The sequence below is a fragment of the Bufo gargarizans genome, chromosome 1 (assembly GCF_014858855.1).
Source record: "Bufo gargarizans isolate SCDJY-AF-19 chromosome 1, ASM1485885v1, whole genome shotgun sequence".
Taxonomy (NCBI): Eukaryota; Metazoa; Chordata; class Amphibia; order Anura; family Bufonidae; genus Bufo; species Bufo gargarizans.
The window spans coordinates 494,286,493-494,358,581 of record NC_058080.1 but is presented as its reverse complement, the minus strand read 5'-3'; the positions used below and the strand labels follow the sequence as shown (position 1 = coordinate 494,358,581).

Below are 72,089 nucleotides of genomic sequence, written 5' to 3'. Positions count from 1 at the left end.
TGTTATGTAATATCAGAGTACATTACAAGAGGAGGTATGAGGAGAGGACTACAACTCCCAGCATGTCCAGCTTGTTATGTAATATCAGAGTACATTACAAGAGGAGGTATAAGAGGAGAGGACTACAACTCTCAGTATGTTCAGGCCATTATTATATAATATCAGGGTACATTACAACACCCTGGATATGCTGGGAGTTGTATACCTCCTCTTATAATGTACTCTGATATTACATAATAACGGCTTGGACATACTGGGAGTTGTAGTCTTGTCTTCTACCTCTTCTTGTAATGTACTCTGATGTTACATAATAGCGGCTTGAACATGCTGGGAGTTGTAGTCCTCTCCTGTAATACCGCCTGCGGTAATGTGCTCTGAATTAGGGCCGGGATGATGGATAGGGGAGGGTAGTCATCCACCTAGGGTGCCACTTCGCTATCCATAAAGGGGGGCGCACTCATGGTGGTGCAACTTCACAAGCCTCAGATCGCTAGGGCTACTTTCACACTAGCGTTACCATTTTCTGGTATTGAGATCCGTCATAGGGGCTCAATACCGGAAAAAAACACTTCAGTTTTGTCCCCATTTATTGTCAATGGGGACAAAACATAACTGCACCAAAATGCATTCCGTTCCGTTCTCATACCGGAGAGCAGCATGCTGCGGTTTTCTTTCCGTCCTGGGATGCGGAGCAAGACGGATCCGTCATGATCCACAATGCAAGTCAATAGGGACGGATCCATTTTCTCTGCCACAATAGAAAACGGATCCGTCCCCCATTGACTTTCAATGGAGTTCATGACGGATCCGTCTTGGGTATGTTACAGATAATAAAACCGGATCCGTTCATACCGAATGCAGATGGTTTTATTATCAGTAACAGAAGCATTTTTTTTGCTGAACCCTTCAGGATCCAGCAAAAACACTAGTGTGAAAGTAGCCTAAGCCTCAAACCTGTGAGGCATTAGAACTGAGCAAGAAGCCGCAATGACATCACTGCAACCTTCTGCTCTGGGTCTCGCATAATGATGTCATCACGTGAGACCTGGAGCAGGATTGGTGATGTCATTGGGACCGCATGCATCAGGACGCAGCAACACAAGCCACAGGCGTTTTTTTTATTTTATTATACTAAATGTCCACAGGAAGGAGATCATTATATATACTTGGCACTACTGGGGAGGAATGGAGGAACATTATATACTGGCGCTACAGGGGAACATTAAATATATATATATATATATATACACATATACATACTGGTACTTTGGGGGGAGCATTATATATTGAAACTAGTGTGGGGCACTACAAGGGGACATTAGAGCCACTGGGAGCATTATGGTTATATTATTACTACTAGGGTACTGTAGGGGAGTTATTATTTGATGCAATATAGAGGGCATTGCTACTAATGGGGGCTATCTTGGGGAGTATTATCACTAATGAGGGGGCACTATTACTAATGAGGGCAGTCTGGGTGTATAGTATAGTAAAGTGTTTGTGGACATGGGGGGGGGGGGGGGAGCAGAACAGGCACAGTATTGGGGGTAGCTTCAAGAGGTTCTCTGGATTTTTTCATATTGATGACCTGTCCTTAGGATCAGTAATCAATATTAGATCGGCGGGGGTCTGACACCTGGCACTCCCGACGATCAGCTGTTTGAGCAGATGGCTTGTGCTGTGCGCGCGTGCCGTATCCCTTCTCACTTCCTGCTCTGCTGCTGTATGTCTACAGGACAGCAGCAGTGAAGAGCACGGTCCGTCTCCTCAAACAGCTGATCGGCGGGGGGGTCGGACGTCGGACTGTGTTTTTCGCACATTATTACAAGATGTGGGCCCCCCTTTTGATTTTGCCCAGGGCCACATTTTGTCTAAAACCGGCCCTGTACATATATATATATATATATATATATATATATATATACATATACACACACAGTATACACACACTGTATATTCACCAAGAGGAAAGCTATCCTTTGAATATTAACGTATTCTGTGTATGCATACTGCTTGAGACTTGCAGAGGAAACATTAGTTGTATAATTAGATTCATGCAGTTAAATGATCCTGCTCAGGCTTGTGTGGGTTGGCATCCTGTGGATGTGGTCAGTCTGGCGGTCGGTTGCCACGACAACCCTCCTCTGGCCTGCTCACCTCTGTTGGCCTAATTAGCATGATCTCATAAACGAGATGCAACAGATATGTGCCCTTTTTAGAAAGAGACCTATTTTTTAGATCATCTGTTGAAGCCAGAGATCCCACTCATCCTTGTTCAGTCACCTGATTAGGATCTTGTAATATGAGAGAAGACTATCTCCTCCTTCCTGGTCAGGACACAAACATGAGCTCATCTAATAAAGGGAAATACCGATTATAATCTAGGGAGGTGAGGCGGAGCGCTCATGTGACTGTGCATCCTGCCATGCATCTGCTTCTGTCTCGGGGTTAAAAGGAACATAATAGATTGACCTCTTTAACCAAATACCAGACGCTCTATGACGTTCACCCTGAAGACATGGCTCAGTTCTGCACTATACATTGCTGGTTTCAAAGCTTCAGTCTCTTAGCACAATGTAAATGTCAGATTTTATGCAGGATTTTGCTCCTCAGCGGCTTTGGTATCAACGTTTTCCAAGACTACGAGGTTTACTTTCGTCTTTATTGTTTACATGTCTTAAATCTCTTCTTGTCCATGAAAGGGATGTTCTATCTGTTATTACAATGCAAGTTGATGTCTGTCTATGTAATTTGTCTGATTTGTCTCATTCATTTTGGCGGAAAAAAAACTGCTCCATATGAAATGTGTATCCGCTTCCCACTGGCAGTTACCGCTTGCGTTTCTCAGTTGGTCACCAGTGTGACTTCATCCTAAGAAGAGGTTCTTGAGTTGGAAGAACTTTTGCACAATAGAAACTCCTGCATTTTCCTAATATAATTGTTAGAATCCCTGACCATCTTCATATATCTATTTGCTGTCAGTGGATGAAAACCTCCTTAAGAAGTCCATCTAGTCCTAACCTGGCTTTCAGCTCTGATGAAAGTTCTGCATGATTGTTGCCTTTGGCTATAAGCTGAATGGTGCTTCTGTCACACGAGCAAATAGTCCTACAACAATCACCCCTTGTGGTGGCAAAGCTGACCCGGGAACTAGGGGGAATAGTGTTTCCAAAGCCTGGAAGAAATATGATATTGCAAAGTTAAAAATGTAACTAAAACAAGAAAGAAAAACAACAGCTCAGTATTATACATGGGCAATGAGGTGGATTTTCATAAGAAATGCGCATCAACTAATGTGCAACAATGTCAACTAATGTGGGTACTCGGAAAATAAGCCATAAGGAGAACCATTGCCACTCATTAAATGGCAGAAAGATGACGGAGAGGCTGAGCTGATGTGTGGGTGTATGAGAGAAGGAGTACCTGGGGCATAGGTTTTAGCGGGGTTTTTGTTTTAATGACGATAAGGTATTATAAGGTGTTTTACCGTGTATTTTGATGGTCAAATAGTTAATTTTTTAAAGTCTACAGCGGTTTATCTTAGAGGAATATTGTGCTCTAGGCTTTTGAGAAAGGACAGCATGTGTGCTCCTCATAAATGTAGACAGAGCTTCCTTACTATACAATGAACTAGACTTTTCTAAGATATACACATTGATATTGCACATGGTGGTAAGTAATGGCCAGAAGGTGGTTTAGGGGTCAATCCACAGCTTGTTATAGGGATTTCGGTGGTAAACTTTGCTAGATACCCTCAGCTCCACTTATCTGAGGAGAAAACAAAAGAATCATGGAATCAGAATAAATCTGACCTGATTTACTAAGGGCTGTATTACCCCAACAGATTATCTGACCAATATCTGTCCAATCAAACCAATAGTTGGTGTGTATAACAATAGATCTGTGTGTAAATGGTCATCTGACCAATGATTGATCAGATCTGTTGGACAAATGCTCCACAGGGACTGAATATAGGGTAAGCAGGGGGTCTGATTATGGTAACTGCAGGCATTTGATTTATGCCATACATCCAGATTGTACCCATGCATCTATGTAAACAACAACGTTTATATGCGATTTCATATTTGGATGACCAAAGGCAACAAAAATCTTCACCCTTGACCTAAATTGGCCAATAATTGTCAATTTTCAAAGGTATATTCACATGTGATGTCTGCCACATAATTCTTTTCTATTGTGTCAACCATATTCTATCACTACGTACATTGTAAAGAAGGTCTATTGAGGTATCAGCTGAGAATCTGCCCTAGACAACAGATTTTTAGAGCAGTCTGTTTAGAGTCATTCCCTGGGCTTCCAATTACACCTACAGCATTATTCATGTCTTCATATTATGACAAAAGTGTATCTACTCATGTAAAGCTTTACAGAAGCTGGGAGGTCCATCAACCTTGCAAGTAACGGGACTTAACATGTGTCTCCAAGGTCCTCTTCATTGGGCTGGTTGCATATGGTTTTATTTATCTGAGGATAAAAGGAATGTACAAGTAGTAAGGGTGTGTTCATCACATTGTAAAGCTGTGATACTTGCACAACATGTGAGAAAGATGACTATCATATTGATTTTTTTTTGTAGACTGGGGGGGGGGGGGGGGCTTGGTTATTTTAACAAATCCTTCTCTATTAAAATATAGATATATTTTGCCTCCATATACAGTACATGCTGCATATTGCAGAAAATGCTGTAGGAAAGACTGAGGTTGGCTAATTTAACAATTTGAGAATAAATAGGCTAAGTGATAAATATATTTACTTTAAGTGTGATTAACCCCTTAAGGACCTCCACCGTACATGCACTTGTGGACGTGTTTTCTTTTCTATTTGCTTTTGTGCACAAAGGTATATAACTTTCCGCCCCTCATACTAAGGATGTCCAGTGTCAGCACACATGTCTCTCAGATAATCATTCACGAATGCAACCTTCTCTGCAGAATAGGGAGTTTGTATATGTTATCTAACTATTCCAAGTCAGTACATTACAAAGAATATTATTACAAAGAATAAAGAAGGTGATATAATAATAAAAAGCGACAGACCCAATCAGTACTTAAAGGGGTATTCCGGTTACCATAAATATAAATTATGTTTTAGACGAATTCATCATCAATAATTACCTAATATAATGTAAATTTCACATATTTACCTTTCAGTAGTTCTAAAAGTAGTCTTCTTCCTCTGCTACCCCCTGTATTTCCTCAAATTACCATGACATCGACCTGTAGTTCTGAGCCTTTGTTAGGTCGAGCATGCTCAGTGTGTTGCTATCAATTCTCTAGCTAAATGTCTCGTGAAACAAAGGGCGTGTTAGTGTGCTGGTGATCACTGAGTAGAGGGGGCGTGACCAGACTGAATATCAGGCAGCCAATCAATAAACATCAACTCACAGCAGTAAAGCTAGGGATTGTGGGGATTGTAGTCTTTGTAGTTTTGTGAGGGAAGATCGGGCACCATGATACTCTGTGTGTTGCAGGCTTACACAGGAAGCTAGACAAGTGGATTGCAAGGTAAATCGAAGCTTGGTTATATGTATAGGTATGGGTTCTGGTTGGGTCACAGCTGGCAGCCTTAATGCGTTTTTTCAAAAATTAAGTTACTTTACAGGAATACCCCTTTAATTAAGTATGTAGAATACCCTTACAACACACTGATAATCTGTAAATCAGTGTTCCCCAACTTCAGCCCACCTACAAGTTACTGTTTGAGAATATCTTACAGAACGAATACCTGTGGTAACTCTTGATGCATTGACACTAATTATATCATCCGCTCAATAATATTGACCGGTAGGTGAGCCTCAAGGACTGGAGCTATAGAACACTGTTGTAAATATACAGTGTAATTCATAAAATGCTTTCCCTCACGATAGGTCCTCTGTGCGATGATTTTGTCTGTTCATGGCTGTAAATGTTTGTCACGCTATAAGTACAGTAGAAAATACCATGGCACCCAATAAATCATGCATCAATAAGCTTGCTTTTATTGTACAAAATCCAGTGTGGTCCAGAATGCTTCATATATTCATAGTATACAGCCACTCATGAAAAAGGATGTTTTGGCATACCTCTCAACCGTCCCGGATTTAATTGGCTGTCCTGCGGTCCTGGAACGACTGAGGTATGTTGTGCTCTCAGCTGTCTCCATAGGACTCAGAGACAACTGATTGCAATGTTGAAGCAAAGCTACCAGGACTTGCTCTCTTTCAGCAGTCCTCTGTACCTTCAGTTGTGTCTAAACTCAATCACTGAAGGACCTGTGATGACATCAGCAGGCAGAGCTCAGCAGTGAAAGCAGTGTTGAAGGACCTGCAATGACATCATGGCCATGTGATCAGTTCATGGAGAGGCAGAACTTAGCAGTGAAGAGAAGTTGTTGGAAAGGACCTGCGATTGATTCAATGTAAGAGCCTGAGAGCCTAGGATATGCTGGGATTTGTAGTTCTCTTATACTCCCTCCCTGCTTGGAGTGAGGGAGTGCTGTTATTTACCTAGCACTGTAGGTTTGAAGGGAGGGGAGTGATGTCTTAACATTGGACTATATATTGGAGGGAGTGATTTTATTTACATAGAACTGTATGTTGGAGAGAGCTGGGGGAGGGAGTGATGTTATTTACATGGGAATTTAAAGGAGGGAGCTTCCTGTGAAGGGGTCACATATCTGGGCATAACTATTGTGAAGGGGCATATCTGGGCATAACTACTGTGAAGGGCACACATGTGGACATAACTACTGTGAAGGGTGCACATGGCATAACAATGATGAAGGGGCACATATCAGGGCATAACTAGTGTGAAGGGGGATATCTGGCCATAACTCCTGTGAGGGGGCACAATGTGGGCACAACTACTGTGAGGGGCCACAATGTGGGCACAACTACTGTGAGGGGCACAATGTGGGCACAACTACTGTAAAGGGGGCACAATGTAGGAACAACTCCTGTGAGGGACACAAGGGGGCACATGTGGGCCACCCAAAATATCCCTCTTTCTGCTTTTCAAAAGGAAGGTATGGTTTTGGTCATTTATTGAGCTTCCTCAGAAACATGATATTGCTGACCATTGCCTCCATGCCATCCAGCTTTCAGCCACAGTCTTATGTTACTGAGGAAGGTCAATAAACAACCTAAACGTCCTTTCTCATGAGTGGCTGTATAGTAAGATTATATGAAACATTCTGGATCAGACTGGATTTTGTACAATAAAAGCAAGGTTATTGATAAACAATTTATTGAGTGCTGTGGCATCTTCTTCTGGAACTGTTGGTTTACAAGCCCTCCACCTGGCACCACCACACTTTTAGATTGCTGGTGACATTGTTTATAACATGCTAGAAGTACAGTCAGACGATGACAACCCTTTTAAACATCCACTTCCAATACAGAGGCATCTCCATGAATTTTATCTCCTTGACCCTCTTTGCCTGCTCTATTATACAGAAGCTACTGTGATTCAGAAGGCCATCAATCACTGATGGGCCTCCTGCAGTATTTTATTTATGAAGTGCGTCATAGTACCACCAGCCTGAAAGCTATAGGAATGCAACCTCCCAAATAAGTAGTGAATCACTCAAATAACATTTCAGTACTCTCTTTTAAGAATATTCACTTTGGTGACTGGAGGAGACTCATCTCTGGCTTTCTCTCTTATCTTGACTGCAGGGTTATGGCCAGAGGTTTCTGGTGGGCAGATGATAGAAAAAATGATGGGAGAGCTTGTTGCTTTATCAGTGGTGCCGTGGCATATACAGTAGTAACAAAACGTGAAAATTACATAGAGGCAATTGCAATATGTATAAAAGATGTACAGTACTGCTGCATGAGAGGTGTAATGTAGTTAGCTTTCCAAAGCAAGTTCTTCCCCAGACACAAAGCATGCTAAAATGTCTGTAATCCAGAAGATCAGGTATATAGTGACGACTGAGTAGAGGTATTAGTTTAAAAAAAATGTGCACAGAATTATTATTAGTATTATATTTTTTTTTTTAAAAGGCAGCAGTCGAGGCTTACCTGGTCACGGTCTGAGATGGAGGCACGGATAATCGCCAGGAACTCAGCGATAATGGAAATATAAGAAAAAAGGAAATCCAGCTTCCAGACGACCAAATAAATGCTTTAAATAAAAAATGTGCTAAAATCCGGACATGTAGGATTTTAGCACGTTTTGTCATTAAAGCATTTTTTTGGTCGTCTGGAAGCTGGATTTCCTTTTTTCTTATATTTATTTTAAAGCACCATTAACTCCATGGCGCTGTACATCCAGACGGGGTTACACAAATATAAAAATAAACAAGAAACTATTAAGGGACTGGTACAGAGGGGTAGAGAACCCTGTGCCCAAGAGCTACAAGGGAAGGCGAGAACACAGTATCACCTACAGGGTATAGGCTGCATGCTCATTGCAGATGGTAGGCTTTCCTGAAAAAGTGGCTTTTCAGGTTACTCTTGAAGTTTGGATGTTGGGGGAAGAGTCAGATTTGTTGGGGTAGAGAGTTCCAGAGTAGGGGAGAGGCACATGAAATCTTATAGTCCATTGTGTGAAGAACAGATGAGAGGAGAACAGAGGAGGAGATCCTGTGAGGATCTGAGATTACGTGTGGGGATGTTTAAAGCTTTCATGGATTGTATCGATTTTTATCTCTATAATATGAGGCAAAGTCTTCAGCTGAGATGAGGGGTGTCGGAGGGGCATGGGGAGATGAGGTAGAGTTAAAGGTATTAAACAGTTGTTTGGGGTTACGTAAAACTGTATATAGTTGGCAATTTATATGTCTTGAAAATGAGAAGACTGGCCATAAACAAAAAAAACACCAACAAATTCCATATTTGCCTAAATTTATCATTCATACCCTTATTTCGATATATTATTCTTTCCTATTTTAATACATTATCAGCTGATTTTTTTACATTCTATCACTGAGGGTGGTTCTTTTTCAATATATAAATCACAGAAAAAAAATGCACCAAACGGATATGCCACTGACTATACTAGCTAGTCATACAAGCAGATATTAAAAGCTGAGACTTTTGCAAATACATATCTGTCAGGAACACATTGGAGCCCCTCATGCACCACGTCACGGTCTCTCAGCATGGCAAGGGTTCCTACCACTACGCTAACTATGGTGTGAACACGGTCTGAAGGTAATGAAATCCAGCTCACAGCCAAGCTTCCACACAACCACATAGCAGGACATACCCATATCAGACCATGTGATGGAGGCTACCAGGTGCAAAAGAATGTTAAATGCCAGGTGAAGGCACATTCAATACATATGGAACAAAATCACAGAAATATAGTGGCCAATATGGGGGAACTGTAGCGTGTTTCTCATTGGGGGAGCATTTCCTCAATATTACCAGTCTTGCTTGAAATAGTATCTTACAGAGTATTTGTCTTTAAGATTTCTGCAAACAGCAGTATATCCCCAATATACAAGCCATTGGATCACCATACAGTTGTACTCCTAACAATTTATTAATCCACATTATTATTTCGGACCAATACCTAAACAGTTTAGGACAACTCCTTTTTAACAATAAGGGTGAACGATATAACACAGGCATGCTCAACCTGCGGCCCTCCAGCTGTTGCAAAACTACAACTCCCAGCATTCCCAAACAGCCTACAGCTATAGGCCTACAGCAGGGCATGGTGGGAGTTGTAGTCTTACAACAGCTGGAGGGCCGCAGGTTGAGCATGCCTGATATAACATATGTATAAGGCTACTGTCACGGCGGGGAGTAGGGGGAAACTCCACACGGTACAATGTAGGCTGGCGGGATATGCCACTATTCCTGGAAACAGGAATAAAGAGAGCAGGTCTAACACAGAGGTGGGCAAACTTTTTTACTCGTGGGCCACAATGGGTTCATATATTGGACCCGGGAGCCGGACCAAGAGTAGATGGATGGGGCGTTTGTGTGAATTAATATAAATTAAATAAAAATTTCGTAACATTAAAGGCATAAAAAGAGTTATTGTACAAAACTTGTTTGCAATGTATTTCTTTCATAACATAGTATGTATAACTCACCTTCAATTTTAGTGGGAACAGTGTTGTTGGTCTCTCTTTTTTGCTAAGGCATCAAAGACTGGAGTTAGCTTTGTTGTTGCAATTCGCTGAATAGATACTGTGCTAGTATATAGGGCCCCCATAGTGCCCCCCATAATGTTCCAGTATTTAGGACCCCCATAGTACTTCCCCTCTTCTCCATAGTGCCCCCCATATTGTGCCAGTATATAGGGCCCCCATAGTGCTTCCCCTCTTCTCCATAGTGGCCCCCATAGTGCTTCTCCCTCTTCTCCATAGTGCCAATCCATATTGTGCCAGTATATAGGCCCCCCACCCCCCTTCTTCCCACAGTATACTATAAATAAAAAAAACAATAAACACATATACTTACCTTTTCTGCTGTCAGTGATGCGATGCAGGCCTCTTCTGGCCTGTTTCCTGCTCTGTATGCTCAGGTGGCGCGATGAGCCGATGATGTCATCACGTTGCCTGCACCGGCCTCTGATAGGCTACAGGTACTAGGCCTGTAGCCTATCAGAGGAACGGACAAGGGAGACGCCTCTCCCCTGCTCCTCCGCACCATTCATCTGTATCGCTGTCCTGAGGATCGTAGTTTTACTCGCAGCTTGTCCTTTGTTTGGACCCTGAAATTGGACAAATAAATGATTAGACTTTCTAAACTGCTCTGTAGAATGTAAATATTGTAACACACTTCGCCTGACATCAAGATAATGGAAATTAGACTGCCTAGAAGAACCTTCTGGGGGACAAAAGGAAGGTAAAAATACTTCTTGTTGACAATGAAATTTGGAAAAGACTTTTGGTAAAAAAAGCAGGAGAATGTTTTAGGATAATTCTATCATTCAGGATAGTCAGGTAGGGGGCTTTACAAGAAAAAGCCTGGATCTCACCCTCTGGCTGTGGTGATGGCCGCCCAAAAAAAACGTTTTAAAGGAGAGGAATCTGATTGGCTCGAAGGGGGAAATTTCGGAGGCCCGACAATATCAAATTTAAATCCCAAGGTGGAACAGAGGAACGGAAGGGAGGTCTAATCCTAAAGGCCCCTTTAATAATTCTTTTTATTAGATCTACTTCTGCTAATTTAACATCTAGAAATGCAGACAATGTGGAAATTTGTACCTTTAGGGTACTTACTCTGAGACCCATGTCCAGGCCCTTCTGTAAAAAGTCCAGAATGATTCTGATATCTGGAGCCATGGACGGGTCCCAGGAACCTACGGAGAAAACCAAAAAATCCTTCCAAATTCTACAGTAGATTTTGGAGGTGACTGGTTTCCTGCTTTTGAGCAAGGTATCGACCACCGAGTCTGAAAGTCCTTTTTGCTTCAGGATGTCGCGTTCAATCTCCATGCCAAGAGGTTGAGGTGTGGGGAGTTCGGATAAACTACCGGCCCCCTGAAGCAGCAGGTCTGGAACTTGAGGGAGATGCCAAAAAACTAATTTGGATAGTTGTAGAAGGAGAGAAAACCAGGAGCCAATAAAGGGCTATCAGGATAACCTGACAGTTCTCTTCGATGATCTTCGCCAGACACCTGGAAATGAGAGGAACAGGAGCAAAAGCATACAAGAGGCCCTGTGGCCACCGGGCAGAGAACGCGTCCACTAAAAAGGGTCTGTCCTGATAGGATAGGGAGCAGAAGGGAATTATTTTCTTGTTTTCTTTCATAGCAAAAAGATCCAGAATAGGGGGGGCAGAGCCTGACTAAGCAGCAAGAAGGACGCCTGAGCTTTAGCTCCCATCACACTGACCAGCATCCAGTATAATCCTGCTTCCTAAAACCCTCAAATATGGTGAAAATCAGTAGAGACCGTGCTAAAGACTGTCCTGATCACAGCGGTCCCAAGAAAAATCTATCCGAATACCTGAGCAAGAGGCCGCTGGCCTCCTCGGCCCCTATACCCAAGATGGCGCTGGGCTCACAGTCCACCTCCGCCGCAGATGCCGACTCTTAGGCTGAAAGCCTAAATGAGGAGGGAGGGAATACACTAGATACACTCTCTTTTTCTAAGAAATACTTCAAAAAAGCCCTTGATGGGGCTCTAGCTCCGGTTATGAAGGAACTAGCGGACATTAAAATGGAGATGAGACAAATAGGCCATAGAGTCAAACAACTAGAGACTAATCAAGCCTTCTAAGGGAACCACAGTGAAGTAGTCGCCATCAGCATTGCAGCCCAAAATGTTGCCATATCCACGGCGTTCATGCTGATCAAAGATCAAGAAAACAGAAGCCGCCGCAAGAATGTGTGCATCAAAGGCCTACCGAAAGCTGTCTCCCACAAGGAGCTGAGAAACGCCATGATACACTTGTTCAGTGAAATATTGGATGCAGAAAGAGCCAGCTCCATCATTATTGAAAGAGTGCACAGGTCGCTGAGACCCCCTCCTAAAGAGGAAGACCCGCCAAAAGATGACGTATGCGGGCTCCTTACCTATGTGGACACGGCAGCGATCCTAAAAGGCGTCAAAGAGAAGGGGGAACTGACCTTTGAAGAACATAAAGACGCGTTCTACCAAGACATCTCCCCCTCCACGCTTATAAAAAAAGGTGCACACTTAAACCTCTCTGCGACCATCTTCGGGCGCGAAAGGTCGCATACCGCTGGCAATTTCTATTTGGCCTGCAGTTCTCCGTGGCGGGAAAGAGATGCACCATCAAAACTCCGGCAGACCTCAACTACGCCTGGTCTCTTCTCAACATCGACCCCTGGACATTCCTCCATTACCGAGGATAGCACCGTGGTCAGATGTTCGCTGAACAAAACCCATGTGGTCCAAGAAATCCACAGGATGATTATCGGGACGTTGTATTTGAGTCTACATCTCACAGTATCTGGACTCAGGTTATTTAGTTCTAATAGGATGTTTTTTCTATACTTGCCATAATTGTCACCAACCTTTTCAACATTTTGCCTATATAGGCCCCAACGGTCTTCTCTCCTGTCGTTGGTGCTTCACAAGGCCTCAAAGTTAGGTTACAAAGCCCAGGTGACCCAAAGTTCATATATTGAGGGCTTTACTTATAGATTTGATCGTTGGGATTGTTCTCTTCCCAGGGTATTTTCCCTATATGTTAAATGACTTACTGGTTGTCTGGTCTGTGGTATCAGTTCAGGACTGACTATTTTAAGTCCCCCTGTCACCACATCTCAGCCCCTTTTCGGGGAAAGAAGAGGAAAGTATGAGACATTTCTGTCTATTAAGCACATGTTTGGTTTTACTGTATACTGTATAGTTATGTTCTGGCTAGTTGTTGTGTTTTGTACTCTCCCAGTTATTGGGATTCCAGACAAGAGATGGCAGATGATAGACATAAGATCCATGAGAAACATTAAACATGGTAGCTGATATTAATATTGTATCATTTAACGTCAAAGGTTTGAACACACCCCAAAAAAGATCACAGATCCTGACCTTATTAAAGAAAGACAAGGCAGACATATGTTTTATACAGGAGACACACCTGCGAATTGGTTATATCCCTAGATTCCCCCAAAATAGATATGGCCAATGGTTCCATAGCATCGTTACATCAGCATCTAGAGGAGTAAGCATATGAATTAGCAGACATATCCCATTCACCACGATATTGAGCCTACAGGATGTTAACGGGAGGTTCCTCTTTGTAAAGTAAACTTAAACAATTTGCTGAAGGTATGATCCTGATTAGAGGTGACTTTAACATCACCCTTAATCCCCTACTAGATACGTCCACTAGCACCTCGGTTCACTCCCAGAAGTCCCTGAGTCAAGTCCACAAGACGCTCAGAGACTTACACAATGACACATGGCGGTTGCATAACCCATCCTCTAGGGATTATTCCTTTCAGTCTTCAGCCCACTCCTCCTCCCAGAAATTGGACTACATCCTAACACTTTAGTCAGTGTAATCAAAAGAGTGGGGATTGGAGCTATAACGGTGTCAGATCATGCACCGTGTTGTTAGACAAAGAGGTAGATATTGCAAACATTTCACGAAAATTACAATACTACTTCACCGACAACCCCCCTGAAGACACGTCCACCCCGATAACTTGGGAAGCTCAAAAAGCCTTTATCAGGGGAGAGCTTATAGCCTTGGGCACTAAAATTAAAAGGGAACGCCAGAAACTGCTGGACTCCCTTCTATCTCAGATATCCACCATAGAGTCATTACACAAAAGATCCCAACTAGTTGGTGCTAAAGGCGAGCTGACACCCCTATGCCAACAACTTAAGGATCTCCTGAATCTGCAACATGCTAAATACTACCAATATACCAAATATAAATACTACGCCCATGGCAATAAAATGATGACATACTGTACCTCATTAAGAAACGAAGGGACTCGGGATATATCCATTCTATCCAAACGGGTGCGGGAGGCAAAGTTAAAGAGACTAAAGAGGACACTCAGGAATTGCACAGGAATTTGTTAACTTTTACCACCAATTATATAACCTCCCTAGGAACACATGATCCCCAAAGAGGACACCCAGAACAGAGACTATAGACAGATTCCTAATGAATCTTTCGGCAGAAGATAACCTTCAGCTAGTCCAACCGATCACAGCGGAAGAGATTTTAGAGACACTGAAGTTGATGTACCTATACTATAGATCCTTCACCTTCATTCTAGTCCCCAAACTGGCCGCCTGGTGCAACTTACTCTTATCAGTGGCCGAGCTCCCAAAACAGGCACTTAGTGCAACAATAACCATATTGCCAAAAGAGGGCAAAGACCCTGAGTCATGTGCCTCTTACCGCCCTATATCCCTAATAAATGTGGATATAAAAATTTGAGCAAAAGTCCTGGCCCTACGCCTAAGCGGACTGGTTCCCAAGCTGGTGCACCCAGAGCAAACGTGGTTCATCAAAAATAGAGAGGGGAATCATAACTCAGTCAGGCTCATCCATGCTATAAAATTTGCAACTTCTAGGAAGATACCGTTGCTAAGATTACTTAGCACAGACGCAGAAAAAGCTTTTGACAGAGTGGACTGGGCGTTTTTACACAGCGTTCTTTAGCGTTTTGGCGTTCCATCCGCATTCGCCCAAGCGATCTTGTCCTTATATAACTAACCTAGTGCCAGAGTGAGAGTCAATCGGACTTTGTCGGCTTCATTTGAAATTTCCAACGGGACCAGACAGGGGTTCCCCCTCTCTCCCATGCTCTTTATCCTGGTCATGGAAACCCTGCTTCAAGCAATAAGAGAGCACAAACACATTCAGGGACTGAGAGTGGGGGAGGTGATGCATCAAAATAAAGCCTTTGCAGATGATTTGCTAATCCTGATTACCAATCCTGCCACTGCCTTTCCACATATAATCAAATTGTTTGAAGAATTTGGAACACTTTCCAATTTGAAGGTCAATTACACAAAATCGAAAGCCATGAACATATCCACACCCCCGGGAAAATTGCCACTTTACGCAAAACGATGCCCTTCAAATGGCAACGGACCCAACTGAAATACTTAGGGATATATCTGACCAAGGACATAACAGGCCTCTATGGTGCAAACTACCCTTCTTTGGTAGGAGAGATTAAAAATATGTTGACCTCATTGTCCGTCCCCTTTCTCTCTTGGATGGGACAAAATAATTTACTGCGCACATATGTGTTACCCAAACTTACATACATGCTTCTGTAATGACCGGCAACACGCACAGGGAGGAAAAAGGGAAAGTCCTGCCCAAGGGAGAGGGAAAGGTGGTGACCCCTAACTCTCCTTGCGGCTGGCACCTGACTGCCCTGACGTCCCTAGACGGGTTCCTCACCCGTGCGGCGATCACGTGCCTAAACCCTGGCTTTCCCTGGAATGAACCCTAGATAATGAACGGGCCGGTGGGATCGCTAGTCCTCACCACTGACACTAAGAGGGAAACACCAGGGAGAGGACAGACAAACACAGACAAACACAAACACCCAGGTGGACGACAACAACTGTCCACAAAGGTCCAACAGGGATCCGGAGGGTAGCGTTCTGGATCAACTACCAGAGAACGCAGCAACACAGCTCCAGTGGGTCAGAATAGATGTCCAAGCAGGGCGCTATATATCTGGCAACCAGAGAAGTGTGAGAGGGGAATATAAGGAGGATTGGGAGTGCTGGACAAGGAACAGCTGAGAGAAGGAGCTACGGATCCCTGAGTGAGCCAAAAGGGTTCGCAAAGCAAACCCAGAAAGCTACAATAAGGAAACATCCCTATCTTACATAGAGCGTGCAGCCAACCGCTGCGACCTCCTGACCCCGGGTACAACGGAGTCAGGCGTGGCTCTTGACACCCTCGTGACAGCTTCAGATGGTCCCTTTTTTCCTTGGCAGGCCATTCTTCCACATGGTCAGGTCCATCTCCTCCTCTTTCCTATGGCAAAAGAAGAAACCCAGATTATCTTATGACAAGCTTATCCTTCCATGCTCTATTAAGGCTTTGGCCTAACAGACGTAAGGACATATTATAAAGCCATTCAGATGAGGCGGTGGATCTCCCTGTGTGTGGAGGGTAGGGCTGTCCTAAGGGTGGACATAGAGAGGGCTGAACTAACCGACCAACAAATGGCTAGTCTATGGGGCCTGACCAAGCCCAAAATGGCAATCACAGGCCTAAGAAAAAGTGTCTATTACACCTTCCAATCCCTTCAAGATAAGTCCCCTATATTGTCTAACATCCCAATATTTCTACCCAGCCAACTAATCCCATATTATGTCCTTCCCTCTCGCACTCAAGCCCCCAGCTTCTGGACAAGGTTTAAAGATAAACCTGTTATAGAGCTCCTAGCTGAGATAGGCACGGAAAATAACATCCCACAATACTGCTCAAACTGCCATAAATTTTCTGGAAACTTCTGGGCTATCAAGCTCCCTCCAGAGGATCTTTCCTGAGGGGGAAAAAAATGGAGACCCCACTTGGCTGGAATAAGCCAATGTGGACCCATTTAATACTAGATGGATCCCTCTACTATATAATACACTGCTTTCACTAAAGCAATCACACCGTCCAGCCTACATAGGAGAATGGGAAAAGGAGCTAAATAGGAAGTTCACGGATCTAGAAATAATAACAATCCGCCTCTGATCCCATGGCTTTTTCCAGGTGTGTGCGCACACAGGAACACTCCTTTAAAGTCCTAACCAGATGGTACAATTTCCGAAAGAAATTGTTCCAGATAGGCCTCTCACAAGATGACAAATACTGGAGATGCCACCAAAAGTCTGGCAATCTCCTTCACATTTTTTGGTCATGCGCTGCCTTACAAGGGTTCTGGCAAGAGGTAGAAACAAAAATCAACATGATATATAGTACACATATAAACTGAAGCAGTACTATTGTGGCTTCTGAATGCTATATGGGTGCCAACGGCATTAAACCTGCCAACCCTGCTAGTGCAAACAGCACGCCTTTTGGTTCCTCTTAATTGGCTAAGCACGAAATCACCAACACTCACTTGATAAACTCAACCAGATCTATAGATTAGAAGCGCTGGGCTAACAGGAAACATGAGAAATTCAGCAAGCTTTGGTATCCGTGGACACATTTTAAAGCAACTCTGGGGACACAACTCAGCCTGAGTAACTCCGGGGACTTAGGTTCCTAGTAACAACCCAACCCTTCCCCCGCCATCTACTTTACCCTGTCATACTAGATCATGTCCTCTCACTGCGGTACTTACCTATGTAGCGCTCGAGAATGTAGTAGAAGTTAAACACCTCATAATCCTACAGGTTTTTTTTAAAGTTTTTTTTAAGGTAATAATTATGTTCTATTGCTAATGGCACACTTTATTTTAATTATATTGAATTGTCTGGATGTCTCCTTGTTGCCCGTTGCATAGGGAGTTATGCAATTGACTCTGTTAGAAATGTTTGAGTTGTAAAATTCCTTTATTGCTCAATAAAAATATTTATTTGAAAAAAAGATCCAGAATCGGAGACCCCCATTTCTTGCAGATCTGATCAAATATCTTCTGGTTCAGCGACCATTCCTCCTCCCTGAGTGCTTTTCTGCTGAGGAAGTCTGCTAGTATATTCTGTTACCCTTTGAAGTGGACTGCTGAAATGGAAAGAAGGTGTTTCTCTGCTAGTATGAAAATACTGGCTGCTATGGTGGCTAGTGCTTTGTTTCTAGTTCCACCCTGCTTGTTGATGTACGCTACCGTCGTTGTATTGTCCGACAGGACTTTTACATTTCGGTCTTGAATTTTTGGGAGAAAACCTTTTAGTGTTTTGAGGACCGCAGACAGTTCTTTTACGTTTGAGGAGGCCTTTAACGGAGACAGGTCCCAAGAACCTTGTATCATCTGCTGGTCACAATGTGCTCCCCCATCCAGAGCTTCTTGCGTCTGTGGTGATGACTACCGCATTCTGCTGCCGCTACGGTAAAGGGAGGACTTTATTCTTTGAGGAATTAATATCTTCTTGTCCAGGGATGACTGGTTTCTGTCTCAGGAAGAGAGGAGAATAGATTGCAGTACTCTGGTGTGGGCCTGGGCCCATCTCACCGCTGGAATGGATGCGATTAAAAGACCTAGCACAGTCATAATCTCTCTTATCGAGACTTTCTTTGCTTGCAGGAACCAATTTATCTTGTTCACCAAGGCAGTCTTTTTTTCTGGAGGAAAGAAGGAGGACATTATGCTTTCTTTTTGCATGGGCGCAGGTCTAATTTTTCTATATTTATCAACCAGCCTAGGGCGAACAGAATCTCTTTTACTGCCGAGATCTGATCCAACAGAACCCGCTCTGATCTTGCTGCCAGAAGAAAGTCGTCGAGGTAAGGGATAAATAGGATTCCCTGCTGATGGAAGTGGCTTGAAATTTCTGCTACCAACTTGGTAAAAATCCTTGGTGCAGGGGAAAGGCCGAAAGGGAACGCCTGGAATTGGAAGTGTTGAAGTTGATTTTTTACATAGATGGCTAATCTTAGAAACCTCTGGTAATCTACATGGATTGGGACGTGATAGTATGCATCTGACAGGTCAGCTTGAAGCAATCACTTGTTAGGAGGTTTACCGTCGATTTTAATGTTTCCATTTTGAAATTTTTGTAGGTCACAAATTTGTTTAGGCTTTTTAAATTTATTATGGCTCTGTGCGTGCCATTTGGTTTTTTCACAAAAAATATTGGTGAGTAAAATCCCTCTTTTTTCTGAAACCTTGGTACTGAAATTAGTACTTTCTTTTGGATAAGTAGAATGATCTGCGACTCTAAGAGAAGCTGACTCTCTGGTTTTAAGGTTTCGTTTATCATGAATCTTCTTGGAGGGTAAGAGTCGAACTCTATTTTGAGGCCTGACCGGATTAGAGATAGAACCCAGGGGGAGGGAGATATTTTTTCCCAGGCCGAAGAAAAAAAATTTAGTCTTACTCCCACTGAACCTCTGGTGTCATTTATTAGTTTGTTTGGTAGACTTATCCTGGTTGAACAGGAACCCCCTTCCTCTGCCTCTGGATAATTGCCAGCGTGAAGAAGTTTCTCTTTTCACCTGGTCTTGTCTGCTCCTCCTTTGCGTACAAAAGGACAGTCGTTAAAAAAAGTATTTAGATTCCATTGGGAATGCTTTTTTCCTGTCTGAGACTTTTTCCAAGATGTAGTCAAGCACCGGACCGAAAAGCCTGTCACCCTCACATGGAATGCTGCACAATCTAGATTTGCATGTTGTGTCCCCTGACCAGGATCTGAGACATATAGCTCTTCTGCCGAGTTGGATAAAGCAGCCAATCTAGCTGCCAGCTTCACGACATCCGCTTAAGGCATCCGCTATAAAATTTGAGGCCTGTTTTAAGACTGGTAATCAAGCTAAAATATTTTCCCTTGGCGTATCTGTAGTCAGATGTTCTTCTAGCTGGGAAAGCCAAAGAGAGAGAGTTCTGGCAGTTTAAGTGGTGGCAATTGCTGGTCTGAGCGTAGCAGTGTTTGACTCCCAGGACTTTTTTTTTTTTTAAGATGGATTCGCATCTCTTATCCATAGGTTCTCTTAAAAGACCAACATCCTCAAATCCTTGAATCCTGTTCATCAAAAGGATATTTTCTTTTGAATAATTTAGAGATCCCTGACTTTTTTTTTCAGGGTCTTTCCCTTCGTTCTGTATACATTTTCTTAAAAAACCTCCTCTTTAAACAATTGGTCCTAAACTGAGAAAATGTACCATTTTAAGGGAAAAATATGTTGAATCAGAATTTCATGGCGTCAACAAATCCCCTAAAAGTTGGGACAAGGCCATTTTCACCACTGTGTGGCATCTCCCCTTCTTCTTACAACACTCAACAGACGTCTGGGGACCGAGGAGACCAGTTTCTCAAGTTTAGAAATAGGAATGCTCTCCCATTCTTGTCTAATACAGGCCTCTAACTGTTCAATCGTCTTGGGCCTTCTTTGTTGCACCTTCCTCTTTATGATGCGCCAAATGTTCTCTATAGGTGAAAGATCTGGACTGCAGACTGGCTATTTCAGTACCCGGATCCTTCTCCTACGCAGCCATGATGTTGTGATTGATGCAGAATGTGGTCTGGCATTATCTTGTTGAAAAATGCAGGGTCTTCCCTGAAAAAGATGACGTCTGGATGGGAGCATATGTTGTTCTAGAACCTGAATATATTTTTCTGCATTGATGGTGCCTTTCCAGACATGCAAGCTGCCCATGCCGCACGCACTCATGCAACCCCATACCATCAGAGATGCAGGCTTCTGAACTGAGCGTTGATAACAACTTGGGTTGTCCTTGTCCTCTTTGGTCCGGATGACATGGCGTCCCAGATTTCCAAAAAGAACTTCGAATCGTGACTCGTCTGACCACAGAACAGTCTTCCATTTTGCCACACTCCATTTTAAATGATCCCTGGCCCAGTGAAAACGCCTGAGCTTGTGGATCTTGCTTAGAAAGGGCTTCTTCTTTGCACTGTAGAGTTTCAGCTGCCAACGGCGGATGGCACGGTGGATTGTGTTCACTGACAATGGTTTCTGGAAGTATTCCTGAGCCCATTCTGTGATTTCCTTTACAGTAGCATTCCTGTTTGTGGTGCAGTGTCGTTTAAGGGTCCGGGCATCCAGTATGGTTTTACGGCCTTGACCCTTACGCACAGAGATTGTTCCAGATTCTCTGAATCTTCGGATGATGTTATGCACAGTTGATGATGATAGATGCAAAGTCTTTGCAATTTTTCGCTGGTTAACACCTTTCTGATATTGCTCCACTATCTTTCTGCGCAACATTGTGGGAATTGGTGATCCTCTACCCATCTTGGCTTCTGAGAGACACTGCCACTCTGAGAAGCTCTTTTTATACCCAATCATGTTGCCAATTGATCTAATTAGTGTTAATTGGTCTTCCAGCTCTTCGTTATGCTCAAATTTACTTTTTCCAGCCTCTTATTGCTACTTGTCCCAACTTTTTGGGGATTTGTTGACACCGTGAAAATTTTAATTAACGTATTTTTCCTTTAAAATGATCCATTTACTCTGATTAAACGTTTGATCTATCATCTACGTTCTATTACAAATAAAATATTGACATTTGCCATCTCCACATCATTGCATTCAGTTTTATTCACAATTTGTTTAGTGTCCGAACTTTTTTGGAATCCGGTTTGTAATATACACATATAGAAAGGCTATTGGCACAATCACCCAGCGCCCATTTAAGCCATAAATTGGAGGGGAAAAAATCACTCTTACCCGGCTGAGGGCCCTAGGAGGGTCGGAGCTCTTTTTACCCACATCCACTTCAGGAGTGTTAGACATCTCTGCTGCATGCACGCTGCTGACCGTCTGCCAATGCCAGAATCCATCTTTAAACCTGCACGCCGTGCAATTTTCGGGATTCCGGGTCACGTGATGACCCACGTGACGTAATGCGGCCTCACACACCGGAAGCCCCGGTCACCTCGTGGAGAAAAGGAAAGGCCTGTCCCCGGCCTTTCCAAGATGTGGGACCCGATCCTCCTGCCCTCTGCACCCAGCGTTCGGCAAAGCCCGTAATTGCCCACACAGCAGGACTAACATCAAAAGCGCAGGTAGGGAGCCCGCACACTACCCTCGTTCCTGTGCTCTGCTACAGCCCTCCCGATGCAAATCGGGGATAACAAACCTAAAGTCTGAGCGTCTTTGAAAAAAGAAAGAAGGATAGGGAGAAACAAAGAAATGCCTCCCCTGTCCCGTAGGTCTCCATCCTTTCCCGGGGACAGGAAACAACTGGAGGAGGTAAAGGGGAGGGGACTTTTAAATTGTGGGTCTCCACGTTGATTCCTGTCCCTGGAGGCGGATATCCTCCTGCTGGTGCCGTTAGGGGGTATATGGGAAAAGAGGCGTTAGTATTGATGGAGACACTATTGGGAGGTGATGGAAAAATAAGAGACCTAAATTGCTGCAAAGACCAGAATTTGGGCCAAAAGCATCTACATCAAAGGCTAAGTCACTGGTATGTAATTGGTATCTAGCTCTGTATTCTCCTGTATGTTTGGTATCACTGAAAGACCAGGCAGGATGCTGAAGGTAGGGTTGGCTTGGTGCAGTGGCCTGAATCTCACCTCCTCAGCCCCCTCCTCTGTATCTTAATTAGAGCTAACCATTGAAGAACAAAACATGACAGATAGCACTGGCCACCACAGAGGAGCAGCTTCTTGGGTGGTATTTTGTGCTGCTGGGACATTATTTTGTACTGCACTGTGGTATTTCATTCTGCTGGGGCATTATTTTGTACTGCACTGTGGTATTTCATTCTGCTGGGGCAGTATTTTGTGCTACACTGTAATATTTGGTACTTCTGGGGCTGTATTTTGTGCTGCACTGCGGTATTTGGTTCTGACGGGGCAGTATTTTGAGCTGCACTTCCAGGGCAATATTTTATGTTTTCATAGGAAGTACATAAAGACAAAACGATAGGATGTCTCGCAGCACTCAGACAAAAAACAATAACAAATAGAAATACGTACCCTGCTGGAGCAATATTTTATGAAGCACGATGGTACTGCTGGCCCACCTAGTTGTGTTGGTCCTGCCCACTTGTGTAGGCAGAAGTTATCGTGACACTCGAGTCAGACAGCCCTTAAGTGGGATATTTTATATGCTTGATGTTACTTTTATTTTGTAAGTACAATAAGGCCATCGCATGGATCTAACTCTTTGGCAGTGCTTCACTATTGACAGCTGTGCTTGCATCTTTTCTCATGTACAGTTTGGATGATTTGAGCTGCTGGAGATAAATGATTTGTCTGTGGAGATGCTGATAGCATGGAGAACAACATAATACAAGAAGTACATTACTTTGAGTGATGACTCCAGAGAAATGAAAGGATAAGTGACTCTCTTCTATGTTCTTAAAATGAGTGAGCAGCACACACCTTCTATATATGTATAGGCCAGAAACAAGCCAATGTCAGGGCAGGCATCATACAAGCAATCCAGTAAACGGCCCAATGGTGAGGGCACACAGCACAGGCTTAGAACGAGGAACAGGCAGTGGTCAGGCATCAATGGGTCAAATCAAGAAACAGACAGAGTTTGGTACACGGCACCTTCTAACAGGGGAAAAAGCCTTAAATACCCTAAAATGGCCAGTTATTGGCTGGGGAGGACTAAGGTGAGTGTGTACTGGCCTTTTAAGGGGCAGCAGGAGGAGAGGCTGCATAACACCAGCAAGAGAGGAACAAAGCAGCGCTAATCCAGTGGCTGTACCGCAGGAAAGAAGTGCAGTACCCCAGACCTGGGGTATATGCAATTGTTTCTTATGCTTTGTAAAGTAACGATTTGCCATGTTATTGTAATGTTATGCCCAGCACACCAGCATGAGAGATATGGGTAGCAGTTACAGGGTTAACCACCCTGTTCCTCCGCTCTTGGTAGAAGTGGGCTTGTCCTACTTCCTGCCAGTTGGGAGAGTTAAAGTCCAGAGTGGAGGAAGGAAACACATGCCAGAGCTCCTACTCCAAGGGACCATATCCAATTCGCTTGTGAAAACCTTACATCAGAAAAATTGCCAGAATCAAGAACACTGCTTCCAAGAGGTTTTGGTGTGCCAAAACATCAGAATGATCAGAAAAACTATGGGGGAGATTTCTCAAACTAGTGTAAAGTAGAACCAATCAGATTCCACCTTTCATTTTTCACATCTTCTTTGGAAAATTTAATCTGGAATCTGATTGGTTGCAATTGGCAATCTTCCCCTATATCTTCACAGACTCTGCTGCCAGTGAGGAAAAACAGGTCAGACACCCACTACATAGAGTAACCACCAGGCCATACTAACATCAAGCCTGTATCACACAGTGGACATCTATATTCACAAGTGGCTGCATTTGCCATTACATTGCCTCACCGCCAGCCACAAATTCCTCATCTGGTGCCAGAAACTGCAATTTGTAGAAAATAATGAATGGACCATAAGTTATATTCTGCACTAAGCAATGAGAGAATTGTATACGTTTACTTCTAGCCTAATTCTTCAAATAATTTTTCCCACTACACAGATCCCCAGGGAGCAACAGCCTGAGGGAGTAAACCGTGACACGACACCTCATCAGGGCCACTATCACCTGGTGAGTGTTCAGGGGCCTTGCCCCAGACTACCGGTATAACAGCGAGAAGGTGGGGCAGGAAGTGTAGGGCTCCTACCAGGACATGGAAAGCCAATGTATACTCAGTTGTATCTGCATTCCAAAGACATACATACAACTAAGGCTAGTGGGAAAGAAAGGGGTGCTGGGATATTATTGTCCAGCCAGGAGACCTCTGGAGCCAGCAGGAGAGCAGGTCCTGGAGCTGGATAATACGACCCTGTCTACATGCTACAACATAAAAAAACATCATATTCATATCCAAACATGGAGTTGCATCCTTCAGAGGTAAGATCGTCAGCAAGGCAAGAAAAAAATGCCAGAAATCGAAGGTGGAAACAAAGGTCAAATCGAAGGTCAAAAAACACCAATGCAAAAAACTGAGGGTAACTAAGTGCTGAGACCACACCAATTACTAGAATGAGGAGAGAGAAGTCTTTATGACATATCAAAAGTTTTACCAAAACTCGGTGACCCTTTAATAATTTAATTACACGTCCATCAACTTCTTGGAGTTATTTGCCTAAAAAAAATACTTCAAAAATGCCAGTAAAAAAAGAACCAGAAAAGCAAAAAAAATTAAAATAAAAATCCCCCAACCCCCCACCCCCCCCCAAAAGAAATCTGGGGCTATGTGTGACAGCAGCTTTAACAAAGCACTTATTTTGCATCTTGCCCTCCATCCTCACTGTACGTTCACGTCCATGCAAAATCATGTTCTGCACTGACATCCTGTGGCAAGTGGCAGCTATAGCAGGATAGATAAAAAATTGAAAACTTTCCATCTCATGCTTCACTGGCCTTTGTGCAGCTGTGCACACCTGGTAGATGGTCAGATTGCTCGGGGGAACAAAACTTGACCAACTAGTCTGGGACTGACAAAGGGGTTTTCCGGTAATAATTACTTTTTTTTAATCTAACTTCCACAGCCTGCCTCCTGAAACAGAATATTTATACTTACCTGCCCCGCTCTGCTCCAGTCTTGAACGCTGCCTTCCCTGTGTCGATGTTCTGGTCCCCAGAGTGTTTACATCCGGAACTGGGTATGGTCACATGCTCCACTGCAGGAAATGATTGGCTTCAGTGGTGATGTGCCGCTTGTAGCCACATGTTTAGTGGCCGTGTTTTGGTCTGTGTGTCCTTTTTTGCCCTCCATGTGTTATCCGTACTCCAAGGACACTAGACTGTAAATTAGCTTTCAGACTATCTCCTAACAATAGACCAAATACGGATGGCATCCGTGACATGTCTGTGGTTTTCGCGGACCTATAGACTATAATGCGTGTTAGGGGTCCATAATTACAGACAAAATAGGGTATACTTATGCAGTACCCCAATACAGGGAGTATCTGTAAATGTTATTTAATGTTATGTATTGTAATGTAAGCTAATGTTATTATATGCAATGTAGTGTATACTCAGTATGTGTAGGTATAGCCATGATTAATTATCTTGGATCAGCCATCTTCGGAGGTAGCTAAGTGGTGGCTAGCTCCACCCCTAGTTCTAGACAGTTGTAGGGACAGCTTGAAGGGGATAGGAGGCAGACACTATCAGGGGCGTACACAGAAATCATTGGGCCCCATAGCAAGAATTTAAATTGGGCCCCCATGCCCGTTCCTAGTCCCTCCTACTATGCGCCCTGGCTCCTCTCACTACCCTCCCTAACTTCTCCCCTGCCCCACCTCATGCAGAAGTATTTTGTTCTACAAATGCCGGAACCCAACAGATCCATTAGGGTACTTTCACACTTGCGGCAGGACGGATCCGACAGGCTGTTCACCATGTCGGAGCCATCCTGCGGCTATTTCGCCGTGCCGCCGGACCGCCGCTCCGTCCCCATTGACTTCATGGTGCACGGCGAAAGTCGCCGGACTAAAAAGTCAGACATGCAGTACCTTTTAGTCCGGCGGCTTTCGCCGTGCACCGCCATGCTGCGCCAGAGCTCCGCCCCCGTTATAGTCAATGGGGACAGAGCGGCGGTCCGGCGGCACGGCGAAATAGCCGCAGGACGGATCCGACATGGTGAACAGCCTGTCGGATCCGTCCTGCCGCAAGTGTGGAAGTAGCCTTATAGAGAATGGGATCTGGTAGGTCCTGGCGGTGTTCAGCATATATTGACAAGAATCTGGGGCGTTACATGATGTAATACCACCCAACTTTCCTGCTGTCCAGCATGGCACATGCGCAGAGACATGAGAAAAGTTTGAGGAAGCGAGTGCCCCCCTTCCCCCATCCTCTGTGTCATGCAGGACAGCTGGGAGACACTGACATTACTCGCTATCCTGCATGACACATGTGCAGAGACAGGAGTCTCTGGGAAAGCTGGGTGAACCCCTCCCCCCTGCCTTTCCATGTTCTTATTATCTGCATTTATGCCTTGCAGGATAGCAGGAAATATGAGTGACATCACATGATGTAACAGCACCCAGCTTTTCTGCTGTCCTGCATGGCACATGTGGAGAGACATGAGAACAGTCTGAGAAAGGTGAGTGACACAACTCCCACCTCCCCTCATATCTTCTCAGGCCTCTGCACTTGTGCCATGCAGGACATCAGGAAAGCCGAGTCACATTACATAATAGCCCCCAGCTTTCCTCCTGTTCTGAATGACATATGTGCAGAGGAATAGCCTACATATGTGACACACACACCTCTGCACTGTCCTCACCTACAAGTGGTCACTTACTTCATTACTGGTGGGGTAGTGGCAATCCGGAGGAAATAGGAATCAGGCATAATGGAGCTAACAGGCGGGAGGCGGAGCTAGCCGACGGGAGGCGGAGCTAGGAGGCGGGGCTAGCAGACGGGAGACAGTTAGGAAGATAGATGGGGGCGGGTACTCTCCTCCACTGCGGGCCCCCCTTCCTCACGGGCCCCATAGCAGCTGCGTGGTCTGCCTATATGGTAGGTAGCCACTGGACACTATGTGCGCCTCTCCTCAGCCCTCCAGATTCAAGAATCCAGAGACTAACAGATCTCCGTGGGATCCTCTGCTTCTGCTACAACAAGAGAGGAAGAAGGACAAGACTGGAGAATCTGCATGGCTAGGCGAGGTGTCAGTCAGCAAGGTAACCTGCGTAAAGCTTTCCAGTTGCTGTGGAGTGTTAACTAGTTAAGACACCCTACACACTCCAAGAACAACTTGGCCAGTCGTATCATTGAACCTGCATGCCGCCATGCGAACTGCAGGCGTTATTGATAGAATACAGTAACCATCCATAGATTTGATTGATTGAGGCTTTAGCAAGAGATAGTGTAACCAGATAGGCAATGTTGGAAGCAATGGCCATCTCATGCTCAGACATCTGGGGATAATATCATAGGAACTCAGATAAATGCAAATTAGTAAAGTTTTATTCCATCCATTAATTAAATATATATATATATATATATATATATATATATATATACATAATATATATATATATATATATATATATATAAATATACACATACACACACACACACACACACACAGAGTGGATATAAAAAGTCTACACACCCCTGTTAAAATGCCAGGTTTCTGTGCTGTAAAAAAAAAAAAATGAGACAAATATAAATCTTTTCAGAACTTTTTCCACCTTTAATGTGACGTATAAACTGTACCACTCAAATTAAAAACAAACTGAAATCTTTTAGGTGGAGGGAGAAAAAAAAACTTAAATAATGTTGTTGTTATAACTGGGGAAGAAGCTGTGTTCAGAATTAAGCAATCACATTCAAAATCATGTTAAATAGGAGTCAGCATACACCTGCCATCATTTACAGTGCCTCTGAGTAACCCTAAATAAAGTTCAGCTGCTCTAGTTGGTCTTTCCTGAAAGTTTCTTAGTCTCATCCCACAGCAAAAGTCATGGTCCACAGAGAATTTCCAAAGCATCAGAAGGATCTCATTGTTAAAAAGGTATCAGTCAAGAGAAGGGTACAAAATAATTTCCAAGGCATTAGATATACCATGGAACACAGTGAAGACGTCCCTCCAAAGTTGATGAAAAGACGAGAAGAAAACTGATCTGGGAGGCTACCAAGAGGCCTACAGCAACATTAAAGGAGCCTCAGGAATATCTGGCAAGTACTGGCTGTGTGGTACATGTGACAACAATCTCCCGTATTCTTCATATGTTTGGGCTATGGGGTAGAGTGGCAAAATGAGAGCCTTTTCTTTCGAAGAAAAACAACCAAGCCAGGCTACATTTTGCAAAAACACATCTGAAGTCTCCCAAAAGCATGTGGGAAAAGGTGTTATGGTCTGATGAAACCAAGGTTGAACTTTTTGGCCATAATTCCAAAAGATATGTTTGGCCCAAAAACAACACTGCACATCACCAAAAGAGCATCATACACACAGTGAAGCATGGTGGTGGCAGCATCATGCCAAGGGGATGTTCTTCTTCAGCTAGAACTGGGGCCTTAGTTAAGCTAAAGGGAATTATGAACAGTTCCCAATAAAAGTCAATATTGGCACAAAACCTTCAGGCTTCTGCTAGAAAGCTAAACATGAAGAGGAACTTTATCTTTCAGCATGACAACCACCCAAAGCATACATCCAAATCAACTAAGGAATGGCTTCACCAGAAGAAGATTAAAGTTTTGGAATGGCCCAGCCAGAGCCCAGACCTGAATCAGATTCAAAATCTGTGGGATGATCTGAAGAGGGCTGTGCACAGGAGATGTCCTTGCAATCTGACAGATTTGGAGTGTTTTTGCAAAGAAGAGTGGGAAAATCTTGCCAAGTCAAAATGTGCCATGCTGATAGACTCATACCCAAAAAAATGAGTGCTGTAATAAAATCAAAAGGTGCTTTAACAAAGAATTTGTTTAAGGGTGTGCACACTTATGCAACCATATTTATTTATTTTTATATTTTTTCTTCCCTCTACCTAAATGATTTCAGTTTGTTTTTCAATTAAGTGGTTTATAGGTCACGTTAAAGGTGGAAAAAGTTCTGAAATGATTTATCTTTGTCTCATTTTTTTACAGCACAGAAACCTGACATTTTAACAGGGGTGTGTAGACTTTTTATATCCACGGTATATAGTGACCAATCCATCCCAGACCTTATTCACGGCCTATGTGCAAAACAATACAATAATAAGTCACACAGGACTGTACAAGTAACATGAAGCAAGTAACATGCAATAGGGACAGCATGATATATACTATATCAGGGATAGCAAAGTGAAAATTAAAAAGAAGGAAAATAAGTATACAAAACTGTACCTAATTATAAGAAAATATAAAAGCATAGACATATGAGATCTATGTTGGACTAGGATATAGATACATATATAATTAGAGTGATTTAAGTATAGAACCTAAATCATCATGTCAGGTAGGTAGAGAGATTGTACCAATATCAAGTCGAAAATATACACACGGTGATATGGGAGACAGAGTGTGCAGTACACACACTTCCAGATAGGAAGGTAAGTATTCGAACTGAGTGGATAAAGTACGATATGAGACTCAAGCAGAGGAATGGAGATATAATGATGTAATATAAAGGATAGGTAGCCAAGCGTTCGGGCACAAAAGGGAAATCCATCTGTGTAAGTTTGGATGTTGCCAGAATGTGTTACATACTGATCCAAGTTGTAGTAGTGAAGGAATAGGATGACGGCTAAGCTGTGGACTTGCGCATGTCAGTATTTGAATCTGCAGGAGCTGAACCAAAACCAGGAGTGGAGCCTACAGAGAGATAAGGTATAAAGGAAGGATTTGCTCCTGTTTTGTGTTTTTGACTCGCACCTGGTTTTGTCTCACAAGGACGGATGGAAAAACATATGGATGTCTGGCTGAGGAAATTAAAAAAGAACAACAGGCTACTCACAGCATGGTGAAGGTCTTCTACCCAATGGAAGGTGAGGTGTCCTTGGTGTTAACGTTGTAAGGTGCAGAGCATGGAGCCAGGTGGTTGAAAGGAGCAGAGCAGCTTAGGGTACTTTCACACTAGCGTTCTTTTCTTTTCCAGCACTAAGTTCCGTCCTAGGGGCTAGGCTCTTTCACACTTGCGTTGTCCGGATCCGTCGTGTACTCCATTTGCCGGAATTACACGCCGGAACCTGAAAAACGCAAGTGAACTGAAAGCATTTGAAGACGGATCAGTCTTCAAAATGCGTTCAATGTTACTATGGCAGCCAGGACGCTATTAAAGTCCTGGTTGCCAAAGTAGTAGTGGGGAGCGGGGGAGCAGTATACTTACAGTCTGTGCGGCTCCCGGGGTGCTCCAGAATGACGTCAGAGCGCCCCATGCGCATGGATGACGTGATCCATGCGATCACATCATCCATGCGCGTGGGGCGCCCTGACGTCACTCTGAAGCGCCCCGGGAGCCGCCCGGACGGTAAGTATACTGCTCCCCCGCTCCCCACTACACTTTACCATGGCAAACAGGACTTTAGCATCCTGGCAGCCATGGTAACCATTCAGAAAAAGCTAAACGTCGGATCCGGTAATGCACCAAAACAACATTTAGCTTAAGGCCGGATCCGGATTAAGGCCTTTCAATGGGCATTAATTCCGGATCCGGCCTTGCGGCAAGTGTTCAGGATTTTTGGCCGGAGCAAAAAGCGCAGCATGCTGCAGTATTTTCTCCGGCCAAAAAACGTTACGGTCCGGAACTGAAGACATCCTGATGCATCCTGAACGGATTTCTCTCCATTCAGAATGCATTGGGATAATCCTGATCAGGACGACGGAACTCTATGCCGGAAAAGAAATACACAAGTGTGAAAGAGCCCTAATCCGTTCAGAATGCATCAGGATGTCTTCAGTCATTTTGACTGATCAGGCAAAAGATTTATCTCCGGCGAAAAAAACTGAAGACTTGCTGGGATGCCGGATCCGTCCTTACGGTCTGCACGTGCGCAGACCTTTAAAAATGAGAAAAAAATAAATACCGCATCGGTTTTGCCTGATGACACCAGAAAAACAGTTTGCCTGATCAGGCAGGCAGTTCAGGCAACGGAACTGCCTGCCGGAATCAAACAACGCAAGTGTGAAAGTACCCTAATACTGCAGCAAGCTACAGTTTTATCTCCGGCCAAAAAAACAGAACACTTGCCTGAATGGGGAATCCGGCATTTTTTTCCCATTGGAATGTATTAGTGCTGGATCCGGCATTCAAAATACCGGAATGCCAGATCCGTCCTGCGCAGACCCAAAAAAATCTGAAAAAAATAAATGCCAGATGCATTTTTCCAGATGACACAGAAAAGACGGATCTGGCATTTTAATGCATTTGTAAGACTGATCAGGATCCTGATCAGTCTTACAAATGCCATCAGTTGGCGGGCAGCGGCCTCTTTGCTTCAAGTCAAGGTAACCGCGCCCCCTTCCCCTTCTCCTGTGACTGACAGCTGGCTGTTCGGCAATGCCAGCAGGCTGTTGGGCATAAGCGCGGTCAGTCACAGCGAAGGGGCAGGGAAGGGGGCGCGTTTACCTTGACTTGAAGCAAGGAGGCTGCTGCCCACTTGACTTCAAGAGTGACTCGAAAATAGCGCAGACGGAGGATAAAAGAAAGTTTTTTCCTGCTTTTACCGCATCTGACTGCAGGAAGAAAATCATCATTAGAAACACTGCCGGGTCCTTGAAGGTACTGCGGGCGGTTTGGGGTGGTTTTTGCCGCTGACAGGTTCCCTTTAATCTTCTGTAGATTTGTGCTGGTAGGCTTTCTGGCGTTTTGTCTCTTGTCTGCAGATGCTCGTAGGGCTGCTCACATCCACCTTTTCTCCTCTCTCACACACTAAACAACTGACTCACAGGAAGGAGCCACGCCTAAGGGGTTGTGCCAGGCCCTGCCTAGAGTACTATGGTAGTTAGGAACTCAGAATTAAAGGGGCTATCCCTAATGCCCGGGCCCCTCATACTGGTCATACTTACTCTGCTCCCTGGCACCCGTGTCGCTTCTGCATCTCCCTGTCATGCAGATCAAAACATCCGGATACGCGGGGGATATGTTTAAGGTCAGCCAATAGCAGGCTGCGACGAGCCTCCCTAGCATTACCCGCGGGTTAAGTTTTTACCTGGGCATTTTGGGGGGCATTCTAGGGGTTGGATAACCTCTTTAAATCTTGCCTTCAGCCAGGTATCACAGTAGAAAAACTGTTTTATAAACTGACTACACATTAGAAAATCTGAAAAGTGCATTTGCCCATCCCACGGCAGTGGCCTCTGGGTCACTGCACAATTACTGCATCGTAAAACTGCGATTATCAACTGGACCTTTCACTTGCTTTGTACTGTAGTTCGTCACAGATTTTCAGTGCGGAATTCCATGAATTGAAGACACCATCAGGCTATATTGATGGGATACATCAGAAATGTGGTGTCATGTATAGGCTTTTTCTGGCATCTTTCTGCACTTTTGCATTTTTTGTGGTGTTTTTTTGCCCCTGCATTTTTTTCCGTAAAAACACCCGTTTTTGTTAATTAGTTGGCTTTTTTTCTTTTCTTTCTGGCTTCTTTTCAAAAACACAGCACAGCTCTTGGTATTTTTCAGGCGTTTTCACATCACCTTCTCTATGGGGGAAAATTGCCATGAAGAAAATGCCAGTGGCAAGACACGGTGGGGGTCTTTTTTTTTTATGACAGTCTTGATATTCCCTGCCGGTGGGAGGATGTGCTCATTTATGACAAGGCTTAGGCCTCGTCATAAATTTAGAGCCTTCTCCTTCAATCTGTGTGTCTGTAATGAAATCTAATGCCAGCTGGCATAGAAGTCAGTCATTACGCCAGAAAACTGGAATAAATAATAAGAAATCTGCTAGGGATGAAAGCCATGCCCCTTTTTCAGAAGGTGACAAAGAAGACTGCATTTTTTAATGTCGGTTCCTTGCATATTGAGCATAGTAAATGACCCCCACCGTGTGCATAAAAAGCCACCAAAAACACGGTGGTCAAAAAGAAAGACACAAACTTATATCTGCAGAAGGAATGGAGCAGCAGTGTGTATGCTTGACCTGTCACTCCATTTCTACAGGGCCACGGGACCCCTGTTCTTCTGATCGGTGGAGGTCCCAGCAGTCAGAACCCTACCAATCAGAGCTTGTGGATAGGAGATCATTTTCATTCTGGCACAACTCCTTTAAAGGGCTATTGACATCTCAGTATATTCACATCTCATATCCACAGAATATGCCATGAAGTCCAATAGATACAGGTCCCATCTCTGGACCCTTCTTCTGTCTCAGAACAGGGCTCTGTATGCTCGCTGCAGTCTACAGAGAGGTGGCTGCACATGCATGGCTCTCTCCATTCACCTCTGCTGGAGTCCTGAGGACAGCCAAGAGCAGCAGTGTATGGGGCCCCTTCCTGAGATAGATGTGGCTCCCAGAGGCATCTATCAAACTTTTCCGTGGATATGCCATAAAAGTCCAGGATGGGAATACTCCTTTAAAAAGGGTTGTCTCATCTCAGACAATGGGGGCATATCTCTAGGATGTGCCTCCATTGTCTTATAGGTGCAGGTCCTGCACCTATATTGGAAACGGAGTCCCGCAAAGTGGTGGCTGGAGGACCCCTGTCCAGCCACCACCAAGCGCTCTCCTCATAGAAGTGAATGGGAGATCACCACACTTGACCAGCCACCGCTCCCATTCGCTTCTATGGGCTGACTGAAATAGCTGAAAAGTAAAAGACCCAAAAATTCTTTAAAAAATAGTTTTTTATGAATACTGAGTTTAAAGGGCATCTGTCAGCAGGCCTGTACTTATGAAACTGGCTGACCTGTTACATGTGCGCTTGGCAGCTGAAGACATCATGTTCATAAGTGCCCACGTTGCTAAGAAAAATGCTGTTTTGATATGAGCCTCTATGAGCAATGGCGGAGTTGCTGTTACACCTAGAAGCTCTGCTCTCTCTGCAATTGCTGCACCTTCTACACTTTGATTGACAGGTCCAGATGTGACGATGTTTACACTGCCTGGCCCTGTCAATCAAAGTGCATAGGGCTCAGCAGATGCAGAGAGAACTGAGCGTCTAGGTGTAACGGCAACGCCCCCGTTGCTCCTAGAGGCTCATTTGCATATATCTAATGATTATTTTTCTCATCAATGGTGTCACACATGAACATGGAACAAACACAGTGGCCTTCAGGGATGAATGTGCTGACAGATGCCCTTTAAAAAATACCCCGTCCCTTTAAGCTGGCTGTACACAGCAGAAAAGTGTAGATCAAACCCGCTGATTTTGGTGGGACCAGCTCACCGTCTTATGTGTACGGAGGACTGTTGGGGGTGGGATTGGATTTTAATCGCCGATTCCTTTTGTTCTGGGGAGGTCTGCCAACACCAGAAGTGTCTGGCAGTGGGGTTCTCCCCTTACCCCGTTCTGGACGGGTGCAGCGGTCAGAAAGGATACGTGACAACTATCTAATGTGTATGGCCAGCCTTAGCTTTGTGAGAATGTTTTTGTGTCACCTGAGGTAATAATACAATGTCATAAATGCCCATTTCCATGAGATAACGGCAGCTTGTGATCTCCAATATGGTAAATGGGCAGCGGGCTCTTTCTATATCGCCCATACACACTGATAAAGAATGACTAGCCATGGATGGGCACCTCAGGTGTTTCAGCAGTCAGATCCCCCCATACATTTGCCTATATCTAGCCTATATATGACCAATATCTTTGCTGGGATACCCAATAAGACATTCCACACAGCTTTTCTGTTTCATGACCTGAGAACAATTAGGATAGGGCCTAAGGGCACACCAGTGGGGCGGCCTGGAAACCAGTGCACCAAATGTGGAATGTGGTAGTCAGCTGGTAAGTGTAAAGAGCGGGAGCGCCGGCAGGGGGCGCCAGAGGGACGGAAGAGACCCGTGTTTTGGAAGGAGGAAGTGGAGAGAAAAATAAGAAACAGGAAGAGACTGTGGGAGGACAGCGCACAGCACCGGGGGGAAAGTTAGTGAAGAAGTCCCTGGAGTCTGATAAATGGTCCGACAGACTCGAGACTATCAGCGAGTGACCATCCTCCGACGAGCAGCATGTCTCTCCTCCTCACACTGCTTCTGTACGGTAAGAGCTGTCAGCTGTGTGTGATGTGGACACTTGTCGCCGGGCAGGCCACTTCCCACAAGTCCCCTCTATAGCTGTGGTGGAAGTGGAGATTGATATAGGAACCTGCTTGCTCATAGGAGCCAATCGGAATGCTGCTTTTATCTTCCAAAGAGGCTCTGTATAGTGAGAACTGAAATCTGATTGGTTGCTGGACATTTTTTCTTATTGGGTTGGATAAATCTCTCAGGAGTTTGTCATAGGCTACATGCACACGTATGTGTCTTGCGGTCCGCAAAAAAACCCAAAAACAGATGCCATCCGTTTTTTTTTGTTTTCTTTTCGCGGATCTATTGTAACAATGCCTAAAACGGACAAGAATAGGACATGTTCTATTTTTTTTTTGCGGGACTACAGAACGGACATACTGGTACGGACAGCACGCCGTGTGCTGTCCGCATTTTTTGCGGACCCATTGAAATGAATGGGTCCACATCCTATCCGCCAAAAAAACGGAACAGACACTGAAACAAACATCGTTCGTGTGCATGTAGCCTTATGGATGTATGACTGCGTGTGTAAAGCTGCCCGTACTGTCTGACAGCTGTCCGCCATGTACACATGTGTATGTGCATTCTATAGGGAGAGCAGAGAAAGCTGATGTCAGACGGTGGCGACGGTGTATCTCCTGGGAAAACATAAGGATAGGGTACTTTCACACTAGCGTTTTTCTTTTCCGGTATTGAGTTCCGTCACGGGCTCAATACCGGAAAAAAACTAATCAGTTTTAGGCCTTCTGCACACGACCGTAGGTGTCCTGTTGCTGTATTGCGGACTGCATTTGCGGATTCGCAATATACGGGCACCGTTCCGTGGGCATTCTGCATCACAGATGCGGACCCACCCACTTCAATTAGTCCGCAAATCCGTAGATGCAGAATGGTGCGGAACGGAATCCTACGGAAGCACTCCGTAGTGCTTCCGTGTTGTTTCGTCCTATCTTTTTGCCGAACGAGTGGATTGCGGACCCATTAAAGTGAATGGGTCCACGATCTGCTGCGGCTGCCCCACGGACGGTGTTCGTGCATTGTGGCCCGCCTTTTGTGTGAACAAGCCCTTATCCTAATGCATTCTGAATGTAGAGAAATCCGTTCAGGATACATCAGTTCAGTCCCTCTTACGTTTTTTTGCCGGAGAAAACACTGCAGCATGCTGCATTTTTTTCTCCGGCCAAAAATACTGAACACTTGCCGGAATGCCGGATCCGGCATTAATTCCATTAAAATGTATAAGTACATTAAAATTGCCGCATTGACAGGTCCGTTGTTTCGATCCGCGCATGAGCAGATCTGTGAAAAATATAAATAACGGATCCAGTTTTCCAGATGACACCAGAGAGACGGATCCGGTATTTCAATGCATTTGTCAGACGAATCCACATCCGGATCCGTCTGACAAATGCCATCCGTTTGCGTCCGGATTGCCTGATCCGGCATGCAGTTCCGGCGACGGAAATGCCTGCCGGAATCCTCTGCCGCAAGTGTGAAAGTACCCTAAGGTCCAAATATTCAATGGGAGCGGTGGCCAGTCATGTGCTGTGTGCACCCATTCACTTCTATGGGGAGCGCGCTTGGTGGTGGCCAGACCGGAGTCCTCCAGCCACCACTTTGCTGGGCTCTGTTCCCGATATAGCTGCGGGTCCCAGTCATCTGTAATCCACGGATGCTGCTCAGCTGAAAATTAATTTCCAGAGCATCTCCTATCAGTGGTCAGTGAAGAACAGACACAACACAGATGCCATCTGTGCTGTGTCCATGATTTTCACGGCCCCATAGACTGGACCACATCACGGACCAAAAAAAGAACATGTCTATGTGTTGTTGTTTTTTTTCACATTGAAATAAATGGGTACGTGTCCTGTCCGTAGAATATGCAGACAGCACACGTCAGTAAAAGACGGAAATGTGAACAAGGCCTGACTGTGTGAAACCGGCCCCTTTCGGACGAGGGAGTGTCTCGCTGCAGACTCGCAGCGCAGCACCCAGCCTGACCTCCCAGCACTGCTGGGGTCACATAGCAATATATTGATTTATGATGCTATGTAACCCTTACAGTTCTGGAATGTATTGGATAACACTGACATAATGTCGTCAGTGTTACACTATACATTACAGACCTCTAAGGGTTACATAGCGTCATAAATCAATATAATGCTATGTGACCCCGGCAGTGCTGGGAGGTCAGGCTGGGTGCTGCGCTGCGAGTCTGCAGCGAGACACTCACTCGTCCGAAAGGGGCCTAATGCTCCATGCACACGACTGCCATCAGCAAAGATTTAAGACTTGCTTCATTCACATAAAATTTCATAAAAACTCATAGCCCAACCCGAGTTTTGCACCGCTTCATCACGGTTCGGCCAATACCAACTTTAGCTCCACAGAGCCAATACATTTTAATGGTGTACGGAAACCACATTACCAAGTTTTTGAACAAATCGGCTTTGGATCTATGATTCGCTCAAGCCTAGTGGCCATACTCATTAGATAGAAGTTGGTTGATATTTGAACAAACTGGTGACCATGGCTATTTTACACCATATTGGCGTTAGTTTCTCAGACTGCCCATACATGTTTAGTGAGACTGGGTGATGGAGGAAAGCTCTTTTTGAGGACCTTCTTTCAGAGAAAGATCTTTTCCTTTTACTTGTAGTCAGACAATGATGGTCTGTCATTAGTCGGCTGAGCGATCGTTCATTGTAAAATTTCACCCAACAAACGGTCGTCTCGGCCATTTTGATCCACTTTAGATTAATGTGTGTGGCCAGATTTATCCGATTGTAGTGTAGCAAGACAGTTGTGTTCCTGAAAGACGTTGTCCTTTTCAGTCTGCTGTGTTAGGGTACAGCCCCATGGTACTGCTGGCCGCATGCGACCTAGCCACGGCAACCAGTGGTCACACCATAATGTTGTACAATTGTGCAGCTGTTGGCTGCTGTGGGTAGCCTAGGCCTGGCGGGACCGTGGGGTTGCACCCCTAGGCGTCTCTCACACGAGTGACATAGATTGTGTCAGGGTCTGTTCAGGAAAAAACTGTTTTACACACAAGTTCAATCAGTTTTTTGTGATTGCGTTCAGCGTGTGTGTTTTTACCATCCAGATGCATTTTTCACGTGCGTGAAGAAAAACTGAAGAAGAACAACAATCTACATCTCGGCTTCACATCAGTGATAAATACATTGCATCCAGATGACTTCCGTTTTTCACACCAGCCCCATTCACTTCTATGGAGTCAAAGCTGTGTTAAAAACTGTATTAAAAACGCACAGTATAGAACAGGCTGCATTTTTTCCTGAAAGCAAAGATGATGCGAGAAAAACAGTCATGTGCACAGACCTTGAAATGAATGGTCAGGACTCAGCCCGGATGCTGTGTGTTCACTACACATCACATGCGGATGAAAAACTCTCTAGTGTGAAAGAAGCCTCAGGCCCTTTTCACACGGACAAGAATTCCGCGCGGGTGCAATGCGTGAGGTGAACGCATTGCACCCGCACTGAATCCGGACCCATTCATTTCTATGGGGCTGTGCAAATGAGCGGTGATTTTCACGTATCACTTGTGCGTTGCTTGAAAATCGCAGCATACTCTATATTGTGCGTTTTTCACGCAACGCAGGCCCCATAGAAGCGAATGGGGCATCGTGAAAATCGAAAGCATCTGCAAGCAAGTGCGGATGCGGTGCGATTTTCACGCATGGTTGCTAGGTGACGATCGGGATGGGGACCCGATCTTTATTATTTTCCCTTATAACATGGTTATAAGGGAAAATAATAGCATTCTTAATACAGAATGCTTAGCACAATAGCGCTGGAGGGGTTAAAAATAAATACATTTGAACTCGCCTCATTCACTTGTTTGCACAGCCCGGCTTGTCTACTTTCTTCTTCTTTGAGGACTTGTGCTTATCACATGGCCCACCACCAAGAAAGAAGACAAGCCGGGCTGCGCAAACAAGTGCATGAGGTGAGTTCAATTTTATTTTTATTTTTTTAACCCCTCCATCCCTAATTTACTTAGCATTCTGTATTAAGAATGCTATTATTTTCCCTCATAACCATGTTATAAGGAAAATATTAAAATCAACAGAATACCTAACCCAAACCCGAACTTCAGTGAAGAAGTCCGGGTTTGGGTCTGCGTACCACATTCGTTTTTTTCTCACACATGTGCAAAATGCATTGCACTCGCGCTGAAAAAACTGAAGAACGCAGCGCGATTGCATACAAAACTCACCCCACTCGCAGGCAAAATCGCATGATTTTTCCGCGACGCACCGGCATCCTATCCGACCCTCACACGCGACGCCTGTGTAAAAGAGGCCTTGGACCAGCCTCTCACTCTCTCATAGAATAATTTTTGCCTTTGCCTTTGTGGGGCCACTATATTTTGTCATATTTTTGTTGTTTTTCTTCAGTATAGAATAGAGTGGGCAAACTACACTAACCTATGAAAGTGGCCATTGTGGGTGCCAGTGAAAATTTGTGCAGACAACAGTTTTGAAAGAGGAAAGGAGAACACTGCTGTGTGATCAAACAAAAAAAAGTGTCAAAAGCCATTTTTTGTCACCTTACATCACAAAAAGTCTAATAGCAAGCGATCAAAAAGTCATATGCACCCCAAAATAGTGTCAAACAGTCATCTTATCCCACAAAAAATGATATCCTACCTCAGACAGTCGCCCAAAAAATAAAGACTATGGCTTTCAGAATATGGAGACACTAAGGGCTCTTTCACACTTGGGTTGTCTGGATCCGTTGTGTACTCCATTTGCCGGAATTACACGCCGGATCCGGAAAAACGCAATTGAACTGAAAGCATTTGAAGACGGATCAGTCTTCAAAATGCGTTCAGTGTTACTATGGCAGCCAGGACGCTATTAAAGTCCTGGTTGCCATAGTAGTAGTGGGGAGCGGTATACTTACCGCCCGTGCGGCTCCAGAATGAGGTCAGAGCGCCCCATGCGCATGGATGACGTGATCCATGCGATCACGTCATCCATGCGCGTGGGGTGCACTGACGTCACTCTGAAGCTCCCCGGGAGCCGCACGGACGGTGGGTGTACTGCTCCCCACTACACTTTACCATGGCAAACAGGACTTTAGCGTCCTGGCAGCCATGGTAACCATTCAGAAAAAGCTAAACGTCGGATCCAGTAATGCGCCGAAACGACGTTTAGCTTAAGGTCGGATTAATGCCTTTCAATGGGTATTAATTCCGGATCCGGCCTTGCGGCAAGTGTTCAGGATTTTTGGCCGGAGCAAAAAGCGCAGCATGCTGCGGTATTTTCTCCGGCCAAAAAACATTCCGGTCCTGAACTGAAGACATCCTGATGCATCCTGAACGGATTTCTGTCCATTCAGAATGCATTGGGATAAAACTGATCAGGATTCTTCCGGCATAGAGCCCCGACGACGGAACTCTATGCCGGAAAAGAACAACGCAAGTGTGAAAGAGCCCTAAAACATGATTTTTTTTTTGTTTAAAAAATGCTGTTATTGTGTAAAACTTAAATAAAAAAAAGTATACATATTAGGTATTGCAGCGTCCATAGGCACCTGCTGTATAAAAATATCACATGACCCTCAGATGGACACTAAAAATGTTTTTTTAAAATGTGTCAAAAAAGCCTTTTTTTTTGTCACCTTGCATCACAAAAAGTGTAATACCAAGCGATCAAAAAGTCATATGCACACTAAAATAGTAACAATCAAACCTAAAAAAAAATGCTCCTACATAAAACAGTCGCCCAAAATTTTCAATATGGACACACTAATTTTTTATTTATTTTTTAAGTCATATTTGGTATTGTCGCATTCGTAACAACCTCCTCTATAAAAAATACCACATGATCTAACATGGTAGATGAACACTGTAAATAAAAAAAAAAAAAAAAAAAAAAAAAAAACGGTGCCAAAACATCTATTTTTTTTTTTTTTTGTTACTTTGCCTCACAAAAAGTGTAATATAGTGCAACCAAAAATCATATGTACCCTAAAATAGTACCAAGAAAACTGCCACCTTATCCCGTAGTTTCCAAAATGGGGTCTTTTATTGGAGTTTATACTCTAGGGGTGCATCAGAGGGTCTTCAAATGTGATACGGCAAATTAAAATTATTCCAGTGAAATCTGCCTTCAAAAAACCATATAGCGTTCCTTTCCTTCTGCCCCCTGCCGTGTGCAGTTTACGACGACATATGGGGTGTTTCTGTAAACTACAGAATCGGGGTAATAAATATTGAGTTTTGTTTGGCTCTTAACCCTTGCTTTATTAGCAGAAAAAAAATTCAATAAAATGGAAAATCTGCCAAAAAAGTGAAATTCTGAAATGTCATCTCCATTTTCCATTAATTCTTGTGGAACACCTAAAGGGTTAACAAAGTTTGTAAAAATCAGTTTTGAATACCTTGAGGGGTGTAGTTTCTAAAATGGTGTCGTTTTGGGGTGGTTTCTATTATGCAAGCCTCACAAAGTGACTTAAGACCTGAACTGGTCCTTAACCGCCTAACGCAGGATCGCGGTCCGGAGGTGGCTGTCTCAGGCAGAGTGACGCATCTATGTGTCATCTCGCGAGACTTCCTGTGAACGCGCGCACACAGGCGCGCGCGTTCACAGGATCGGAAGGTGAGCGAGTGGATCTACAGCCTGCCAGCAGCGATCGTTCGCTGGCAGGCTGTAGATGCGATTTTTTTTTTTTTTTTAACCCCTAACAGGTATATACGACGCTGTTTTGATAACAGCGTCTAATATACCTGCTACCTGGTCCTCTGGTGGTCCCTTTTGCTTGGGTCGACCACCAGAGGACACAGGCAGCTCAGTAATAAGTAGCATCAATCGCCACACTACACTACACCCCCCCCGTCACTTATTAACCCCTAATCACCCCATATAGACTCCCTGATCACCCCCCTGTCATTGATCACCGCCCTGTAAGGCTCCATTCAGACGTCCGTCTGTGTTTTACGGATCCGCAAAACACATACGGACGTCTGAATGGAGCCTTACAGCGGGGTGATCAATGAAAGGGGGGTGATCACCCCATATACACTCCCTGATCACCCCCCTGTAAGGCTCCATTCAGACGTCCGTATGTGTTTTGCGGATCCGTAAAACACATACGGACGTCTGAATGGAGCCTTACAGGGGGGTGATCACCCCATATAGACTCCCTGATCACCCCCCTGTCATTAATCACCCCCCTGTAAGGCTCCATTCAGATGTCCGTATGTGTTTTGCGGATCCGATCCGTGGATCCGCAAAAAAAAAACATACGGACCTCTGAATGGAGCCTTACACGGGGGTGATCAATGACAGGGGGGTGATCAGGGAGTCTATATGGGGTGATCACCCCCCTGTAAGGCTCCATTTAGAATTTTTTTTGGCACAAGTTAGCGGAAATTGATATTTTTGTTGTTTTTTCTTACAAAGTCTCATATTCCACTAACTTGTGTCAAAAAATAAAATCTCACATGAACTCACCATACCCCTCATGGAATCCAAATGCGTAAATTTTTTTAGACATTTTATATTCCAGGCTTCTTCTCACGCTTTAGGGCCCCTAAAATGCAAGGGTAGTATAAATACCCCACATGTGACCCCATTTCGGAAAAAAGACACCCCAAGGTATTGGCTGAGGGGCATATTGAGTCCATGAAAGATTGAACTTTTTGTCCCAAGTTAGGCTACTTTCACACTAGCGTTCGGGTGTCAGCTTGTGAGCTCCGTTTGAAGGGGCTCACAAGCGGCCCCGAACGCATCCGTCCAGCACTAATGCATTCTGAGTGGACGCGGATCCGCTCAGAATGCATCAGTCTGGCAGCGTTCAGCCTCCGCTCTGCTCAGCAGGCTGACACCTGAACGCTGCTTGCAGCGTTCAGGTGTCCGCCTGGCCGTGCGGAGGCGTGTGGATCCGTCCAGACTTACAATGTAAGTCAATGGGGACGGATCCGTTTGAAGATGACACAATATGGCTCAATCTTCAAACGGATCCGTCCCCCATTGACTTTCAATGTAAAAGTCTGGACGGATCCGTTTAGGCTACTTTCACACAGAAATTTTTTTACAATATAATGCAGACGGATCCGTTCTGAACGGAGCCACCGTCTGCATTATATGAGCGGATCCGTCTCAGACGGATCCACTCTGAACGCTAGTGTGAAAGTAGCCTTAGCGGAAAGGGAGACTTTGTGAGAAAAAAATAAAATTTCCGCTAACTTGTGCCCAAAAAAAAAATCTTCTATGAACTCGCCATGCCCCTCATTGAATACCTTGGGGTGTCTTCTTTCCAAAATGGGGTCACATGTGGGGTATTTATACTGCCCTGGCATTTTAGGGGCCCTAAAGCGTGAGAAGTCGTCCTGGATCCAAATGTCTAAAAATGCCCTCCTAAAAGGAATTTGGGCCCCTTTGCGCATCTTGGCTGCAAAAAAAGTGTCACACATGTGGTATCGCCGTACTCAGGAGAAGTTGGGGAATGTGTTTTGGGGTGTCATTTTACATATACCCATGCTGGGTAAGATAAATATCTTGGTCAAATGCCAACTTTGTATAAAACAAATGGGAAAAGTTGTCTTTTGCCGAGATATTTCTCTCACCCAGCATGGGTATATGTAAAATGACACCCCAAATCACATTGCCCTACTTCTTCTGAGTACGGCGATACCACATGTGTGACACTTTTTTGCAGCCTAGATGGGCAAATGGGCCCACATTCCAAAGAGCACCTTTAGGATTTCACAGGGCATTTTTTACACATTTTGATTTCAAACTACTCACGCATTAGGGCCCCTAAAATGCCAGGGCAGTATAACTACCCCACAAGTGACCCCATTTTGGAAAGAAGACACCCCAAGGTATTCCGTGAGGGGCATGGCGAGTTCCTAGAATTTTTTATTTTTTGTCACAAGTTAGCGGAAAATGATGATGATTTTTATTTTTTTTCTTACAAAGTCTCATATTCCACTAACCTGTGACAAAAAATAAAAAATTCAAGGAACTCGCCATGCCCCTCACGGAATACCGTTAAATTTTGATTAATAACAAAAAAAAAAAAATGTCAGCAGCAATGAAATACCACCAAATGAAAGCTCTATTAGGCTACTTTCACACTAGCGTTCAGAACGGATCCGTCTGCATTATTTTGGCATATAAAAGCTAAGTGTGAAAATAGCCTCGGACGGATCCGTCCAGACTTTCAATGTAAAGTCAATGGGGGACGGATCCGCTTGAAGATTGAGCCATATTGTGGCATCTTCAAACGGATCCGTCCCCATTGACTTACATTGTAAGTCTAGGACGGATCCGCACGCCTCCGCACGGCCAGGCGGACACCCGAACGCTGCAAGCAGCGTTCAGCTGTCCGCCTGTCCGTGCGGAGGCGAGCGGAGCGGAGGCTGAACGCCGCCAGACTGATGCAGTCTGAGCGGATCCGCATCCATTCAGACTGCATCAGGGCTGGACGGAAGCGTTCGGGTCCGCTCGTGAGCCCCTTCAAACGGAGCTCACGAGCGGACAGCCGAACGCTAGTGTGAAAGTAGCCTTAGTGAGAAGAAAAGGAGGTAAAATTCATTTGGGTGGTAAGTTGCATGACCGAGCAATAAACCGGTGAAAGTAGTGTAGTGCAGAATTGTAAAAAGTGGTCTGGTCATTAAGGGTGTTTAAAGGGAACCTGTCACCGGGATTTTGTGTATAGAGCTGAGGACATGGGTTGCTAGATGGCCACTAGCACATCAGCAATACCCAGTCCCCATAGCTCTGTGTGCTTTTATTGTGTAAAAAAAAACACCTATTTGATACATATGCAAATGAACCTGAGATGAGTCAGAGCTTGAAAATATGACTCTTCTCTGGTCACACAAGTAAGATATGACTCTTATGTTAATTTGCATAAAAGGCGGGAATGATCCAAACATGACGTAGACATATGGGGAATGTAAAGTAATAACTATTTTTGGAGGTATTACTATGTATTATAGGTAGAGAAATTGAAATTAGGAAATTTGCTAATTTTTCCAAATTTTTGGTATTTTTTAATAAATAAAAATGAAATTTTTTGACTCGATTTTTACCACTGTCATTAAGTACAATATGTGATGAGAAAACAGTCTCAGAATGGCCTGTATAAGTAAAAGCGTTTTAAAGTTATCACCACATAAAGTGACACATGTCAGATTTGCAAAAAATGGCCTGGTCCTTAAGGTGTTAAAGAGGACCTGTCACCTTTCCTGACATGTCTGTATTAATAATGACTTGCATTTCCCATGTAATAACTATACTGGTGCATCATTTGATATAACTATATGTAGTGCAATTCCTCTATTATTCCTGCTAGAAGCCTATGAATGAATTGCCTTCAGCCTGCAGGAAAGGGCCCAGTTGTAGGCATTTCTTTGCACAGTCTGGAACGGGCAGCACTGGTTGGATTGTGCAGGGACACCCCTCCTAAATGGTAACAGCCAGCTGGACCTTTATTGCGGCCTGCTGGCAATTCATTCTTAAACTTCTAGTAGGAGTGATAGATAAATGGCGCATCATGGCTATAACAATAGATGCTCCAGTTTCTACTATATAGGGAATGTAAGCAGTTAATAAAACGCCATGATCAGCGGGGAAGACGTCTGATGAAATCCACTGTGATTCAGTGTTGCACCGTGAAACTTGAAGTCCTAGGAGGACTGATTCTTTTTATAGGCGCTGGTAATGTAATTATATCATTAAGTTGCGTATAATTGCATTAATCTGGTGTAATGGGGACCTGATGAGCTTTGTAGGGTTGGTTTTTCAGAATGACCTGAAAACATCCTGTCCACAGGAGCATGTAGTCACCAAATTCGGTAGATTTCCTACTTGTACTTAAAGGGGCTATCTCTAAAACATGAATTTATGGCCTAGCCATAGGATAGGCCATAAATATATGGTTTCTTTACTGTCCCGACAAGGGATTCCCGTAATTTCCCTATTGAGTCCAATTGTAGAGCGCACGGATCTGCTTGGAAATCTGAGCCATCTACAATATTAAGGGTTAGGGCGGTGTTCACACATGCTTCACAGCCTTTGTTCATAACAGCCATGACTGGTCTGTTTTAGGGCTCATGCACACGACCATATGTATTTTGGAATGGAACAGCTGGCTCCTAATAGAACAGTCCTATCCTTGTCTGTAATGCGGACAATAATAGGACATGTTCTATTTTTTTGGGTAACGGAAATATGAAATGAATCCATTGAAATGAATGGTTCTGCATACAGTCCACCAAAAAAACGGAACAGGACACGGAAAGAAAATACGTTTGTGAGCATGAGCCCTCAGGATTTTGGTCTTTTTGACAGAAGATTCAAACTACAGATGATGCTGTTCCTGCTGCCAAAAAGACCAAAACCTGTGATGGAAAGCTAAGGCTACTTTCACACTTCGTTCGGAGCGGATCTGTCTGGTGCACAGACGGATCCGCACCTATAATGCAAACGCTTAGATCCGTTCAGAACGGATCCGTTTGCATTACCATGAAAAAAAAAAAAAAAAAAATGTTCATGATAGTGCAAACGGATCCGTTTTGACTTTACATTGAAAGTCAATGGGGGACGGATCCGTTTGAAAATTGCACCATACTGTGTCAACTTCAAACGGATCTGTCCCCATTGACTTACATTGTAAGTCTGGACGGATCCGTTTGCCTCCACCCGGCCAGGCGGACACCCGAACGCTGCAAGCAGCGTTCAGGTGTCCGCCTGCTGAGCCGAGCGGAGGACAAACTGTGCCAGACTGATGCATTCTGAGCGGATCCGCATCCACTCAGAATGCATTAGGGCTGGACGGATCCGTTCGGGGCCGCTTGTGAGAGCCTTTAAACGGAACTCGCAAGCGGAGCCCCGAACGCAAGTGTGAAAGTAGCCTAAAATGCCAATGTGAACAGGACCTTTAAGGCCTCTTTCAGATGGGCGTTGCGGGAAAATGTGCGGGTGCGTTGCGGGAACACGCACAATTTTTCAGCGCGAGTGCAAAACATTGTAATGCGTTTTGCACTCGCGTGAGAAAAATTGCGCGTGTTTGGTACCCAAACCCGAACTTCTTCACAGAAGTTCGGGCTTGGGATCGGTGTTCTGTAGATTGTATTATTTTCCCTTATAACATGGTTATAAGGGAAAATAATAGCATTCTGAATACAGAATGCATAGTAAAATAGCGCTGGAGCGGTTAAAAAAATAATAATTTAACTCGCCTTAGTCCACTTGATCGCGTAGCCCGGCATCTCTTCTGTCTCCTTTGCTGAACAGGACCTGTGGTGACGTCACTCCGGTAATCACATGATCCATCACCATGGTAAAAGATCATGTGATGGAACATGTGATGACCGGAGTGACGTCACCACAGGTCCTGTTCAGCAAAGGAGACAGACGAGATGCCGGCTGCGCGATCAAGTGGACTAAGGTGAGTTAAATTATTTTTATTTATTTTTTTAACCCCTCCAGTGCTATTTGACTATGCATTCTGTATTCAGAATGCCATTATTTTCCCTTATAACCATGTTATAAGGGAAAATAATAATGATTGGGTCTCCATCCCGATCGTCTCCTAGCAACCGTGCGTGAAAATCGCACAGCATCCGCACTTGCTTGCCGATGCTTGCGATTTTCACGCAACCCCATTCACTTTTATGGGCCGGCATTGCGTGAAAAACGCACAAAGAGGAGCATGCTGCGATTTTCACGCAACGCACAAGTGATGCGTGAAAATCACCGCTCATGTGAACAGCCCCATAGAAATGAATGGGTCGGTATTCAGTGCGGGTGAAATGCGTTCAACTCACGCATTGCATCCGCGCTGAATACTCGCCCGTGTGAAAGGGGCCTAAGTATTTTCACACACGGCCGATATGATGCAGGCATTTCCGTGACTGATCCATTAATGAGAATCTGTAGAAATCCATACACGTACTTACAGAAACAACCCTCTTCAGATGATTGGGAAAGATTTTTCAGCCACAAAAATTTCCGCAACCAATCTGCGACATGTGAATTTACCCTGATTACTGTGCGTTGTACTTTGTAGGCCTGGAGTGACTCTTTCCTTGTACTTAACTTCTGTTTGCTTTCCTTCTAGGACATCTCGCATTCATAAAAGGTTCTGTTTATGGTAAGTTTGGAACTTGACAAAGAAGGACAGTGGAGATGTTATAAGGCTATTTAGGCTACTTTCACACTAGCGTTCGGGCGGATCCGTTCTGAACGGATCCGCTCATAATAATGCAGACGGAGGCTCCGTTTAGAACGGATCCGTCTGCATTAAAATGGCAAAAAAAAAGCTAAGTGTGAAAATAGCCTCGGACGGATCCGTCCAGACTTTCAATGTAAAGTCAATGGGGGACGGATCCGCTTGAAGATTGAGCCACATTGTGGCATCTTCAAACGGATCCGTCCCCATTGACTTACATTGTAAGTCTGGACGGATCCGCACGGATCCGCACGCCTCCGCACGGCCAGGCGGACACCCGAACGCTGCAAGCAGCGTTCAGCTGTCCGCCTGTCCGTGCGGAGGCGAGCGGAGCGGAGGCTGAACGCCGCCAGACTGATGCAGTCTGAGCGGATCCGCTCCATTCAGACTGCATCAGGGCTGGACGGCTGCGTTCGGGTCCGCTCGTGAGCCCCTTCAAACGGAGCTCACGAGCGGACCGACGAACGCTAGTGTGAAAGTAGCCTTAGCTGTATTTTTGGTGAAATAATGTTTTTACAGCTTGTCTATATACTTGTGGTGTAGTGCACTGTGGTGTAATGGTAGGTCGGAGCCCTCAAGTAGTTGCGGTGTCTTTATATACTGTTCCCTCTAGGTGATCACATGAACGTTGACCGCCAGGATCTGAGAAAACTGCTATACCAGCAGTCGAGCCTGTTTGTGGCACTGATCTAGTGGATCCGTAAATTTGCCACTGTGGTGACTGATGATTTCTGAGGCTGCCAAGAACCCGATGTGGACCCCAGGGCTGTCTTTTGTAAAAGCGGGTTAGGGCTGCGCCTTTACCTTGATACAGGGTCAATATACTGACATACGTAAGTATGCCAGTATAAGTAATACAAAAAAATCTTTTTAGAAATGAATATACATTTCATAAAACACACATACAATAATGTAACCCCCACTTATTTTGTATCTCTTAAATGCCCTATCCAAATAAACGGCCGACTGTTTTAGCCTTATTCACATGGACGTATTTCACCTCCATGTGCTGTCTGCTTTAACAATGGAGAGCAGACGGACCCAAACAAGTCAGTGGAGCTGTTCACACATCCCTTTCCTTTTTTTCCCAAAAGACTGTGCTTCTGTTGCAAGAAACTCGCTGCACGCCCTGTTCTGATCCATTTTTGTACACCTGACTCGCCAATTAAAGGGGGTTTTCCAGTACTTTAATAATCCTCGGTTAGGCCATCAATATCTGTTACGGGGGGGATCTGCCAGCGGTTCTTCTGTAGCTCCAGCGCCAGAACTGTACCGCTGTCCATTTTCTCTAGTGGACGGATCTAGGAGCCGTGTAGTCCCAGCGCCAGCTATGTAGTCCCAGCGCCAGCTAATTGCCAGGGTGTTGGACCTATCTGCTTTTCATGTGTCCATTGCTAAGAAATGCCCAATGAAAACTGATGAAAAAAGGGGCATTCAATTAATTTATTTTTACGGACGCAAATCTGCTATGTTCGTTTGAATAAGGCCTAGTTCACATGAACGTGTTTTTTTTTTTTTTTTTTTTTTTTTTTTGGAGTGTACGGGCCGTTTTTTTGTGTTCCGTATACTGAACCGTTCATTTCAATGGTTCCGCAAAAAAACGGAATGTACTACGTATGCATTCCTTTTCCGTTCCGTTGAAAGATAGAACATGTCCTATTATACCCTGCATACAGGGTTGTGCTGACTGAACCCCCCCACATTTTTTCCATGTCCTATTATTGCCCGCAAATCACGTTCCGTGGCTCAATTCAAGTCAATTGGTCCGCAAAAAAAACGGAACACATACGGAAATGCATCTGTATGTCTTCCGTATCCGTTCCGTTTTTTTTCTGAACCATCTATTGAAAATGCTATGCCCAGCCCAATTTTTTAATGTAATTACTGTATACTGTACATGGCATACGGAAAAACGGAACGGAAACGGAAAAACAACGGATCCGTGAAAAACAGACCACCACAAAAAACTATAAAAGCCATACGTTCGTGTGAACTAGGCCTAAGGCCTTACTGAGCAGGCTGTGAGAACAGGGGCATAGCACGGGGAACAGTCTGTGTGGAGAGAAGTAACACAGAAGTATGGATAACAGTCTCTCTAACACAGGGGAACATAGGAGTAATGTGTAATGTGAGGGGTCATAACAACCTTCCTGCTTCAGGACAACATTGGACCCTGGAGGGTGTGTAACCCACTAGACCAGGCATGGCCAACCTGCGGCTCTCGAGCTGTTGCAAAACTACAACTCCGACCATGCCCTGCTGTAGGCTGATAGCTGTAGGTCAGGCATGCTCAACCTGCAGCCCTCCAGCTGTTGCAAAACTACAACTCCCAGCATGCCCTAACAGCCTACAGCAGGGCATTGTGGGAGTTGTAGTTTTACAACAGCTGGAAGGCCGCAGGTTGAGCATGCATGCTGTAGGTAGTCTGGGCATGCTGGGAGTTGTAGTTTTGCAACAGCTGGAGAGCCTCAGGTTGGCCATCCCTGCACTAGACACTTAATATGCAAAATTAAACCTTTCTCTGCCCTAGACCACTAGAGATACTGACATGAATCCTATTCTGCCCTAGGCCATCAGGGATGCAGATACTAACCTCTTTACTGCTATGGAGCCCAGGGATGTTACCATAAAATTAATGTACTTCCCAAGCTAATCACAGAAAATTATGTGTTGCTATACAGCAATATTTATTTGCCCCCGTCTTGGATCACCCAATTTAGAATATCAGCACCCATGTCCGTAACCTCTGCTCACTAGCAACAAAGGCTTATAGGAGGTGTTGGTGCTAGCATATTCTATAAGGCTTTACAGATGTCTCTTACTATATAGTGTTGTAAGAAATTAATCAGAGGATTTAATCTAATTTTTGAATATATTTGCAGTGTACTAAGCAACTGAGGAGTTCATAACGTTATGTATCTGGCATCATAAAGTACCACCTGCCAACTGTTGGGTGTGAATATTGACTTTCTTGCATTATGAGACTTCTTAAGCATGTATTCCGTCTTGAAAATTACGAAATAAGGAAGCTGGGGTAGGATTAACCAGTTTTTCTTGTCTTGCAGACTCATCAGCCTGCCAACCAGGTTTCTTTCAGTGCGACTCTGGCTGTCTTCCACCAATTTCTGTTTGTGATGGGTCTTATGACTGCAAGGATAAATCTGATGAAATATTATGTTCTTCATACTGCAACTTTAACCTGAAAGATTTTTATGGCGTCTTCTCTTCTCCTGGATATCCAGGTCCTCCACCCTCTGCTTCACCATTTCATTGCCGTTGGCTTATTGATTCTGAGGATAGCCGTGGACTTGCTTTGCAATTTTCTTCATTGCAGCTTTCTGAGCACGATGCACTCACAGTTTATGAAAATGGCAATGGAGATTCTTCACACCTTCTTCGTGCCTTGTCCTACCAGAGCAATGGCAAGTCTGTCACAGTAGAGTCTGTAGGTGGCAGAGTAACTGTTATATATCAGTACAACACAAATATCCACCGTTATCCTAATATTGATTCCTCTGTACCCTATGACTCTGGCTTGAGATTTCCCAGCAATGAGAACCACGACCCTGGTCCTCACTTTTCTGACCGAATGGGATCAGCACCGTCTCGATTTCATCTTCCTGGCTTTAACACCAACAGTGGATGGTTTCCATCAGTTCAGCCCAGAGGCTTTAATGCCACTTATCGGATACAAGGCTACTGCCTTCCTTGGGACCAACCTTGTGGCTCCAGTCCAGGTATTTTATGGAATGATGGGGTGGAGATTGGCGGTGGCTGTTTTTCAGACTCTCAACGTTGCGATGGAATCTGGGACTGTGCCAATGGCAGAGATGAAGTTAATTGTACTAATTGTCCTGAGGGGCACTTTCCATGTGCTTCAAGTCGTGGCTGTTACCCCATTAGTGAGAGGTGTAATTACCAAACTTCTTGCCAAGATAACACAGATGAAAAAGGTTGTCGTGGTTGTCAGCCTGGCGGCTTCCATTGTGATTTGGAGCGCTGTGTGTATGAAGCCTGGGTATGTGATGGGCAAGCTGATTGTCGGGATGGAAGTGACGAGAAGAACTGTGGCTACATACTTCCCCGTAAAGTGATCGCTGCTGCTGTTATAGGAAGCTTGATATGTGCTACTTTGCTCGTGGTAGCATTAGGATGTACGTGCCGTCTCTATACCTCACGAGCACGCGAGTATAGGTGAGCATCAGTCGTAGTATAAGGATTTTCTAGACAACATTCAGACCTTCACAGAAAAGCGAACAGTTTTTTACTGTGTTGTTTTTCCACAGCATTTTCGCACCTTTATCCCGTATGGATGCAGAATTGATCCAGCAGCAAGCACCACCATCCTACGGCCAGTTAATAGCTCAAGGAGCTATACCACCTGTAGATGACTTTCCCACTGAGAGTCCTAGTGACGTGAGTGTACATGCTACACATTTGCTTGTTTTAATATGCCTGTCTACATTTAAAGGGCTTGTCCTATGACAACAACGTATTCCCTATCCACAGGATGAGGGGGGGGGTGTAAGTGTCAGATTTGCAGGTGTCGGACCACTGGGGCCCCTGCTGATCATGAGAACAGTTGCTTGTGTTTCCAATTTAAATAGAACAGCAGACACGCATGCATGTCTGGCAATCCATTACAATCTATGAGGCTGCTGGGGATAGCAGAGTACAAGGGCTCAGCTATCTCAGCAGCTTCATAGAGTTGAATGGATTGGCAGAGTGCATGTGTATCCAGCCGCTCCATTCAGATAGGGGAGCACGGACCCTATTCTTGTGATCAGCAGGGGCCCCACTGGTCTGATTCCTATCCATTCTCCCGTGGATAGGGAGTAGGGCTGCACGATATGGGAATTTTGTGCGATTGCGATTAGGGCCCTAAAAATTGCGATAACGATATGCGATGTGATATTTTAAAGGAATTGTGCTAGAGGTCTATTTGCTTGGATTTTCCCATATGTAGAAAACATCAAGTATAACATGTATTTAATATTTAGTTATATTTCTGCTCTTTCTTGGCTAAACTTGCGGCAGAGTGATCCGGCAAAACGTATGCAAACTGATGGCATTTGTAAGACTGATCAGGATCCTGATCAGTCAGAAAAATGCATTGAAATGCCAGATCCGTCTTTCTAGTGTCATCCGGCAAAACGGATCCGGCATTAATTTTTTTTAACCTTTTTTCACGGATCCGGCATTCCGGTATTTTGCATGCCGGATCCGGCACTAATAAATTCCTGTGGAAAAAAATGCATTCAGGCAAGTCTTCAGTTTTTTTCGCCGGAGATAAAACTGTAGCATGCTGCGGTTTTATCTTTTGCCTGATCAGTCAAAATGACTAAACTGAAGACATCCTGATGCATCCTGAACGGATTGCTCTCCATTCAGAATGCATGGGGATATAACGGATCAGTTCTTTTCCGGCATTGAGCCCTTTTGACGGAACTCAGTGCCGGAAAAGAAAAACGCAAGTGTGAAAGTACCCTAAGGGCCGCTTCACACGAGCGGATGCCGTGCGTGGCATCCGCTCCGTGAAAGAGTGCCAAGACCCGCTGCAGACTGCAGAGGCACGGAGCAGTAACATGACTGTTAATGCTCCGTGCCTCTCTGTGATCTCCTTCCTACGAAATCACAGTTGTCACTGTGATTTCGTAGTAAAGAGATCACAGAGAGGCACGGAGCATTAACAGTCATGTTACTGCCCCGTGCCTCTGCAGTCTGCAGCGGGTCTTGGCACTCTTTCACGGAGCGGATGCCACGCACGGCATCCGCTCGTGTGAAGCGGCCCTAAGGAGTTATAGGGGTGGTCCTTATCCATGATTGACAGCTATCGGTCTACACAGTGATGTATGGAAGGCTGTCAATCACTAATGGGGACAGGACTACAAAGCTCAGTGAACAGAGGTGTAGATGAGTAACACACAAGTTGAGGTACAGCCATCACAGAGGAATTTTCTCCCTAGATTTCTCTGCCATATTTTGCTGTTTTCTGCAAATTTGTTGCGGATTTTGCGGCAGATTTGCAGCTGATCTCAATTTACAGATTGCAAAGGGTGAAATCCACAGCAGAAATTGACATGCTGCAGATCTTAAATTCCACACCATGGGTTAATTTGCACTGGTACTGTAAAACGCGGCTGACTTTCTGCACACAAATCTAGTTCAGCCTATCCAGAGTTTTACACACTGGATTCCTTTTCACCCTTTTTCGTTTTAACTTACCAAATATATGTTACCAAGAACTAGGAGAGGAATATAAAGGGATCTGAATGGCCACTGTGCAATACTGCATGTCCTATGCCGTGACCACTCAAACGCTTGGCTGGCTGCAACTTCCCAAAACAGCTTGAACCCCTGGTGGTCAACAGATTACCACAGTGGCTCCAAAGTAAAAGTGGTGGACTGCGATGAGACAACCCTTTAACCTGCAAATCTCACCCCAATATCATTGGGTAAAGAGGGTCAGTCAGTAATGACCAAAGGGGGAAAAAAGAAGCTGAAAAGGGGTAATAATCTGCAACATGAAAGGAAATGCTACCTGACGTTTTTCTGAAATGGAACAAGTTTAAGGGTACTTTCACACCTGCGGCAGAGGATTCCCACAGGCAGTTCCGTCACCGCAACTGCCTGCCGGATCCGGCAAACGGATGCATTTGTGAGACTGATCCAGATGTGGATCCGTCTCACAAATGCATTGCAATACCGGATCCGTCTTTCCGGTTGAGAATCCGTAAAAAACGGATCCGGTATTTATTTATTTTTCTCAATTTTAAAGGTCTGCGCATTCACAGACCGCAAAACTGGATTCATTTTTCCCGAACACTTGGGGCCAGATCCAGCATTAATGCATTTCAATGGAAATTAATGCCTGATCTGGCATTCCGGAAAGTGTTCAGGATTTTTGGCCGGAGAGAAAACTGCAGAATGAGAATGCATTAAGGTAAAACTGATCTTTCTTTTCCCCCGGTATAGAGCCCCTGTGACGGAACTCAATACCGGAAAAGAAAACCGCTGTGAAAGTACCCTAAATTAGTTGGGACTGATTATTTTAATAGTGTATGTTCCGTATGGCCATCAGTAGTGCTTGGTAATTATAATAATGTATATGGCCAACAACACAGTATTTCTCCATTTCCAAGAATAATTCTAGTGTGCACCATGGGAAAATCTGATTACATTATAGTTCAGTTGTCCTAGGAAAAAAGCAACCCTTCAGTGGCATTTTTCATCTTTTTCCTGTACTGTATATTCCACCCTGAGCAGTTAATATTTGTCACTGCAATATATGAGGAAAGGGTTTGCTGTCCTTGCCATGCATCCAAAACTGACCTGAGATCTTCCAAAACTGCAAATGTGAAACTGGCAGGAAATAACAGGAGGATGGGGCACAGGGAGATTGCTCGCTTGATGGAGGCAGAAGATGCATAAATATGAACACCTACGAGAGTGGTTCAGAATAGAAACAGACACCGAGAGGAGGATAAAAAGGAAGAAGAGCGCACACAGTCATTCCCAGTGAGTGGCCCACACTGACACTACCAATCATTTTAATAACTAGCAATTATACCTGTAAAGGAAGACAGAAGCTGTGCCTCCTGGAATACGCTCTGTCTGTCAAAATGAATCCATCTACTGGTATACAGATGCACTTGCTGTGGACTTACCTATTTTTTTTATCCTGGAAGTGTTATATTACTAGCAATAGATGGCATATTATCGATACTTTATAGGACATCGCCAAAAAAACAGGAACGTTTTGTGGCAAAGTCTTTTTTATGTTTTTTTGGATCACTAAAATAGTTGCCGAAAGAAAGCCATAATGCTTGTGTGAACAGCATAAGGATCACTATACAATGGCATTTCTGTGTATGTATTAACCCCCCCTCCCAGTAGTGACAGGTACCATGATGAGCCAATGAGCGTTTTAAATAAGAGCGTCTACCAGAAACTGCTCATCAAATCTGAGAGTTTCTTGGGGGAGTTTTTCTGGCATTTTTTTGCAGACAGTGTGTCTTACCAATAGTTGGTTACTCATGGCAAGAAGAACTAAGAGCTACAGCATGCTGCATTTTTGAAAAGAAAGAAAGAAAAACACCACCTAATGACCAAAAACACTGGTATCCTGTGTTTCATGCTTCCCATAGACCTTCAACGAACATCTGGAGGTGGTGGGTTTTCTTCTGCCAAAAACACTACTAAAAATACGAAAGTGCGGAAAAACACCAACAAAAACCTGTATATGAAGGTACCCTAATTGGATCAGTACCACTGACTGACAGGGCTGTATTAGGGAGCCTTTCAGCACCCATGGGGAGATTTACTATTTACTTGGCACGTGAAAAGAGGTGTTAAAAAGTTGATTACGGGTAAGCTCTGATTAGACCCCGAGTCTTGCCACAAGATGGCATAGAAGGGCTTCCCCCGCTGCTCTATAAAAAAGGCTCTCAGAGGCTACTTCTGGGTAGCGTACCTCCTGATGAGAGATCGTTCACTGTTAGACATGCCTCTACAACTCGCTCAAAGACATTTTGCTCAGTTGACAGACTGTGATAGGGCGGGACATCATTGGAGTAAGAGAAGCTGGATGGTCGTTTTGACAAATTGCCTGCCATCAAGGCTGTTCTGAACTAGCTAGCTCACAGCGGAGAGCGTCGCAGCCAGGGAGAAGGTGAGTTTTTTTTATATTTTTTTTTCTCCCTTGCTGTGACGCTGTCCTTTGTGAATGGACCGCGCTACAGCCAGGGAGAAGGAGACGCCCATTGAGAAACAGGGCAGTCTCCTCCTCCCTGTACCGATGCTATTTATTAGCATACCAGGCGGAAGAATGCAATGGGCACAGCGGGCGAGCGGAGCGGCGCCCAGAAAAAATATTAAACGATCTTAGATCCCTGCTCTATGGCCTACATAACATGCTACTTATTTCATAATGTCTGGACCCATGAAAGGTCCTATTTAAAGGGAACCTGTCACCTTGAAAATGTAAATTATTCTGCAAGCAACATGTTATAGAGCAGGAGGAGCTGAGCAGATATAGTTTTATAGGAAAAGATTTAGTATTAATGTCTATTCCTGCTCCTTCTGGGCTTTTGAAGTGAATGCTCTATGACTGTTATACACAGCTGTCAAGCACTGATAGGACCGCCTCCTGGACTTCAATGCGCAGAATGAAATGCATGTTCTACTGAATCTTTTCACATAAAACGTTATATTAATCTGCTCTATAACATGCTGCCCGCAGCTTACACTGCATTTTCATGATGACAGGTTCCCTTTAAATGTACCCTGATCATGTGTTCTAGTGATTCACAGCTATGCATTTTATTTTAAAGACTTTAGTAAAAATCTAAAATGTAGATATTTTACTTTTGCTTTTAATATTCATTCTTATATAAAAAGACTTTTAACACTAAAAAGGGGAATAATAGATAATGACCTTCGTTTTGTTTTTATCATAGGGCACGTTCATGGGAAACCTTCGCAGTCTACTACAGTTCTTACATCAGGCACCACCTCTTCCTGCTGGTGGCCTAAATGAACTACCTCCTAGGCATCGCCCCCCACGCCCTGTTAGGCGCCTTCTCAGAAGACTTCGCAGATGGGGTCTTCTCCCTCCCCGAACTCAGGGGACACAAACCGAACCATCTCAGAATCCAAACACTGATCCTTCACAGCAGACATCAGAAAACAGTGATCATACCTCTGCTCCACTACTTCCAGTGAAGACTCCTTTAGATTCTCCTGGTTATTCAGTTTCCATGACTGAGCCTTCAGCTTCTTCCCAGCACCCCTGCTCGGTGGAGGATAGGAGTGGACTTATGATGGGCGTGTTGCAAGTGGTGCGAGAAAGGGTCTTGCACCCGCCTAGTGCAGATCATCTTTTGAATGGAACAAGAGGGGAGAGGTTTGGGCAGGACGCACTAGGACTGGAAGGAGCTGAAGACGAGGATGAAATGCTGTTGTTGCCACTTGCTGAAGGCTATGATGAAGCAGCAGGAGATGTGAGGTTAATTTTATGTTAGCATAGCTTCTACCCTATCCTCTCCTTCAAAATTTGCACATAGGGAAAGGTTTTGTGAGAGTTTGTATGCAAGTTGCTGTGATCAGTGCTTGAAGCTTAGTGAAGATCAAATTAGATGACATGGACTTGATAAATTCTAAGATCCATCAGCATTGTGCAGAGACCCTGATGTCTCGCATCTAAAGAACCGGAGCTGAGTGCATCGCCAGTGCTGCAGTTATTAAGATTCAGTGTAACTCAAGAGCTTTGTTCAGTGCAATTTCGTTTTTGTGAAGGCATACCACAGTTTTCACTTGGATATCTGCCTTGGGACACCAGTATACAATTTATATATGGATACAATCTGTCTACACAGTTCAGTAGCTTTGTACACTGCATTTTGTATCTTGTACTGTTCCTTAATAACAGTCTGCGTTATAGCCCAGAGCTACATTCCCAGTTTGGCTGTTTGGCAGTCAACAGCTTCACCACTTCATTGTAAAGACCATGGAGCACATTTATGTAAAGGGATTGTTTGTTTGGGGTGTTTTCGCAAACCCCCTCCTCCTGGGCAGAGAGCTGCCAAGGGAAGCATACTTATCTGCTTCCCAACACTGGTTTCCGGCGTTTGCGCCCTCTGGCTTTTGCTGCTCCGCTAATGTCCTAGGATATAAAATTCCGTTTTGATGCCGCTGCAGCCAATCACTGGCTGCAGTGGCGAACTGCATCATGACAAATGGTCCACAGATGATGCAAGGGAAGCAGGCCATCACTGCAGTGTCAAACCAGAAGTTTACATCCAGGAACCCGAGCAGAGCAGCATAGATTGGAGAGCACAGGAGAAGGGAGCCAGGGTAGGAAAGGCAGGTATATATACTTTTCTTTGCAGATCTGCACAGGAGGGACACACTGCCCTCTGATAAATTGCCCCATGAGACTGAATCAGTGGTGAGCATATGCATCCTCCACTCCATTCACTTCTATGGGACTGCTGAGGAAAGGAGTGGAGGACACACATGCGCACCACCGCTCCATTCTCATGGAGCAGTACAGTAATTGCTGGGGACCAACCTCCAGCGATCTAACCCTAATCCCCTATCTTGTGTATGGGGGCTAAGTGTTATTAGTGGCAGAACCCTTTTAAAGGAAACCTGTCACCAGGATTTTGTGCATAGAGCTGGGGACATGGGCTGCTAGATGGCCACTAGCACATCTGCAGTACCCAGTCCCCATAGCTCTCTGCGCTTTTATTGTGTTAAAAAACGTTTTGATTGATATGCAAATGACCTGATATGAGTCCTGTATCCGGAGATGAGTCAAGCGGAAAGGAGCCCAGCACCGCCCGAAATCTCGCGATGCGCAGTTCGTTCCCTGTGCTGATGCCAGTACAGGGAATGAACATGATGCCGACACTGCACATGCGCTAGCTCGCGCATTGCGAGATTTCGGCGCTCCAGCTCTGTGACGTCAGCCAGCAAGGAGGAGATTCGGAGGACGCGGGGCGATGCTGGGCTCCTTTCCGCTTGACTCCTCTCCGGCTACAGGACTCATATCAGGTAATTTGCATATCGATCAAAACGTTTTTTTTTAACACAATAAAAGCGCAGAGAGCTATGGGACCTGGGTACTGCAGATGTGCTAGCGGCCATTTAGCAGCCCATGTCCCCAGCATTATGCGCAAAATCATGGTGACAGGTTTCCTTTAAGGGGAGTTTATCAGCAGTTTTGACCATGCATTGAGCTGCTTTGTAACCCCTCCCCTCGAGTGACACGTATAGCGGTCTCCTGGTTTTATGCGACAGCTGCAGGAGGAGAGCCCAGCAGAATAAAAGTTATTTGGTGTAAATTATGGTAAATGTGTCAGGCTGAGAAGGACACACCACTTTAATAAGTCCCACACATGAAAAAACATAAAAAATGCCATGCTGTACAAAATGCCCCTTTTTATGACTGTGTACAGCTTAAGTACATGTGCCCTGCATAAAAAAAAAAAAACAATGCAAGCACTGTGCCTATAGTGTATAGGCAAGGAATATTGGGAGCGTTCAGGTCTAAATCCAGCAAAACTGTGCATGAAGCCCTCGATTATAAATTGGATGGTAGGTCAGGATCAGTAGAAGATAATTAAGGCAAAGTATTTGCAACAGTGCTCAACTTTCTATATAGATCTATATTCTATATAACTGAAAAGTTCTGTTCAATACACTTTTCAAGGTTCTTTTACATAAGTAATTTTAGGGTTTATTTTAAGAACTTCCTTTCTGGGACCTTTTTTCTTGTTTTTACAAAAAACATGGACGGAAATGTGAACGTTAAAGGCACTTGTTTGAATGTGCTTATTTGTATACATACAAACCCTACTTTTCCTATGCCAACCTACACTCCTGCGTTGTCTGCCTTCTCTTCTATCCTTTAAATAGATGTTGTTTGTGACTACTGTCAGTGGTGAAAAAGATAAATCGGGGTAGATAGTGGTGACAGGACTAGGCTATATTGGTAATGTTAGATTTTAGGGAAGGCACACAAGTATTAATTACTGGATAATGACTTGGTCCTTAAAGAGTACGTGTCCATTGTCCATGCAGAGCAGGAGGAGCTGAGCAGATTGATATGTTGTTTTAAGGGATAAAGACTCAGTAAGACTTGAATCTTGTACACTATCGTTATTTGCCTTATCAATGACTTACAGCTATCTCTGTATACACACTTGCACAGAGAATGCTATCAATCACTGATAACCCCCCCCCCGTGTACAACTGAGCTCAGACATAGAAATGTATAAAGTTATAGGTATACATTTTACTGAATCTTCACCAACAAGACAATATATTAATCCGCTCAGCTACTCCTGCTCTATAACATGCTGCATGCAGGCTGCACTGCATGTTTATGGTGACCAGTTCTCTTTAAAGGGGTTGTCCAAAATTAGAAGTACAACACCTGTCCAAGGGTTTTCTGGTATTGCAGTTTAGCTTATATGAACCTCTGGACAGGTGTGCAGCTGTTTTCAGAAGAACACAACCATTTATTTTTTTCCAATCCTGGACAACCCCATTAATTGTAATCGCAGACAATGAACATACATGAGTATTCAGAAAATGAAAACCATTTGAAGGATGGTATACACCAGATGTGGTGAAACTACAACTCCCAGCATGCACACTTGCTCGTTTATTCTCGGAACTCCGCAAGAAATTAATGGAGCATGCTGGAAGTTGTAGTTTTACAACAGCTGAAGAATAAGGCTACGTCTACACAACGACATTTGTCGCGTGACAGGGCACAACTACACTGCAACATTTGTAGCGCAACATTTTTTTGCCCTAATGTCGCACGATAATTTTTATAATGACAGTCTATGGTGTCGCACTGCAACATGCTGCGACTGCGATGGAACAGTCACAGAAAAATCCATCTCGAATGGATTTTTTGCGACTGTTGCGTCGCAGTTGCAGCATATTGCAGTGCGACACCATAGACTGTCATTATAAAAATTGTCGCGCGATATTAGTCGTCGTGTAGACGTAGCCTCAATATGGACAGAAATACTGATAAAACAGATGTGTATTACATGTCCATATTTAGGTCTGGCTTGACCGGCTAAGCTTGGGTAAGGCTCTGTTCACATCTGCATTGTGGTTTCCATTATGCCATGATGCAATGCCAGATCTGTTACACAACAGACATCAATGGCGCCTGATGGACCCATACTGACCTGTTGGGTTTTCATTGTGGTGGCTGTGTGTTGTTTTTTTCCACCAAATATAATGCAGTATTAAACAGATGTTCCTGACAGACCCTCTGATGCAGATATGAGCACAGCCTAAAGGAGACAAGAATATCTCTGTTTTCTATTGAAATACAGGAGCCTCAAGGTACATGTTTATTTTTGATCAGTTGCTGCAGAGGCTGCAAACATTCGCCTCATTCAGAGGTTACTAAAAGCCAAATCTGAGTGTATCCACAAAAAAACTAAGTATGCACAAATGGCAGCACATCCAAACAAATGAAAAAGGTAGGCACAATACATCACTTCTTCATTGATGCAAAGCAGCAAGGATTAAAAACATAATGATCTAAAGCGCAAAAGAGGGCTTTAATGAACCCCAAAAATCACTAACACCCTTCACTCACACACACGCATAGGAAGATCACAGCCTAGAAATTGATCACAAGCCCCAAAATACTTATAACCAATAACAAAGATCAATGAATAATAATATCAATAACAAAGATCAATGAATAATAAAATAAATATCAAAAGTAGAGACTCAAATAATAATAATAAATGGATATCTCCCAAGTGTTACTAATAGCTGGGGTCAAATTAATGGATGTAGGGACAAGAGCCCCATGCGTATTGCCACCCCTTTGCGGCTTCCTAACACTGGGTTCACACCTGAGCGTTTTACAGCGCGTTCCTACGCGCTGTCAAAACGCTCAACAAGGAGAAACCAATGATTCCCTATGGGAATGGTTCACACCTGGGAGTTTTACAGGGCGATCGTACGCCCTACGCTCAAAAAAGTACATGAGCATCTTTGGGGCGTTTTGTCGCGCGTTCCCGTACATAGACATTCGGGAACGCGCAACAATGGGCGTTCGCTTGTCTCTGTATGTGCGATTGTAAACGCCGATACAATCGCGCATACAGAGCGCTCCTTTCGGAACGCTCAGGTGTGAACCCAGCCTAAGTTGTTCCCCTGAGGAAGCCACTGAGCGGTGCCGAAAGATGTTGGAGCTCTTATCCCCATTACCCCCTCCCGCATTGTTTCACCCAGGCTGTTACCCTTGAGTGATATCCATTTGTTATTATTTTTGAGTCTAAATTTTTGATATTCACATTAGTATTCATTGGTCTGTCTTTATTGGTTATATTTATTTTTGAACTTGTGATATATTGTTAGGCTGTAGACTTCCTATGCAAATTGGTGGTTTTGGGGGTTTATTATAGCCCTTGTGTGCTTTGGATGATTTTAATTGTTTTATTCCTTGCTGCTTTGTATCAATAAATAAATGTATTTCTTATCTTTTTTTTTTCTCATTTGGTTGTGCTGGCATTTGTGCATATTTCCTTTGTTTTCTGTGGATAACTTGTTTTGAAGTATTGCTGTAGCACCCATATTATTAAGTGGTACCTGCCATAGGTCTTATTGGCCCCAAATCTGATTGTAGCGAATGTTAAAAATGTGGTTTCTTTTGCGCTCTAGTGGTGCCGTAAGCAGAGGTGCCAAACAGGAACAAAAATGCCTAGCCGAGTGTGCTTGAAAGCAACAGTAGCTGTGCAGTAAGACTCCGAGGTTAATTAAAAAGGCATGTGCTACCAAAGGAACTATTGAAAGGAAAAGTCATTAATATGCCGCCAGACTGCATAGTCCCAGCACGGCTTCACGCATTCACATTAGCATCTGCCCCTAGCTTCCAGCTACGTTTATTGGTCAGCTATAGGAGAATTTGTTAGATTTCCAGAGGCTTGATGACGTTTTTTACTGGTTTTATTACTTATTTTATTAGCATATTTTTATGCATTTCTGCTTTATTCTAATTCTTCACTGTCATCAATATAGCATTGCTTTAGAGGGGGAAGCGAGCAGTAAAACTGCTAGATTTATTTTTATGATGCTTAAAGTCTTTTAAAACTGGGTAAAGATCCATTCTAAAAAGTTTTTCCTATTCTATATTTTTACCACTGTAATCGCTGAAGGAAGACATGCCAGAGCACATTAAATATTCAAATGGTCTTTAAACCACACATTTATCTCATCTCCTAGTGAATGAATTAATAAAATTGCACACCTGTCTGATGCGGCACAATACCAGAAGAAAATACCACACATGAAGCGTTAGAGGGCATAACATACTATGGTGCTGCTAATAATACGTTGTTAAATTCTTGTAAAATTAGATTTTATTTAGTATAAATGTATATAAATGACAGGGATTCCCTGCTTTGGTGTTGTGCACATTGCTCCATTTCAGTGGGTCCAATAGTGGAGCACAATGTGTATCTTTGGCTACTTTCACACTGGCGTTTTAGTTTCCGTTTGTGAGATCCGTTCAGGGCTCTCACAAGCGGTCCAAAACGGATCAGTTTTGCCCCAATGCATTCTGAATGGATAAGGATCCGCTCAGAATGCATCAGTTTGCCTCCGATCAGTCTCCATTCCGCTCTGGAGGAGGACACCAAAACGCTGCCTGCGTGTCCGCCTGACGATGCGGAGGCAAACGGATCCGTCCTGACTTACAATGTAAGTCAATGGGGACGGATCAGTTTTTACTGACCCAATATGGCACAATAGAAAACGGATCCGTCCTCCATTGACTTTCAATGGTGTTCAAGACTGATCTGTTTTGACTATGTTAAAGATAATACAAATGTATCCTTTCTGAACAGATGCATGCGGTTGTATTATCGGTGCGGATCCGTCTGTACAGATCCATGAGGGATCCGCACCAAACGCGAGTAGGAAAGTAGCCTTTCTTTGAACTTTCTATGGGCATTAAAAATAAACAACCATCCAAAAGCTTGTTACACATTAGATTATAATGTCTTGCCGAACTCATCAATTTTGGTGGGGTTGTGCAACTAACTAATTTGTATGAGAGAAGGATCGGGCAGTTGACTGTCAGCATGTCTGTTCCTTTTGTCTGGCAGTGGCTTACTCCTACCTTCCCTGCATGATTGGTCAAGCCTAGTGTGCATCTGTATCGGGGGTTGAGAGTGTCAGATCTCAGCTGTCTACAATGTATGACCAGCTTAAAGGGCCATGTGTTGATTGGTTTAAACCTACCGAAATAGTGCTGTTGTCACAGGCCATGGGGTGGATTTTGTAAATGACTGTCTAAGCACCTTGTCTGTTCAGTTTCGCTTCTCACCACAAATTTCTCTACTATCTGACAATCAGTGGGATAAAATAATTTCCTTATTATTATTATTATGGCCACTTTTTTTTCTACAGAGCTTTTTAGCAAATCTTCTAGCAATTTTTTTGGTGAAAAGTACAACTGGATCACCGAGTATTTTTTTTTTTTCTGGGATTTTAATACTGATTGTCTATCTAGTATCCAATAAGCACACCCGACAATTGGCTGTTTCAGAGTAGCGCAAGAAGTGTGCACCGAAATTACTGTCCCGTCTGTTGTGTAGTGGACATAGCTGGTTACTGTAGCGCGGAGAATGGGAGCAGCGCTGCAGTTCCAGCTCCATCCACTACACTTGGACTTGGCTGTATAGTTCCTGCATCAGAGCTACAGCAGAACAGCTAATTGACATGAGTGCTGGGTGTCAGATGCCTACAGATCAGATATTGATGGCCTATCGTGAGAACAAGCTATCGGTATTAAAATCCCGTAAAATTCCTTTAAGGCCAGGTTCACACAGGGCAATTTGGTACAATCCTGTGTGATGTATTTTTGAAACCACATCTTGATCCACAAGACAGGAGATATATTATAGGGTTTTCAGGGTTCAGAATATTGATGTCCTATCCACAGAAATGGCCATCAATGTTGGATTTGTTGGGGTGCAGCCTCTTCATTGCTTACCTGCTTCTACCTGCATGCCATTTTACTTAGAAGTTGCAGTGCAGTAATGTTTAGTTTGGTTAACTTGAACAGATTGAGGCTGCAATATCATGCGTCAATCTGATATTGTTCACCTGTCATGAGGAAAATGATCATCCATAGCACACTTCTATCAATACAAAAGTTGTTTTGAATTCCATGGAATTCGAGGTGTTGCACATCTCATTTTTTTATATGTATGTATTGTATATCCATCGATGACTTTTTTTCCTTATGCTGTTGAACAGATACGACTAGTTGGACCAAATGTCATTCATCTTGTATGGGGGTCATTTATGTTTAGATATACGCCACTTTTTGGCGTATATCTGTTGCAGATTCCGTCGCAAAGAGGATTTGCGGCCGAGTCTGCAGCTTCTTCCACGCCACGTATGCCAGTTCTAAAAACGGGGGGTGGCGTGTGGAGAGAAGAGGGAAGGCCGGCAGGCCTGTCTCATTTATAAGAAAATGATCTAAATATATGCCAGCAAGGTAGCTGGTGTAGATTAAAGACTGTTAGGCGACGGCAGTGGATGCGCCTAAGTTATGTAGAGGCCAGCACCTCCCTATAACTTAGGCGCATCAAGCGCCAGTGCAGGGTTATTAAGCACCAGCTTCTAAAACGCCAGTCTTAATCAATGACCCCATTTATGTCTAGAACCACAGTGGAAGGAATATACAGTAAATATGCACAGATGTCATGTGTGGTTCCATTTATTCTTGAACTTTCCTGAGGATGGGTTGTCAACATCCTCAACCTGGAAAAAAAACCTTTAAGGAAAGACTTGTCTCTTTTTGTAGTTCAAATCCCAAATGTACATTAAAAAAAAAAAAAAAAAACACGGTGGCGTCTACCTGGCCTAATTGTATTTCTGCCGCAGCTATGCAATGCCGCACTTGTTAATGACTAACACAACAGACACTCAGAAACCTGTTCTGGATGATGTTTATTTTGCCAAAGAATGGGTTAATGATAGGTGTGGGTTTGTACACTGTGCAAAATTATTTATTTCTGTGATTATATAAAAATAAATCTTTAAAGACTTAAAGCACTTGTTGGGAACTTTCTTTTGAAGCACCACATAGTATGTTTTTGTAGCGTTTTGTGACAAAGATATGCAAGACCAATTTATCAGTAGCAATGCTCTTATAAAATGCTGTATGCATCCTATTTATTAAAACCTTGCTTCAAAATCACGTGAATGTACATAGCTGGGCACTGGCACCTAATGCCTACCACCGTACAGGTACACCACAGGGATCTTACGAGCTCAGGAGTTGGGCCCGCAGCAGGAGCCAACTGTAATACACACTCAACCTCCTGCTGCAGCAGCCAAGATCGGAACTAGCTCTGCTTCCAGACGTTTAACCCCATAGATGTTGAAGTTATTAGGGAGTGCAAGATTGAAGTGGTTTATAGGTCAGGTTCCTTCTACACATCACTGTCCCCCCTACAAAGCAATCACAGGGTCCAGAAGGTAGCCAAGGCAACCAGAGGCCTAACAACGGCCTCCTGGGTTGCTGTGTTCACAAGCTGATTAAACCCTGCTAGATGTTAGAAGGCTTAGAATTTTAGAAGCAATTCTTTACATTTTCAAGAAAATTTCCAAAACCTGCATTTTTAAGGACCATTTCAGTTCTGAAATGACTTTAAGGGGCTTACATAATCACCCATAAATGAACCTATTTTTTAGAAACTACGTCCCTCAAATTATTAAAATCTGATTTAAGAAACTTTAACAGCAAAGCTAACCAATATTTTTAACCTGGTACCACAAATTTAACCTGAAAATTTTGGGTGGTGAAATTAGTTCTTAAAAAATTTACATTTTTGTGGCACACATACCAATTTATAAAAGGTTTTTGCTAACAAATTAATAAAAATTTTAGTCAAATTAAACTTTTAGACAGAATAATTTGTTCTTAAAATTGTTGATCAATTTATTTCAGAAAAAAGTGCACTAATTAAGTAGTACAACTTGGCACACCAGTTAGTCACAAAAAGTGTGTTTACAATAAAGTGCTAAAATTGAAGGTAAGTAAACAAAAGCTACTGCTAGGAGCAGCATGCAACAAACTGGGGATACAGGTCCTTCAAAAAATTTTTGCATATTGTGATAAAGTTCATTATTTTCTGTAATGTACTGATAAACATTAGACTTTCATATATTTTAGATTCATTACACACAACTGAAGTAGTTCAAGCCTTTTATTGTTTTAATATTGATGATTTTGGCATACAGCTCATGAAAACCCAAAATTCCTATCTCAAAAAATTAGCATATCATGAAAAGGTTCTCTAAACGAGCTATTAACCTAATCATCTGAATCAACTAATTAACTCTAAACACTTGCAAAAGATTCCTGAGGCTTTTAAAAACTCCCAGCCTGGTTCATTACTCAAAACCGCAATCATGGGTAAGACTGCCGACCTGACTGCTGTCCAGAAGGCCATCATTGACACCCTCAAGCAAGAGGGTAAGACACAGAAAGAAATTTCTGAACGAATAGGCTGTTCCCAGAGTGCTGTATCAAGGCACCTCAGTGGGAAGTCTGTGGGAAGGAAAAAGTGTGGCAGAAAACGCTGCACAACGAGAAGAGGTGACTGGACCCTGAGGAAGATTGTGGAGAAGGACCGATTCCAGACCTTGGGGGACCTGCGGAAGCAGTGGACTGAGTCTGGAGTAGAAACATCCAGAGCCACCATGTACAGGCGTGTGCAGGAAATGGGCTACAGGTGCCATCAAGCCACTTTTGAACCAGAAACAGCGGCAGAAGCGCCTGACCTGGGCTACAGAGAAGCAGCACTGGACTGTTGCTTAGTGGTCCAAAGTACTTTTTTCGGATGAAAACAAATTTTGCATGTCATTCGGAAATCAAGGTGCCAGAGTCTGGAGGAAGACTGGGGAGAGGAAAATGCCAAAATGCCTGAAGTCCAGTGTCAAGTACCCACAGTCAGTGATGGTCTGGGGTGCCATGTCAGCTGCTGGTGTTGGTCCACTGTGTTTTATCAAGGGCCGGGTCAATGCAGCTAGCTATCAGGAGATTTTGGAGCACTTCATGCTTCCATCTGCTGAAAAGCTTTATGGAGATGAAGATTTCATTTTTCAGCACGACCTGGCACCTGCTCACAGTGCCACAACCACTGGTAAACGGTTTACTGACCATGGTATTACTGTGCTCAATTGGCGTGCCAACTCTCCTGACCTGAACCCCATAGAGAATCTGTGGGATATTGGGAAGAGAAAGTTGAGAGACGCAAGACCCAACACTCTGGATGAGCTTAAGGCCGCTATCGAAGCATCCTGGGCCTCCATAACACCTCAGCAGTGCCACAGGCTGATTACCTCCATGCCACGCCGCATTGAAGCAGTCATTTCTGCAAAAGGATTCCCGACCAAGTATTGAGTGCATAACTGAACATAATTATTTGAAGGTCGACTTTTTTTTGTATTAAAAACACTTTTCTTTTATTGGTCAGATGAAATATGCAATTTTTTTTAGATAGGAATTTTGGGTTTTCATGAGCTGTATGCCAAAATCATCAATATTAAAACAATAAAAGGCTTGAACTACTTCAGTTGTGTGTAATGAATCTAAAATATATGAAAGTCTAATGTTTATAAGTACATTACAGAAAATAATGAACTTTATCACAATATGCTAATTTTTTTAGAAGGACCTGTATAAGATGTGTGGAGTAGGTTACAGATAAATGTGCAGTTTACAGTCTACACCATCCAATTTGCATCCAATATTCCAGGGATCTTAAAGCAATTATTAATGCACAGACCAGGATGTTTGCGGCAGGTTTCACAGCTCATTTGCATGTCTTTCCCATATGCCCATGTTTATGCAAATTAGTTTTTACATGACAAAATTGTATAGAAAGGTTATTGAATATTATGTTAGGACAATCAGAAAACTTTCTCTCCCTAATTTATATTGATCTAGGTGCACAGGTCCACCCAAGCCATCCAATAGATCTAAAGTAACTTTGAGGCTTACTGGGGCTCAGTCAGATGAGAGCTGGTTTGGAATGTCTCATAGTGCACAAGGCTGTCATTGTAAAGTATGCAGACTAAGCCGGTCATCTGTCTCATGGATAGATTGATGGCTTGCATATACCTGTCTTTTGGCATATAGCCTTTGTGTGGTTGTTTATTGTATGTCATAGATAATAGGAGTCCAAGACGTATCCAGCTATCCTCTTAATGCTGTTTCCAAACCATTTTGATGGGTTTTCCATCAATTTCAAACTTTTTTTTTTTTGTGAACCAGACAACCTCTTCTCTTCCGAGCAGGGGGTGCCTGGGGTTCTCCCATTGACTTCCATTGTGCTCGGTAGAACACACGAGCATACCGATGTGTTCGGCCAGAGCACACGAGCACTTTTTTTGCTCGATCAACACTAGACTTCAACTTTTTACTAAACACCACCCTTGTGCAGCTAACATTCTCAACTGGCTTTTTAGGTTGTCAGTGTTAACACCTTCAATGAATTGCTCTTTCAAAGTTTTGTCTTGGTTCTCTGCCTCACGGGGGCCTACCTGAACCACAGCTCTAAGGGCTTCTTGTAAAGACCATGCAAAGTCTCTGAGTGACTCACCGGTTCGTTATTTCTTGCTGAAGAACCTCATTTTGACCTCGGACATGGTCTTGGGTTCAAAGGTGGTGTACAGTCTCTCAAAGATCTGTCCCAGTGTTCTTCTTTTAGAGCTAGGCCAGGACTTTACCTCCCGGATTGCGGCTCCCTCTTATTGGGCTAGGAGTATTTCCATTTGCTGCTCTGTGGCGACAGGGTACAATCTGAACAAGGCACACATTTTCTCTTTAAAGTCTCTTAGAGTGTGATTTTCCCCAGAGTATCGGGGGAACCAAGGAGCCAAAAAGTAGTAGGGCATGGTTAGTGGCCTCATGCTGGCTTCTGCAGCAGCTGGTGGTGCACTGGAGCCAGCGGCGGCTGCTACAGGGGATCCGCTGAGGTCAGGCTGCGCGTCTTCTTCTGGGGCAGACATGATAATGACAGTTTATTTAAATGCTGCAGGCCAAATTTGACTTGATACACTTTTTGAATGGGGTTGCTTTGGGCAACAGTTGTGGGTGTATGGCCCCTTTAAGACGCGCGATGCGGGCCGGAGATACACTTGAGGAAAGTTCTTACTAAATGCCCCCTTGTTACTGATGGGGGACTTTTACAGGCTGAGTGGTAAGGTCGGGGCCTGTACTTGCGTTTATCCCCGTGGAGGTTGGCTGGCAATGCGACAATCCTCCTCTCTCTTGCACGCATCAGATCTCGCAATGCGCAAGAGTACGTCACACACAAGTCCTGTGCGCAGCATCTCTTCAATGCGATTTTCAGCCAGGAGGGGCGGTGTTACACTTTGCATACAGCTCGGTCTCTCCAGACCATTACAAGAGTGGTAGGCGGCAACCTTAATGCTTGCTTTGCATATGGGGCGTTGCACCAACTTTTCCCGCACTGGAACGGGGTGTAACTTGTTTTTTTCCCCCCACCAGGCTGCTCTGTGATGGCGCAGCAAACAACTACAAGTCCCTTAACTACAAGCCATCTTAAGTGCAAAACAGTCCATTGAAACACAGCAAGCAGCGGTATTGACTCTTTAAAAAATCAACAATTTTGCAGTTTTAAAAATGCGATTTTGTACTAGGAGT

At 44.0% G+C, this 72,089-nt stretch overlaps 1 protein-coding gene across 1 annotated transcript; it reads left to right on the top strand.

Annotated features, from left to right (window-relative positions):
- The first annotated feature begins 35,438 nt into the window (after window positions 1-35,438).
- On the top strand, window positions 35,439-60,053 carry LRP10 (LDL receptor related protein 10). Its single transcript, XM_044287912.1, has 5 exons — window positions 35,439-35,604; window positions 48,740-48,772; window positions 51,916-53,044; window positions 53,137-53,266; window positions 58,309-60,053. Exons 1-5 carry the CDS (start codon window positions 35,574-35,576, stop codon window positions 58,870-58,872), a joined length of 1,887 nt encoding a protein of 628 aa, XP_044143847.1. The 5' UTR covers window positions 35,439-35,573; the 3' UTR covers window positions 58,873-60,053.
- Window positions 60,054-72,089: the final 12,036 nt, after the last annotated feature.

Coding starts and splice junctions, on each gene's coding strand:
- LRP10 (XM_044287912.1), top strand. CDS start 35,574: ATGTCTCTCCTCCTCACACTGCTTCTGTACG. Junction 35,605..48,739: donor CCTCACACTGCTTCTGTACG/GTAAGAGCTGTC, acceptor CTTTCCTTCTAG/GACATCTCGCATTCATAAAA. Junction 53,267..58,308: donor CCACTGAGAGTCCTAGTGAC/GTGAGTGTACAT, acceptor TTTTTATCATAG/GGCACGTTCATGGGAAACCT.